Raw genomic sequence first — 72,089 nt, forward strand, 5'->3', positions numbered from 1 at the left:
CATTTCTCTTATCAGTGCAAACAGCTGCAAATGTAATTTCGGGCAATATTTATATACCTTTTAGCTCACTCCAATGTTCCCTGGTGAACATTTTGCTCTTGCTTTTCTTATGAACTCATCCATTTCCTTCCGTTTGATGTCATTCAAATCAAATGGTACTCTTGGTTCAGGTGGTTTCTTCAGTCCGTGCATTTCTGGGAGTACTTTATTTCTGTCAGAGTCACTGTATGTCTCTTTCAGATGTTGTTCAAGCTCTTCTTTCATGCAATCTAATTTTCCACTTTTACTTTCAGTAAATAGATGTTTCGCATATTGATAGGGATTGTTCACAAAGCTACGATAGTTCTTTTCTCTCTCCTTTCTTCTGCTCTTCCTTCTTTGTTTTCTTAGCAGATCTCGATGCCTCTTTTTTATCTCTTCATATAGCTGCTTTAGCCCTTCTCTTTCCTCCTCCTTTGCATCCCTTCATCTGGTTCTGAGTTTTTTCTTCTCTTCTCGAATCTTTGCAATCTGTCTTCCTCTCCTCGATGGTCTGCTCTTTGCCATTGATTCTACCTTCCTTGTTGTTTCCAGTCCAAATCTTTTCTCTCTTTCCTGGTAGATTGTATTAGCCAGGTTTTCGAGTTTTTGTTCGTCGTCGCCTTTGAATTTGGTGGTCATTCTTGCTACAACGTTGTCAATTTTTTTATAACTCGCTGCATCATTTGCTTTCAGCCACTTAGTCCTCTTCACGCCTATCAGTCTTTTTAATTGTTCCAATTCAACTGTGGAATGAACCTCACTATGGTTATTTTCCGGGGGCTTCTGGCCACACGTCTTGTGGTTTATCAACCCACGTTGTTGAATTACTTTCTTCTGACACACCTTCCCTTGGTGGATTCTCAGCCCGATGTAACTAGCAAACACCTTTCCGCAGCAACTGAACTCCTCATCTACCATTCCTATACCGTTTCCTTTCTCATTGTCCATTTCAGGTTCAAGTCCATTTCGTTTTTTTCCGTCCCTATTTGATCTTTTATTCTAGCCCCATGGTCTGGGATCATGGGGGCATGATTTCCCATGTTTATTCGTTGCAATTTTACCCCGGATCAGGCTGCAAGCCCATTTGATCCTTCGTTACGCTGTCGTACTGTCAAGCGTCTCTCCGCTTTGTCATCCCTCTTTCTGGATTGTCAGCAAGTCTTTCCCTGCAGTCTTTTACTTCCAGTACTCTTGCTCTTTATTTCTTATTTTTTATTTTTTTATTTTTTAAACTTTTAACTTTTATCCTTTTCTCTCTATTTTTTCTTTTTTTTTTCTTTCTATCTTATTTTCCTTCCTATCTTATATAAGAGAATTGAATATAAACCCATTCCAATCTATTTAACATTCACTCTATGTTGACTGGTGATACAGTATGGGCAGATTTTCGAAATCCAATAAATCTTTATACATTTATACAGTTAGGAAATTTTACAAATACACTTTTTCAAGGAGATATGATAAACCTATTTTAATGGGTAATACTGGGTACTTTTCATATTTTTTATATTATGATGTAATTCTTTGGACTAACAATGTTTGCGGCTGAAGAGAGCTTTAAACCATCTTTTATATCAATAATACACTGATGTAATAACAGATTGTTTATAAAGCTTGAAACATGTGTACCGTGATATCCTTTTTGTTCTGTTTTTAATTTTATTTGATATATTCTCTCTCACCTCTGCCACTATCTGGCATATATAAGTGCTTCACCCTAATATAAGTATTCACCCTAAATTTACAGTACCTACTTGATACACACACACACACACACACATATATATATGTGTATGTGTGTATATATATATATATATATATATATATATATATATATATATATATATATATATATATATATATATATAATATATATATATATATATATAATTGTAATTCGAATTTAGTTATAGCCATGAAATGTACATAGTTTTTTTTACTTATATACTGTTTATTCATTTTTGTACTTTTTGTGATCTAGTTATATGTTTTAAATAATATATTTTATTTTTTATGATTTGGTTTATGTCTATCATTGTTTGAATTGCATAATAGTGGTTTTTCTCTAATTTATATATATATATATATATATATACAGTGGCGGCCAAAATGTTCAGAATGGCATTGTTTTCGTCAGAAAAGTAGATATAATTTTTTATCAAAGTTGTTTTATATTCTATAATTTTCACAGACAATAAATACGATATTATTTGTTATTGCCTGAGATTTTTGTGTAATTTGAGAGGATAATACAAAAGTTATGGATGATTTAGTGATTTACTGCAAAACCCATGGCGGCCAAAATGATCAGAGCGGTTGCTTTTACTCCGTGTTTTAGTATATTTAACCGGCGAACTCTTATGTTTTGAATTTGTTTACATGACGGTTCGTTTACTAAACATTAGTAAGAATATTTGCAGTGTACTTTGTTAATATAATGCCACTTACACCGTTACCAATTCATCAGCAGATTATTAAGCTTCGAAGGAAGGATAATTTAAGTATTGGATCTATTGCAAAGATTGTTAACAAGTCAAAAAGTGTTGTACACGGTATTCTTAAGGTCTACGATGATTCTGGTTCGTGTGGAGCAAGAGAGTTTACAGGTAGGCCAAGAAAAACGACCAAGAGAGAAGATCGTGCTATGGTAAAGTTGGTTAAAAAGAACAGATTTAAAACTGCTGCTGCTGTTTCTCGGAAAATGAGTATTGTATTGAAGAAAACTTTATCTCAAAAAACTGTGTCTCATCGTTTAGTTGAAGATGACCTACAAGCAAGAGCACCTGCAGTGAAGCCACTGATCATCTCCAAGAATAAAAAGTGTCATCTTCCCTTTGCAACCGAACATGTGTTGTGGTCTCAAGAAAAATGGCAAACGGTGCATTTCAGTGATGAATCTAAGTTTATGTTATTTGGCTCAGATGGGAAAAGGTACGTTCATAGAAAAGTAAGTGAAAAATTGTCGCCTAAATGCCTTAAGACTAGTGTTAAATTCGGTGGAGGAAGTGTCATGGTTTGGGGTGTTGATATCTGGAGATGGTGTGGGCCCTTTGGTGCGATTACATGGAAAGGTAAATGCAGGAGTTTATAAAAAACTTGTAAAAGATCATGTCTTGCCTGTGCCGAGAAATTCAACAAAGCGACCACCCATATTCATGCAGGACAATGCCCCATGTCACAAGGCTAAGGCGGTCATGAACTTCCTCAAGGCTGAAAAGGTTATTGTTATGGATTGGCCTGCTCAAAGCCCAGATCTCAATCCTATTGAAAATGTATGGAATATTCTAGGAGAACGTTCGAAAGCCAGAAATCGTAAAACAACTGAGCAATTATGGAATGCCCTTCAGGAAGAATAGAATAAGATCACCCAGCAAGAAATTGAAAATTTAATTTCCTCATGCAGTCGAAGATGTCAAAGTGTCATTGAAGCTAAAGGGCTTCACACTAGATATTAAATAATTCCAGTATTCTCTGTAATTTTTTATTATCTTGTTATTTTTTCAACCGTTCTGATCATTTTGGCCGCCATGGGTTTTGCAGTAAATCACTAAATCATCCATAACTTTTGTATTATCCTCTCAAATTACACCAAAATCTCAGACAATAACAATTAATATTGTATTTATTGTCTGTGAAAATTATAGAATATAAAACTACTTTGATAAAACTTATACTTACTTTTCTGACGAAAACAATGCCGTTCTGAACATTTTGGCCGCAACTGTATATGTATGGTAAGAAGCTTGCTTCCCAGCCACATGGTTCCGGGTTCAGTCCCACTGCATGGCATCTTGGGCAAGTGTCTTCCACTATAATCTCAGGTCGACCAATGCCTTATGAGTGAATTTGGTAGACAGAAACTGAAAGAAACCCGTCATATATATATTTTAGTGTGTGTGTGTATTTGTGTTTGTGTGTGTGTGTGTGTGCGTGTGTGTGTGTGTGTGTCTATCCTCTCATATGTGGAGGCAAACAGGAGTTTATAGGGAAGCATAAGTTGGGGGGGGGTCAACTTCTGGTCTGGTCTGCATAAGCAGTGGTCTGCACAGGCATCAATGGTTAGGAAATTCCTACCTATCTTAGCAGTAGATGGGATAACACTAATGCCCCTGCAATTAGCAACATTAACACTAGTAACAGTGGCAATGAGAATACTACACAACCTTCTTTTAATTTTCATACAGCTAGAGAGGATTTAAACTCACACTTGAATTAGACTCATCAACCTACCTATACATTATCTAGTAAAAAATCTAAGGTTGTGAATTCTAATACAAATCTTTGAAGTACTGTTTTCCCAAGTCTTGGTCCTGGAATAAATACTACCCAAGACAACCATTATCAATTAGGTCCACTTAGTCACTATAATCATAAGTCTGGTTTATCTCTCTGATAATATCTCTGATAAGCCTGGCTTATCCCCCTTTCCATCTCCATAGTAGAGTCACTAACACCCTGTTCCTACTTTGAGGATAAATGATCGCATCGAACAACATAGAATACTAATGGAGCATGAACCCACTGGTTGTTGGAGAAATTGTAAATGTTGGGTCTCCCAACTCTGTTAAATGGGTTTTGCTTGTGCTATAATATGGTATATAAATGTTAGGTCACAACACCATCTTCCCACCAGGCGAGTGTATACATAAGGGGATACGTTTGACTTTAAGTGACACTAACTTGTTCACCTAAGCTCCTTCCCAAGTTTAGAGCCTCTAAACTAGCTATATCCCTAACCACTTCCAAACACTGGCTCAAGTCCCAGGGTATACCTTATACCTTATCCTGGTCCATAGTTTGCAGTGGAACCCCATAGAATGCTAACATTTGCATTTGTAAATTATGTTGCTGGGAATCACTCACAATATTATGCCAAAATTCTCTCATTTAATTTTCTCTTGCAGACAATAATTCTATAGTACTGTTGCTCATTATGTAAGTTCAGTAAAATTTCTCCTCATTTTAGTTAAAACCATTTTCTCATAGACTTTCAAATATACATATATATATATATATATATATATATATATATATATATATATATATATATATATATATATATATATATATATATATATATATATCGTTCCTAATCTCTCAATGAGAGATATTCAGTAGCAGTAATTTAAAGTAAAGGTTACTTGCCAGACTAATGTAGCAGTCCCGGTTGGGATGAATGCTACTGTTGTTTAGCCCCAGGAGACAAATTAGAGATAAAACCACTATTATGCAACTCAAACAGTGATAAATATAAACCAAAACATAAATAACAGATAAAATATATTTTTATAAAACATATAACTACATCTCAAAAAGTATAAAAATGAATAATCAATAACGGTGGTGCCCCAGCATGGCCGCGGCCTTCGGGCTAAAACATTTTTAAGGAGTTTAAGGATTTATATAATAAGTAAAAACACTACGTACGTTTCATGGCTACAATTAAATTCGAATTACAATTAAATTTAAATTTAATTGAAATGAATACAATTTAAAATTATAGTCAATCTTCAGGTTAACAATAATAGTTAAATAAATAAGCAAATAAAGTTAAACAATATTTATTTAAAAAATAAATAAAATAATAATTGTTCTTATAGAAGAAACTCCATTAATTAAATTTCAAACTTAAAATATTAGGATTAGTTTCCTACAACACATTTATTATAAATCCTTAAAATCCTTTAAAATGTTTTAGCCCGAAGGCCAATATTTAAGGTAAAAAAAGGTAGAGTAAATAGATAGAAATATGTATTAATATGTGAAGATATAATTTAGCTTAAAAAAAACATTAATAAATTATAGAATATCTTTAACCCAGTTATACTCCAATATTTAATTAGCAAATTATTTAACAAAATAATCACTATTAATATTTTTAGATTTTTGTTCGCATATAATAATTATAAAATAATAAATACATAAAAATAAGTATCTAAATTATAATCAACAAATATAGTAATTAAAAATCTAAATTTTTTCTATCAATAAACGTATAAACATATAACCAAAAATAAATTAGTCCATTATTACTTACATAAATATTATAGATATCTATAGAAAATATTTATGAAATACAATTTAAAAATTGAAAAATTCAAATTAAAAATTTATAACCTACGTTTATAAAATACTTATTATTACTATTATCAAAAACATTTTTACGATCTATATTGCAATGTGACTAACTAACATCTTAGAATTTACGTTCAGATATAATAATTATAAACTAATAATAATTAAATAAATGTACATATCTAAATTATCATTAACAAATAAAAAAAATTATAAATTCAAATTTAACAATCAATAGTTATATAGAATACAATGATATTTCTTAAATAAAAACGTTTACTTATCTCTCAAAAATCGTGTCATTAACTAACATTTCAAAACGGAAAACGTCTTATTAAGTGTTTATAAAAACTCGTGGAATTACGTTATTAAAAGAAATAGAACAAACAGATGGAAATATACATTTTATCAATGAAAACTACAAATATATTTTAGCTTTAATAGGTAAAGAGAATAAAATCTCTAAGAGAGAATAAAATCACTATACACTATATCTTTCACTATAAAACTAAAATTTTAAATTAAGTACGATAAATTATACTCAAAACTCTATAAATTAAAATAATTTATATAACTACTATTTATTGTATATTCTCTAATAATCTTATACAAATTAATTTATTTCATATATATAAATATGGTTATGTTAGAGCCAAATCTTATATTAAACAAAACAACTTTTAGACACATTCTATATTAACTCACTAATTCAATCAGTATCTATACTATAACTACTAATTAATAAATTTAAGTTGATTCAAAAACTATAATGTAATTAATATTCATTAATAAATAATATTAATTAATTAAATAAACACCTAAATAAATCTAATTCGAAATATATAATATAAATACATTTTGATTAATATATAAAAAAAATTTATTACAATCTATAAGCTTAACTGTCAATTACAACAAATATATATTATATATTATAATAATATTCAAAACAAATGCTAAAATAATAAATTAAACTTATTATATAAGTAAAGTAATTTATATTTAGATCAAATACTTTGCTCATTAATTAAATAAATAAAGTACATATTATCATTATAAATAAATAGTACATAAAGAAAAAAATATTTTACTACATATTCAAAATTATTTATTTAATGTTACTAAAACTATTACCAAGAATATATATATATACTTAATACTATTAATTTTAGTAGACATATAATAAGCATAATAATAATAATATCAACCACAACAATAACAAAAAAAATTAATGAAATAACTATCTTTTAAACTATGTTCATTAAATAAATTATATATTTAGTAATTAAATAAACATCTAAATATAATCTAACTCTAAGTATTTAAAAAACCTTTACTAACTTGTATTGACTTATATTCAAACCACCTACAGAAGTGCAATCACAACACTACTATATTAATTAATTAATAGTTTATTAATTTAGACTTATTAAATTATGTAATATACAATATATAATCACATGCTAAATTATAGAATTAATAATAGTACAAAATATAACTACAAATTAGAGACAAAAATAGGGTTTAAATATAGTTGCTATTTATCTAAAAATTTATTATATAAGTAAATTCATTTGTGTCTACATTTAATTTTACACTCGTCCAATGAATTAACTAATTTATTATGATTATTAAATATTTCTTTAAATTCACTAGAACATAAGAAAACAAGAATTACTACCTATACTATATGATTTCGCCTTGCAAAATTATACTTAATTCGTTGGGATTTAAGTTCCCATATGCATTTGCTAAGCCCAGTAGAGTTCATAAGATTTCTATTCTTAAAGGAATGCATATGCTGAGCTACTCTTAATTTAATTTTAGAGGAAGTAGACCCTATATAGATAGCATTTAAGTTATTATTATTCTTATTATTCTCATTAATTAAAGTAATGATACATTTATTATTAAATTTACAATTACTTTTATCTCTACATGTTCAATCTAAGAGTATGTTATCTTTATAATTATTGGTATTATTATAAAATTTCGTTTTATAAAAATTATTCAACTTTTTTATTCCTATTATTTATATTATTAATATTATTATTATTATTATTATTATTATTATTAACAATATTAGTATTAATATTATCATCATCATCATCATCATCATCATCATCATTATTATTATTTTTTTTTGTTTTTAATATTATTAAAATTATTATTATCATTTATTGAATTAAAATTAAAATTAAAATTAGTCTTATTTCTGTTTTTATTTTTATTTTTATTTTTATTTTTATTTATATTGTTGTTGTTGTTGTTGTTATTATTATTATTATTGTTGTTGTTATTACCACACCCTCTGCAAACACACACATTGTCAAAAACTTTTCCAAACTGCCCACTTTGTGCCATAAAAAGGAACAAAGATCCTCCTTCCGAAGCTGAAAGCACGTGCACCGTTCGAAAGGAGAAAGAAAACCAGGACGTCACTTTCGACGTCATTAAAGATTTCCCTCCTCTGCCCTCCACCAATGCTATGGTACCGGAGAGAGAGGAAGGGAAAGCTATGACTAACATAGACACGAGCACGAAAAAAAAGTGAAGAAAATTCCAACGATTTTGCTTCTGCTGCGAAGCAGGTTTCGGATGAAATAAAAGTCACGATACAGGACATTAAAAAAGCAAAGGAGTTATTGAGGAAAGAAGGCAATAGCATTTTCCTCAATACTCCACAAGAAGTGATTGATGAAACAAATAAAAAAACAATCACCTACAAAATTTTCGACAAAAAATGTAAAAAACTAACAAACGCCACACCCCAACAATTGAAAATAGCTCTGAAGCCCATTTGGGACAAAAAGAGCTACGTAACCAAGGGGAAGCGTTTTGGAACCGTAGAGGTTCGTTTCCAAATGTAGGAGGAAGCAAGGGCGCATGCCATTTCGCCCTTGCAAACCAAAAATTTGTTACTCGTCCCAAACCACCTTGGGCGGAGAGTAACGAAAATAAAAATCAACCTCATCCCCCCCGAACCATATATCATGGCTGGTGGCAGCTGTCCTCTATGACATAGAGGACACTGCCACTATTCGAGATGTACGGAGAGTGAAGGAAAAGAACTGGTTAGGAATGGGAGTGCTGCTCCTGGTGCAGATTCAACAGGAAAATATTCATACCATCCCAGATTCCGTTAACTTGCCGGACGGCACCAGGCTACACGTTGCTGTGGAGAGGCGAAAGCCAAAATGTTACCTCTGCAGCAGCGAAAGCCACCTAAAAAGGGACTGCCCCATTTACAAGAAAAGAATGGAGGCAAACGGTAAGAGGCAGCAGCAGCAGCAACAACAACAACAACAACAACAGAAACAACAACAGCAAGATACACCAAAGACTGCCACACCACCAACACCATCACCACCACCACGACGAACGACACCACCTCCAACAACAACCACCAAACCAACACCAACTTCTGCACCAAGAAAAACAACAACAAAAAACAAGGAGAAACACCAACAGCGTCATCATCACCAATAGACACAGCAACACCACCGCTACTAGCAGAACCAACAAAAATCTTTTGCCCTGCTGATGAAGCGGACCCGACAGCCATCCCCCTTCCAGATCAGGACAGCTTGGATTGTGCGAGCACTGATGCCGAGAAAGAGGAATGGCACACAGTGCCTCCAAAAAAGAAAAGGAGGAAAAAACAAAAGGACACACAGGGGAAGCACGAACAAATAGTGCTTCCCAACATCAACAACAACAACAACAACACACACTCACAACAACAAACAACAACAATACTTTCGACACCACTACTACCACTGCCACACACACCAACACCAACAGACACGATTACTGCAATAAACACAAAAAATGAAAAACTAGTTACATATCTAAAAGCCAAACAAGTACACAAATTGAAGATTTCATTATACCAACACACAACACACCACCAGCACACACTCTCACAATAAAAATCAATCAAAAAACATATAGTGATATAAAACAAATATTCCCTAACGATGTCGGATCGCTAGGGAAAAGTTTCTCAAAGAAACTATATAAAAATATAATTGAAGCACCCGTGAAAAAGCACAAAGGAGCCACCCCCACCACCAACAACAGTAAGTAGAGCCTTTTTCTCCTTTTATATTTTTTCCCCACCTTTGAAACATGGCAAAACTTAGAATCGGTTGCTTGAATGTGAGAGGCCTCGGGTCACCTTGGAAACAGGGTCACCAGTTAAACAACCTGAGGTTTCATGATATGGATGTAGCAGCCATCACTGAAACCAGGCTCTCCGACCCACAGGAACTCGCAGCCCTTTTCGGCGGATACAAGATATTTCTATCTCCGTGTCGGCCGGGAGCGGGGGTGGTGGTACTGCGGTGTTGTTTCGGAAGGGCCTGGACTTGAAAATAAGGACAGTCTTCCTGGATCCGGGAGGTAAGTTGGTGGTCCTCGACGTAGACGGTAGTGACGGCGGTGCTTTCAGACTGCTGGCTGCCTACGCTCCGACAGGAGCAGGGCAGTCAGATTATTTCAAACGTCTGGAAGTTTTCCTGGGAACGTCATGCACTCTAGTGCTAGTTGGGAATTGGAACGCTGTCTTAGACGAACATTTCGATCGAGTGGGCAGGGGAGCGTCTGATAGAAGAGAAGGGTGCAAGAGCCTCGCCAACCTATTCGGACGCTTTCAGCTGTCCGACAGGTTTCGACTAGACAACCTGAATGTGCCAATGTGGACTTGGACCAATCGCATTGGGTCGTCTAGATCGTACTTAGAGGCCAGTGGATAAGGACAGCATAGGGTGTCCACAATTCCACATAGTCGACTAGACGGACCACAAATTCGTGATCTGTACGGTCGACTTAGATAGGCTACATAGACAGGGACCCGGATACTAGAAGCTGAACGCGTCGTTAACGGCGTGCAAAGCTTACAGAGACTGGATTAGTTTACTAGTTAAGCAGGCGCTCACGGGGGCAATCATCAACAACAACTGGTGGTTTACCCTCAAGAAAGCAATTAGAGTAGAGTCGATTAGGTTTAGTAAGACTCTAGCTATTGAACGTAGGAAGAGAGAGCGGGATTTAGTTAAGAAACTAGACGAGGCTCTTGAGACTGGCATCGCGACCAACGTGTTGGCGGCAAGGTTGGCTCTCGACCAACACTTTGACGCCAAATACGAAGGCTGCGTTGTCAGAGCTAAGGCACGTTTGCTAAACGGGGAGGGGACTAGAGCCGCTCGATGGGCCCGCGTGGCGGAGGCGAAGCGAGGCAACAAAGCAACCATTCGGTCTTTGGTGGACCAGAACAGGCGCGAGGTTACCGAACCGAAGCAGATGTGTACGGTGTTTCAGCAGCACTTTGCTCAACTGTTTGGGACGTGCAGTGGAACGCACACTGGTGCAGACTTCGGTGTGTACCTGGACGGCCTACCGCAACACTCGGACAGCACCGTGCCAACCAGGTCGATACACGACAACCTCCATCTCATGCGCTACATCATAGAGAGGGTGGGTAACGACGCTGGCACGGGTGGGGCTTTGATCAACTTAGATCAGAGTAAAGCCTTCTATAGGGTCGACCATCGGTACCTGGCAGCTGTTCTCAAGGCAGCCGGCTTCGGTCCAGTTTTCCGTGGGTGGATCGCTGCTTTATACAGCAACATCTGCTTGGTGATATGGGTGAACGGTCACCTTTCGGAACCGTTTGACATCTCGCGTTCGGTCCGCCAAGGATGCCCTCCCTCTTGTACATATTGACTCTCGAGCCATTACTGCGCAAGTTGGAGGCTTTGAGGGGTATCGTGCGCGATCTAGGAGGCGGGAACAGCGTTTCTGCCTATGCCGACGACGTCACCGTGATGGCACATTAGCCTGATTGGTGAGACACTAAACGAGTACGAAGTGGTGACAGGAGCAAAGATTAATGCGGAAAAGCCTGTGGGCTTGCAACTGGGCACCTGGAGAGGCAAGCCCATGCCGTCCAACAGCGTCGTAGGGCGCTGGACAGACGGACCCGTTAAACTGCTCGGCATCTGGTTCGGTCCGGACCTCCAGGTGAATAAAAACTGGGAAGAAGTGACGAGCAGGGTGGCACGTCTCACCCAGAAATGAGCCGAGAGGAAGCTGTCTCTGAAAGGTCGAGCGGAGGTGGCGAATGCATACATCGCATCCGTCATCTATTACCGCTTGACCATCGTCCCTTGTCCCAACCGCTGGTTGGCCAAGCTGGTACGCCTGCTCTTCGACTTTTTGTGGAAGGGTCAGGTGCCACTGGTCAGGCGATCCATCTGCTGTCAACGACCGCTGAACGGAGGCCTTGGCATGCCGTGGTTACTGATGCACAGACATGCGCTCAGGCTGCGACATCTCAAGCGTTTCCTAGATGGTGATCAGGTGTGGTCGTCTTTTGTCAGACGCGACTTTCCGCAGCTCGTCTCTTTGACAGAGCTGCAGACCTGGATCAAACGTAGACCGAGAAAGGGCGCTTGGCACCTCGAGTGCCGTCAAGCTCTCTCCGCCCTCCGCCAGGCGGGCAATGCGATCGGTTTTAGTTCCACTCTAGCGTTCTATAGAGGGTTAGTGGAGGAAAAATGCGACGACGTTCTCGGGAAAACTCTAGGCGTTGATGATAACGAACTGAGCGGTCTGTTCGGAAGGACTTTCGGGCTGGAGCCAATGGATAATTTCCAGAGGTCGCTCGCCTGGCAGTGCTACTGAGGGGCTCTGCCTGTTCGGGATAAACTCTACTGGCACGGAAGTGCCGTCAGCCGGGCATGACCGAGGTGTTGCCAGGACGACGAAACCGTTCTGCACGCACTTGTCCAATGCCCGAGTATTGCTGAACTATGGGTTTATGTCGAACAGCTACTGTCGCGTATAGGACGGATCCGGCTATCAGCCAAATCCATAGTGAAGATTGCCCCGCCGACCTCCTTTAACAAGGAGGGCGAGGCCGTTTTCCTGTGCCTAGTGGCTGTGGCGAAAGAGATTGTATGGTGGACCCGTTTCAAAGGGCTAAAGTCAGACACTTTCCTCTTTGGTCAAGGCCTCATCAACTTTTTCAAGTTTCACTTGAAAAGGAAGATGAGGTTAGAGAGGAGAGTGCTGTCCGATAGCAAGTTTTCTGAAAGGTGGGTGAATTGTGCGAGAATGGCCAGTATAAATGGACCAATTCTCAGGTTTTGCCTGTAATTGAAAAAGGTTTTATAAAAGGAGAAAGGGGCTCTCTACTCTCGTTTTGACCAGGCTCCCGTTGGCTTTTATGGGGTTTTTTCCACCAGGAACCTTTCGAAGCGCCTCCCCCTATTGGGAGTTTTTCATTGTTACAATCTTTCATTGTTAAACAGTTTTTACTCGAATTTTTTCAAAAACGGACAAAACCCTTTGTAACCTTTCGTCTTGTTTTGTCCCTTTATGTTTACTAATCATGTGTGTCAGCCCTTGTGGCCAATAAAAAGAATTAATTATTATTATTATCAATACTATTATTATTATTATTATTATTATTATTATTATTATTATTACTACTACTACTACTACTACTACTATTATTACTATTTTGATTATTATAATTATTATTAATATTGTTATTAAAGAATTTAATATTATTATTATATCCTGCCTCTCGGCGGGCTTCACTATAACAAGGTGCATGTTTATTGAAAATCTCTAAATCATAATAAAGTAATGATATTCGTTTACTAATATTATTTATCAACGATTTAGTAATTGATGGTGGGTGATTACTATTAGCATTTATATATCTAAGGTTTTCATTAAATTTATGATATGGTTGGGTTTTACCCGTTATTAAATTAAAATTAACATCTAAATAATTTACATTATAATTCTCCTTATAATTTAGTAATACTTAAACCATATCTTTTAAAGAAACTATATAGTTTCTTCTTATATAATTCTAGTTTTCTATTAGTGCAATTCTTAGTAATTAGTAAAAGGTCATCCCTATATAAACCACCCTCTAATTTTAGATTTTCTAATTGAATTTCAGATAATAAATAAATACCTACTAAATCCTTAGCTTGTGCAGAATTGGGTGCCCCCATAGGTTTATCAAAATAGTCCCTAGTATCCTTCCTAGTCCATAATTTATTATTATATCTAATAAACGATTTCCTAGCCATTTTAATTACACTAACTTCATCAAAAGTCATTCCTACCTTATTCATTGCATATATTAGGGCCTTATTAAACACAATTTCATTAATAGAAGAGTGTATGTGCATGTATGTATATGTGTATACATATAAATTTGACATGGGCGATTCTTTCTTGTCTTGGGATTCTTGGTCAAATGACTGGGTGGAATTGCGTGAAAAATTACACAGATGTGGAGAATGAGCCGATGGTGTTGTTGGGCTTTGTATTTTTTCATAGCTCCCATGGTTACTGAGATAATCTACTATAATAATACTCTTGTGTTTATGAATGAAAAAGGAAGAGGTGATAGATGAATAAGGAAGGAAGGGGTGATGTCATACTTGATATGCTGAAAAAATAAATTAAACAGCGTTTCAACTCTGTGTGAATATGTGTGTGTGTATGTAAAAGGGGGGAACGTGAATGTGTGTGTGTGTGTATGTGCATGTTTGTGTGTATGTGTGCGTGTGCATGAAATGGAAGTGGGGGGATTCATCTTTGTTTGCTTAGTACTTGGTTTTATTTTTTGATTTAGTTGAATCTTGGTTGTTTTTTTGTCGGTCAGTTATTTTTAGCATTCTGACAGAAAAAAGTCATTCTTAAATTTTTTTAACGTAAGAGTGCCCAAACAAGTCAAATGCTTACACAGAGCAGGTTTTACAGCCACATCATCCAAAACGACTGGGTGAAACCAAACTTACGTGCTTGTATACATAAAAAGTAATGGTTATTTGCCAACCTAATGTGGCAGTCCCGGTTGAGACAAATGCTACTGTTGTTTAGCCCCAGGAGACATCATCTCTGGCTGGCTATACAACACAATCTGTGTCCTTATATTTTTGAACAGCAGTATTGTGCTGGGTGGGGATGCTAAACTCCCCTGCTTGAAAATATAAGGACACAGATTGTGAGTCATATAGCCAGCTGGAGACGATGTCTCCTGGGGCTAAACAATATATATATATATATATATATAGGTTACGGAGAGGGTCATTGCCCAACTAATTAGAGAGAGAGTTAGTTTAGATGAGATGCAGTTTGGGTTCGTGCCAAGGAAAAGTACCACTGATGCTATATTCCTGGTAAGGCAGCTGCAGGAGAAATACCTAGCCAAAGATAAGCCCCTGGACCTGGCTTTTGTTGACATGGCGAAAGCTTTTGATAGGGTCCCTCGATCCCTTATCTGGTGGTCAATGAGGAAACTAGGGATAGATGAATGGCTGGTGAGGGCTGTGCAAGCCATGTACAGAGATACCGTAAGGTTAGGGTTGGCAACATGTACACAGAAGAATTCAAAGTAGAGGTTTTAGGTCCACCAGGGTTCAGTACTCAGCCCCCTCCTATTTATCATAGTCCTCCAGGCAATTACGGAGGAATTCAAGACAGGTTGCCCCTGGGAGCTCCTCTACGCTGACGACCTTGCTCTAATTGCTGAGTCACTATCAGAACTGGAGGAGAAGTTCCAGGTGTGGAAGGAGGGTTTAGAATCGAGGGGCCTTAGAGTCAACCAAAGTACTAATAAGTAGGAAGGTAGACAATCCACAAATATCTTCAGGGAGATGGCCCTGCTCGATCTGTAGAAAAGGTGTAGGTAGAAACTCTATAAGATGTACCCAGTGTAAGCTATGGACACATAAGAGGTGCAGCAATGTCAAAGGTAGGCTAACTGGGAAGATAGTTTTTGTATGTGGCAGATGCTCGGGAGCATTAACCTCCGAAAATCTGCAGAAAACAACTTCCGTCACTTTCCAGGGGGAAAAACTAGAAGTAGTTGATAGCTTCCGTTATCTAGGTGACCAAGTCAGTAGTGGGGGTGGGTGTGCTGAAAGTGTAACTGCTAGAATAAGAATAGCCTGGGCAAAGTTTAGGGAGCTCTTACCTCTGCTGGTGACTAAAGGCCTCTCGCTCAGAGTAAAAGGCAGACTGTATGATGCATGTGTACGAACAGCCATGCTACATGGCAGTGAAACATGGGCTGTGACTGCTGAGGATATGCATAAGCTCGTGAGGAATGAAGCCAGTATGCTCCGATGGATGTGTAATGTCAGTGTACATACTCGACAGAGCGTTAGTACCTTGAGAGAAATGTTGTACCTAAGAAGCATCAGTTGTGGTGTGCAAGAGAGACGATTGCGCTGGTATGGTCATGTGGCGAGAATGGTTGAAGATAGGTGTGTGAGAAAGTGCCAATCCCTAGCAGTTGAGGGAACCCGTGGAAGAGGTAGACCCAGGAAAACCTGGGACGAGGTGGTGAAGCACGACCTTCAAACTTTAGGCCTCACTGAGGAAATGACCAGCGACCGAGACCTTTGGAAATATGCTGTACATGAGAAGACCAGGCAGGACAAGTGAGCCCAGCCCACTTATGTGTGCCTTTCCTCCCTTGGACACAAAGACATGTTGAGGCAAGCGAAGTCGATATAGAACCTCATCCGACGACAGGCACCCATGCCAACCCCCTTTGCTTGCGAAGACATGTTGGGGCAAGCGAAAGCGAAATCGAAATCGAATTGAACCAGCCAGGATCCCTGGTATGGTGGTACGTAAAAAGCACTATCCAACTCGTGGCCGATGCCAGCACCGCCTCGACTGGCTTCCGTGCCGGTGGCACATAAAATACACCAATCCGACTCGTGGCCGTTGCCAGCCTCACCTGGCACCTGTGCAGGTGGCACGTAAAAAGCACCCACTACACTCACAGAGTGGTTGGTGTTAGGAAGGGCATCCAGCTGTAGAAACATTGCCAGATAAGACTGGAGCCTGGTGCAGCCTTCTGGCTTCCCAGATCCCCGGTCGAACTGTCCAACCCATGCTAGCATGGAGAACGGACGTTAAACAATGATGATGATATATATACACACATACATATATATTTTAAAATTTAAATTTAAATTTAATTTTAAAATTTAAACTTTGTATGTTGGGTATGTCCCTCGTAGAATGCCAACAAAGTATGTTCGCTGCCTATGGCTACCTGGCATCATCCACAGTAACTGAACAATCATTACTGGATCTATGTCAGGAATTCTTCAGTGCACATTGAGTATAGTAGAAACAATGGATACAGAAAATAGAGTATACTGGAAACTTTATTTATCACAATGCTCATTTCAACACATCCTGCATCACTCCCTCATGGGTGAGAAACTATAAAATGAATTATGATGCCTCCTATGGTGCAGAAGCATCTCATCAGGTGATGTAAATTATTTTCTCATCATGTAAGTAATGTTTCACTCTTAATCTTAACTAGAGCATGTTGATAATAGTCATATCTAAAATACATTGAGAAGGAATGGCAAAGAATAGATTAAGTTCCTCAGCTATGAGTACAAACAGGAAGTAATTAAAAAAGAATACAATACAAAGAATAAGGGAAAAGAAAGCATGCAATTAATTAAAGTTTAACACACTATAAAGTGTGTCAGTGTCTGTCCAGTGCATCTGTAGACTAGCTACTGGTAATAAATCCTTTGATAGTTAGCCATCCTTGTCAAGCATGATGCTGTGGGCTAGACATATTTCTGGATGGTGGTAAGGTCATAACACTTAGTTGCTACTGGGCACACATCTAGATCCCAACATATGCCTATATACACATATATGTACACACACAAACCCATTTATACATGCATGTGTGCCATTTCACATACATACATAGATATATACATCAACAGGTGCATAGCTGCAAACACATCCACATGTACATAGATACATTTATATACATGCACACACACACACACACACACATACAGACACACATACATATATGTGCACATGTGAGGTCACATATGCACATATGCTTGATCATGCATTAATCATTATGTGAGTACACACTAGTACTACAACAAACAATTATGTACATGTTTGTACATACACATTATCATCATCATCATCATATAACGTCCATTTTCCATGCTGGTATGGGTTGGACGGTTTGACTGCGGTCTGGAGAGTCAGAAGCTGGATGCCCTTCCTAACGCCAACCACTCCGAGAGTGTAGTGGGTGCTTTTTACGTGCCACCGGCACAGGAGCCAGTCATGGGGTACTGGCATTGGCCATGTTCGGATGGTGCTTTTTATGTGCCACTGGTATGGGAGCCAGTCAGGGTGTACTGGCATCAGCCAAGTACGGATGCTACTGTTTACATATCACTGGCATGGGGTCAGTCAGGCAGTTCTTGTATTGATCACATTCAGATTGTGCTTTTTATGTGCCACTGGCATGGGAGCCGGACAGTAGGTACTGACATCGGCTATGTTTGGATGGTACTTTTTATGTGCCACTGGCATAGGAGCTAGTTGGGGGTACTGGCATCGACCATGTTCGGATGATGCATTTCATGTGCCACTGACATGGAAGCCAGTCAGGGGGCACTGGCTACAGCTACGATTTTGGTTTTACTTGACTCAACACGTCTTCTCAAGCATATCATATCGCTCGACACATCAAGGGTACTCTTAAATGGGCCAGACATGCAACACTGGCATTGGCCATGGTTGTAATCTCACTTTAGCTGCCAGGTCTTCTCAATCAAAGCATATCTCCAAAGGTCTCAGTCTCCTGTCATTGCCTCTGGGAAGCCCAATGTTCAAAGGTCATGTTTCATCACCTCATCCCATGTTTTCCTGGGTCTACCTCTTCTACAGGTTCCTTCCACAGTTAGGGAGTGGCACTTCCTCACACAGCTGTCCCCATCCATACATAATACATGAACATACCAGCGTGGTCATCTCTCTTGCACACCACATCTGATGCTTCTCATGTCCAACTTTTCTCTTAGGGTGCTTACACTTTGTTGTGTATGCGCACTGGCATTACACATCCAGCTGATCATACTAGCATCGTTTCTTTCAAGCCTACACATGTCCTCAGCAGTCATGGCCCATGTTTCACTGCCCTGTAGCATGGCTGTTTGCACACATGCATCATACAATCTACCTTCCATCCTGAGTGAGAGGCCCTTAGTTGCCAGCAGAGCAATCACCTCCACTACAGACTTGGTTGCTTAGGTACTGAAAGCTATTAACTACTTCTAGTTTTTCCCCCTGGCATGTGATGGAATCTGTTTTCTGTACATCTTCAGTGTTTTTGCTTCTGTACATCCCATTCATTCTCCACATTCAGCAGTCTTTCATAATAGCATCTCCAATCCTCTTTCTTTGCGGAATCATTAAACACGAGGGCACCATCATCCATGCGGACACATTTCTCTCCTATGACATCATGGTTTTCTCTCATACACTGTCTTGCAATCCGAAATACTTCAGTTCTTTGGTCATCACATTGCTGAACATTGGCAAACTTCTTTTCTGTTACTTCCTTGGCTATATAATCCTGTCTCCTAGCTTCCCTTTTTGCTATCTGATACATTCTCTTGCTACCTCCACACATACATGCATAGTCATCTGCTCCACTGAATGTGGCTATGTATACTTTTGACCTCACGTATATATGTATATGTACATGTGTTTTTATAGAGAGACACACATCATATACATGTCCATATATATATATAGAGAGAGAAAAACACACACATACTTTTAGATACAAACATATGCATGTGCACACACATTTAGACTCATGCAGACACGCATATACATACACCTTTACATTCATTTAAACACACACATACATGTACATATACACATATTCATTCATCTACGCACATATACGTCAGCACTTTCAGATTAGGTTACATTCCACGGTGTGTCCAGTGAAACACCACAGTTGGGTGAAACAATGAAACAGTAAGGCAATTGTTGCAGCATGAGTCATGACACTCCCTGCGAGAAGAGACTTGATCAAACGACTATAAATAGTAGTGGTCTGAGTGAGAGACAGAGTGGGCATTAATTGCAGGAAGTCGTAAGGTGTTGTTTTGATAGTTTGTCAGAATATCATTTGCTAGTTTGTGGAGAGTTCGTGGAGAGTTTGTTGGATTGTTACATTGTTGTTACTCTATTTCGTTATATGTTTTGTTATAGTGCAAAAAAGTATCGTCGTAAATATTGGTAATACAACAATATTGGTGACAAGGATTCGAAGCTCAGACAGGTCAGTTAACAAATTTTTGTGATACAAAGTTGTTAATGATGGAAGACTTATTAGCTTCCATAATATAGTTGCAAAAACAGCAACAGGAGTTGCAGAAACAACTACTTCAGCAACAAGAGAAACAACAACAGTTAATACAGCTATGTCTGAAGAAGTCCAGAAATACTATAAGTTTGTTTTTCCCCAGATGGCATATTGAACTCTATATCAGAATACAGTTATGACCCAGTGGAGGGTATAACGTCTGCAGTATACTTTAGAAGATACAAAATCTTCAGGGAAGATTGCAAGTTGTGGACAGACAATGAAAAAGTAAGACTATTATTACATAAATTAGTGCTGGCTGAACATGAAAAATATTATAATTTCATACAACCCCAAAAATCTAGAGAAATTTGTTTCCAGGAAACAGTCGAACTACTATCAAAGATAGTAGTTTGACTATTTAACACTTGATGGGAGTGTTGGAATCTAGTTAAAAAAGAGGATGAAGACTTTGTCATGTATGCTAGGACTGTAAACCAAATGTGCGAAAGGTTTAAATTGTTAGAACTCCTGATATGTTTAAGTGCCTCATTTTTGTGCAAGGGCTTACAGCAAACAAAGATGCAGAGATATGTGCAAGAATTTTCACAAAACTTGAACAAGCAGACCAAAGTTTAACTCTGCAGACAGTTGTGGAGGAGTGTCAAAGAATAGTAAACTTACATCAGGATGTAAAGAAAATTGAAGAGAGGAATTCTCACAAGTACAAGCATGTTGACTGGGAAGGTATAAACAAAAAAAAAATGTCAAGACCAAACCAATGCTATGGCTGTGGAGCCCTACATTTCAGCAGGATGTAAAGAAAATTGAAGAGAAGGAATTCTCACAAGTACAAGCATGTCGACTGGGAAGGTATAAACAAAAAAAATGTCAAGACCAAACCAATGCTATGGCTGTGGAGCCCTACATTTCAGGAAGGATTGTCCTTTCAAAACATAAAAATGTTACAGTTGCCAAAAAGTAGGACATAAGAACTCACATTGCAGAGCAAAGTTAGGAAAGTCAAACATAATAATTCTAAAGTTTTCTCAATGGAAGGTAGAAGCGATACCAAAAAGAAATGCTCTAAGCTTCTAACAGGGAATCTGCACAGAGGACTATATAAATAAAATAGATTGCCATTTGGTCTGAAGGTCACACCTGCAATATTTCAGCAGGTTATGGATGTGATGTTGGTGAACTGTCAATTTGCAATTTCATATCTCAGTGATGTATTAATCAAAAGTGAATCTCGTGATCAGCATATTGAACATGTGAAGTATATTTTTCAAAAAATAAGAGATTACCGTTTGACACTCAATGAGGAAAAATGTGAATTCTTTTTTAAATATCTAAGACAAACGAAAGATAAAAATGGAAGATGACCTGATGCAAGTAAAAATAAGCCTCCCCCAACTAACATAGTGACAATACAAGCTTTTCTTGGCCTAGCAAACTATTATCAAAATTACATACCAAACATGTATGAATTGAGAGCTCCACTTAATAATTTGTTGAAGAAAGACGCCAAATGGAATTGGTCAAATAATTGTTAAAAGGTATTTCAGGATATTAAAAAAAATATTAATTTTGGATTTGTTGCTGGTTCATTTTGATCCTGCAGCAGAGATTGTAGTAGCTTCTAATGCTTCTGAATATGGTGTAGGAGTAGTTCTGCTACACAAATATAGACAGTAACATGAAGGTGGTGGTTCATGCCCCATGTGCTCTGATTGCAGCAGAAAAAAAAAACAGTCCGATAGAGAAAGAAACTCTAGCGATTATTTTTGTCATAACGTACATGCAGTCTTTGGTTATATTCTCTTCTATTGGTGGTTTTACTCGAAGGAGATATTTGCAAAGTGTTGTATTACTTTTGAATACTGTCTTGATGTCATATGGGCCGCATATCTTTTGTATCTTTTTGGAGAGGCCTTTCACATAGGGTAGACAGACTGTAGACAGTTTATTGGTTTCCTCGTCTCTTTTCTTCATAATTGGAGTAGATTGGAGTAGATAGTATGTTTTTGGGGTAGTTGTTGCTTAATTGATTGTTACTGTGCTTGATCATTTCTTCATGATGGGTATCATGATTGCTACTTATATTTTTTGCTCGATATCTTAGGCACTGAGCAATTCCTCTCTTTACACTGTATGGATGGTGGGAATTGAAGTTACGGTATCGTCCAGTGAAGGTCATCTTGTGGTATACGGATGTCCTGAATCCATACTTGGTGCGTGTTATTAATATGTCCAGGAATGCTAGCTGATTGTCTTTTTACTTTTCCATTGTGAACAGTATTCATGGCTTTATTGAGTTCACATGATGTAACAGCACTTGGACATCTGTGTCATCAACATAGCGCAGCCATAGGGTTGGTTCTAGCAATGTTGATCCCAAAGCCAAATTCTCAAAGTATTCCATGTATATATTGGCTATTACCGGTGATAATGGCGAACCCATAGCTAAACCCTCCTCTTGTCGATATATATCAGTGTCCATACTGAAATAGGTAATTTCTACACAGAAGGTCGACATTTCCATCAAGTTTCTTATTGGTATACTAGTGCATTCTTTTAGATAGGTGTCTGTCACTAGTTTTTCTTGAATCACCAATGGTGCTTCACCAGTTGGGACTTTGGTGAACAGGATTATCACATCTAGACACACCATCTGGTTGGATTCAATGGGCATATCCTTGATCAATTCTGTGAAGTGGGTGGAATTCTTCACGTACGATGTTGACTTTCTTGCTAATGGACTGACTATATCCACAAGGAAGCGGCTCAGTGGATGACATGCTGAATCTCTACAGCTCACTATAGGTCTCAATGGAATACCATCCTTGTGAGTCTTAGGAAGACCGTACATGTGTGGTAGTTTACTGTGGTGTTGAGTCAGTTGTCTGTACTTCATCATCATCATCATCATCATCTTGTTATTGATCAAGATCTGTGAACTTCCTCTCTGTTTTCAAAGTAGGGTCTTTCTTTACTTTGCTGTAGCTACCATCACTTATAAGACTTGCCAATTTTTCTGAGCAGTCAGACTTGTTCATCACCACTGTAAGTATTATGATGGAATTGTCACTCTGATAGTGAACTTTTCTTCCTTAGTGATGTTTGATTTGGCAAGTTTCACTTTTTCCAGTACCTGTCTCACTTGACACCTAAGTTGGTATCTTTACGGTTATCTCTTCAATCGGGGCTATTATGTCCAAGTATGGAATTCACTTGATGGTTGTCGCAAAGTTGAGACCTTTGTTCAGTACTGCTTCTTCAGAGCTTTCTAGGTGTCGGCTACTAACATTAATTACTGCTTTCACATGTGGGTGATGGATTTCAGTCTTCATTCTCTGACCTTTGAGTTTCATAAACTTCTTAATCTGGTGTGTCTTCATCATTTCAGATTCTTTCATGTACGACTTTACCAGATCTTGTTGGATTCTCTTTCTATCATCATCTCTGGTTATTTTCCTACGTAAGGAAGATAAACTCTCTTTGATTTTGTTATTTAGTTGATGTCTTTTCCAACGGTTGTAATGGATCCTCTCACGGATGAGGGCATGTCCTGCCCTTTCTGCTACTCTTCTAGCTTTATATGAATCCACTGGTGTCATTATATTCAAGCCAGGTGATATTAGCTTTGAGTCTCTACATCTACACAAGAAAGTTAGATGGTTTGAAAGACGAGCTAGTTTTTGATGAAGTTTGTCTATATGTCTCCATTGAAGTCTAATGTTGACTCCATACTGATTAGATGATACAGTTCTATATTTAAGAGATGAGAAATTATGTACATTATTTACATTTGATTGATATTTGTCCTCATCTTGTTTGTTGTTAACACAACGTTTTGGCTGATATACCTACCAGCCTTCATCAGGTGTCTTGGGGAAATTCGATGTTGTTATTATTATTATTATTATTGAGAGAGCATTGCATGCCTTGAAAGTGACACTGGGGTAAAATATACGGAGCCCAGTATACCCATCATGACTACCCGTCTGATAAGGGTACACCAGGCACATGCATCACAACCATATGTGCACGACATGGTGATCTCATATCACGATAAACAGCGCATGACCTTGCAGGTGGGGCCCAGTTAGAACTTTTTTCAAGTTGAGTAGCCCATCCCGCTCAAAAGGTCCCTGAATAAGGATTGTATAAAGATGTTGAACGAACCACCCATGTTTCCAAAGGTGAATTATCCAAACCTCTAAGAATTCCTTTCAACACACACGGCTATGATGCTCCCCCCACTACTTCTGCTCGTGATCAGAGATGCATATATCGTCAGCCACTAAGGGATATGGTCAACTGGTTAAGGTCAAACAACTGACAAGCAAATCTGTGGTATTGAGCAGAATATTTGCTGTTAGCCCATCTTTTATACCAAGACAAAACAATGTACATGATAACACTTCCAATCAGTTAATATCAGAAGCCATGAGCGCCACTGTCTGGTACTGCATCAGGGCATTTATTATTATTATTCGGTAGTTTTATTTTTATAGCGTGCTTTCACTTCACTACTGAGCGCAGCTCTGTGTGCCTTGGGTATGTGCTGTTTATTATTATTATTATTATTATTATTATTATTATTCACTCCATAATTGCCTACAGACATATGGTGTAGTGATTAAGAGCACAGGTTATTAACCCCAAGATTCTGAGTTCGATTCCAGGCAGTGACCTGAAAAACGTGTTAACAACAAACAAGATGAGGACAAATATCCATCTAATGTAAATAATGTACATAATTCTTCATCTCTTAAATATAGAACTGAATCAAGCACATGTTTAATCTTTTAGTGAGCTTAAAGGCCACTAATTTAATAAAATATCCGGTAATCCTTTGATAGCAGTAAGAGTTAATCCAATGAAAAACAACAATTCATATGAGTTTTGAGGCCTTCGTGTACATGGTATGTTTATTCCAATCCGGGAGGAGAGTATTCATACGCAGCTTGAATATTTAACATCTTACAGAACAGAATGAAGTTAAACAAGAAAAGGTTTTCATCTTGCCGCCTTCCATGACTGGTATAGTGGATTCCACTCAATTCAAAGCGACGTGGGTAGTCTAGTAGCAGAGAGGGAAATGATGCAATTAGCAGCAAGCTGCTTGGTGAGAAAAGAGGCTGCTCTTGGCTCTGCCTGTCTTTTTATCCCTCTCTCACGAGCGCCACCTCGTTAACGATGTGACCAGGGGAGATAACTCCAGATGATCCACGGTCAGGCATGGATTCAACTACAGCTGCCTACCCTACCACCGAAAGTCAAATGGGCAAGCAGAATGATTCATAGATACTTTCAAGTGAGTGCTAAAAAAAACAGAAATGAGTTAAGAAATGACAAACCACTAACTAAATTCTTAAGGGTGTACAGAATAATGCCCAATCCAGATACAAGTTCAGGCAAGTCACCAGCAGAGCTAATGTTCACTCAAAGGATTAAATGTATTTTCGACTAATTGTTGCCAAAGGAAAAAACAGAGAAAATAAAAAATACTCTCATGAGGAATTACAGAGAGTGCTTCGTGAGACCACTGCCGAGACGCTTCTGGAAAAAAAACAGAAAAGCCATTGGCAAACCAATTATAGCAGCGACTCCATCAATTCCTAGGGATATCTGAAGAAGGAATTTTTGTTCTGAAATATCATATCAGACTATGGATGATTAAATTACAACAGTGATTATAGTCCATTGTTTGTATTATAAGTGTATTGTTGTGCCATTCAAAACATTTTATTCTTTAAAAAAAATTCAACTAAACATTTTGATGTTGGAGACAAAGTCCATTTCAAAGTATACAAGAATGGTAAAGAGGGTTGGTAGGATAGTGTAGTGACTAAAAGAATTGGAAACAAGATATATTTAATAAAAGGCCAACGATGGAAGCATAAATAACACCTAAATCAATTAAAAACCAGACATACAGAAGAAAGGAAGGAAGCTCCAATGGAAGTGTTTTATGACATGTGTGATGTGCCAGCACCGAAAGATTGAGCCTAGAAGGAGCAGTAACAGAAAACATAAACAGACTGAACTAATAATTCCTAAGCAGAAAAGGTAGTGAACTCCTTAGAGAAGCAAAATTTCAAAAAGGGAGAAGTGCTCGAAAGAAAGAGAAAAAATAATGATAAAATAAATTTCATTTCCTACAGAAGTTGGAATCTCAAAATGGAAGATGTTGTGGCGAAAGTCATGACACCTCCGCAAGAATAAACTTTACCGAACGACTATAAATAGTAGCGGTCTGAGTGAGAGACAGAGTAAACATTAATCGCAGGAAGTTGTAATGTGGCATTTTGGTAGTTTATCGGAATATCGTTTGTTGGTTTGTGTATAGTTAGTGGAAAGTGTGTGTTAAGTGTAACCAATCTCCCAAAAGCATTCCAAAACCCTTTCACAACAAGAATTCCCTGTGGTGTCTATGGTAGTACTCCTTTGGAATCATTCACAAGGAAATCATCATTCAAGATGGTCAACAAAGTTTCTGTTATTAGTGGGATAAAAACAATATAAGATGTGAATGGCCCATTCCTAACAGAAATAGAAAAAAGCAGCACTGCATTAACAGTAACATTTAACTGGCTCAACTCAACCACTTAGAAACTGCTGTCAAAGCCAAACATTCTCACAAAAAGAATCACATTATATTTCCCCTTGACAACGTGAGACCATATGTTGAACGATGGTTAATGCAAACAATCAAAGACAAAAGATGGGAGCTACTTGATACCCCACCATATTCTACAGACTATCATGGCAATCATTCACTAATGGGTAGGCAGGTAAAGTCTGCAATGATTTGGATGATCTTGTCACTGACATCAATGAATGGACTGCGTCCAAAGATTGTCATTTTCTTTTTAATTTTATGGAATTGACCATTTGCTAATCAAATGGGAAGAAGTTATTGAAGTAGATGGCAGCTACACTCCAGAATAATCATTTAAACACATTTTAACTGTACTTTGGTGTTTTATTTTCAAACAAATTTAGAATAAACCAATGGTCATTAATTATGCACCAACCTCATATATATATATAATATATATATATAAGTGTGTGTGTGTGTGTGTGTGTATATACGAGGGGGTACTGTAAAGTTCCAGGCTTTAAGGGTAGCTTGAAAGGCCTGGTTGGAGGCCCAACCTTCTGAGTGCTTTTACAGGGATTAGAAAAACTGAAACCACTGCAGTAAGTGTGTGAATCTGAGAAAGGAATATGTTGAATAAAATCATAATTAACTGATCCTCCTGTATTTTCTTTCATCCAAAGCCAGGAACTTTTCAGCAACCTCATATGTGTGTATGTGTGTGCATATATATATATATATATATATATATATATATATATATATATATATATATATATATATATGTTGGCAAGAATTATATAATTTAGTAAAACTGATGAAAAGTGTACCGTGAACTTGCTGGAGGGACTGGAAAATCTGTTTCAAATATAGTCCTTCTTCAGGGAAAAGTTGACAAGAGAGAAATTAATGAAAAACAACAAAGTTTTACACCTTCTAAGGTGTATCAGTCTGCAACTGATAAATAACACAGAACCACAAAAGCTTTACGTGTGAACAAGAAGTGGTTGGAAAAACAGGGTTAGAGAATTAGAAGGAAAGCGGAATGGAATGAAGAGAAGAGAGTGAAGTTAAGAGTGAGGTGAATGGAAAAGATGAGGTGCAAATAGGATAAGAAATGGTTTAATGAACTACAAGGAGGTGTAGGAATAGAATGAAAATCATACATTTAAATCTGTTGGTGACATAGTACCAAGTCCAAATATGAAATGCCGTTCTCTCTGTTTCCTTCAAAATGTGGATTTATGGTGTGTGCAGATACCTCACACTAAATAATGGAGTGGCCTGTAGTGTTGAAGCAGAGTTATCAATATAGTGACCATACAGCTTTGGGATAGATCTGGTGAACTGGGCAATTATTTGCTCTTCAATGTGGCCTATAAAAAAGTTGGTATAATTGTGGCCTAACCTAGTTTCCTTAGCGACTCTGTTGATATGTTTGTAAAATATGCCAGAGGGAAAAAACACAATTAAGGGTTAGTATAAACTTGGCTGGGCAGAAGAGTGTAGTGGTGCTAAGTACAGGTTGGAGGCAATGGTCTAGTAAGTATTTAAGAGCTGATAGGCTATCGTTGTTGAGGATGATAGTATAATGTTGATTGTGAAAAGGCGTAAAACTCTACTGTCTCTCATTAATTTCTCTTGTGTCACTTTTATCTGAAAAACTCTGCTCAAAATGTTTGTGTGTGTGCGTGTGTGATTTAGTTATAAGGATTCATTAGAATCAAGGTGCATCAACACCAGAAATGGCTAACTACAATAACATAGAGCTCACAGTGAAGTAAACAAGATTGACTATATTGAATGTTAGTGGGATACTGTAGATATGCAAGTACAAAATTCAGTTTAAACCACCCATTCAACTCTGGGGTTGGTCCTTGGTATGACGCAGGTATAAAAAAATGAACACAAACAGCATTTAAAATTTATGACAATAGGTTCAATTAACTGAACATGAATTATATGCTTAACATATAGCTATAGATCTAAGGAAATTTCATTTCCTCAAAATACTAGGTATAGAACCAGTGTTTCTTTGAATGTAGCCATCCCTTTGTGAGGTTTAATATATCCTCTTGTCAGGTCAGGTCTGTTGTATGCAGCATCGGATCCTACTACTGGTAAACTGTAAACCAGTACAACCTGTGTCAGTGGGGTAGAAAGGGCTCCTTAGCCGTAGTGAAGGCAACCTATCTAGGGAGATAACCTTACAATAAATCACTCAGCCCGTAGCTTAGAAGTACTGGGTTGACGTCCAGCGGGAACAGCTTTGTTTCATGGAGGAGGAAAGATCTTCTTTAGTACTTGGTTGTACAATGCTTTCCAATGTGTGTAGTAGTGGTGCGCGCACACATTATTAGCCATTTGAAAAGACTATGGAATTTACAATTAACTGCACCAGGGTTCCTCTTCCCCAGGGAACCAGACCTAATGGTATACCTGCGGATGTAGGTCCAGCCCCTGCTTTGCCGGGTCCTGTCTCTGATCATGTTGCACCTCCAAGGGCATCCATTGACGGTGATGCCCTCAATCTTAACAGACGGGTATCACCTGATGGAGAAGAGTCAGCCCCCAACCAAACAACACCAAACAAACACCTCATCAGCTGTAAAAATCATACGATACTCAGCACCCTCAATGCCCGCACCCTCGCCTCTCTTCGCCGTCTAGAAGAACTTGGTGCAAATGCAGAATCACATGGCATTGATATAATAGCTGTCCAAGAACACCGATTTTACCACCCTGACAACATCCTCAAATACCATCAAGTCGGTTCTTATCAACTTGTAACCTCCTCAGCATCAAAGAATACTGTTAATTCAACAGTTGGAGGTATCGGATTTCTACTTTCATCAAAGGCTAGTGATACTCTCTTGAGTATAGAGTCAATCTCACCTAGAATTATGGTGCTTGAGATAGATGGAAACCCAAAAACAACATTGGTATGTGTGTATAGCCCACATAATTCGTCTGTGGCAGACGAAATTGAAAATTTCTATACAACCCTTCGTTCAACCATTGAGCAAGTACCTCTCCATAATTTTCTGGTTATAGCTGGTGATCTGAATGCTAGACTAGGACCCGATGAGACCAAGTTTACTTTCAACTCTAAAACCAATCGGAACGGAGAAATGCTCAAAGACTTCTTGGAGGAATTTAATCTCTACACCTCCAACAATTCTTTTATGAAACCAAAAGGTCAACTTTGGACATTTGAGTCCCCACTTGGTGATAGGGCACAAATTGACTACCTCATCTTTCGAAAGAAATGGCGCAATAGTGTTAAGGACTCGAGATCCTACTCATCCTTTAGTTCTGTCGGCTCTGACCACAGAATTGTATCAGCTACCGTTAAGCTTAGTCTTCGCTCATCCAAAAAAACTAAGCCTCACCCGATCAAAATGATCGACTGGGAGGAAGTCTTATCTAACCCCGATATGTCCAAACAATTTACTATTGAGGTCTATAACAAATTTCAATCTCTGTCTACTTCTGAAATAGATGCTGAGAACATTGAGGAAGTATACAGCAGCCTCATCAAATCAACAGAGGAAGTTGCACTGGCTGCTCTTCCCAAAAGGAAGAGTAGGGGCCAGAGCAAACCTTCTAATTCCCCAAATGTCATCGAAGCCAGAAACCATCTAAAGTCTATATCACTAGCTTACCACCGTTCTCCATCCCAGTCACTGAAGATCCAACTCATAGCTGCCAGGAAGAATCTTGATGAGGCTTACTTGAACGCCGAGGTCGAATTTATCAATGGCAAAATTAGTAAACTATCGAAAGAGCACATTAGTAAAAAACACCATCTCGCCTGGAAATCCATCAAAGACCTATCAGGCAAAAATTCTGGGTCATCAATTAGAATTAAAGGGGGATCAGCTAAGAAGTGTTTAGAAAATTGGTCAACCCATTTTAAAAACCTCCTTGGGAAGAATGCCAAAATCCCTGATAACCCCACTCTCCCAAGTGTGCCTATATCAGACACGCTGGACATCAACACCTCCCCTTTTACCATATTTGAACTAACAGCAGCCACCAAGCAACTAAAAGCCTCGAAAGCATTTGGTCCCGACAACATTCCGGCTGTGATTTGGAAGGATGATAGATTTCACACACTTTTGCTTAACCTCTGCAACCACACACTTTCCACCTTTGTCGCTCCAAAGATTTGGCACCAGTCTCAAATCATTCCAATACCCAAAAAAGGCGATTTGTCCCTCGTCACCAACTACAGGGGCATATCTCTAATGTCAATTGCTGCAAAACTGTACAACAAACTGATCCTAAATCGTCTTGTCCTTTTTGTTGAACCTTTGCTCCGAAAGAACCAAAATGGATTCAGACATGGGCGCTCAACGCTGAGCCAGATACTATGCCTGCGCAGACTTATTGAAGAATCAAAAGCATTTAATCGCGATCTTGCAATGGTATTTGTAGACTTTTCTAAAGCGTTCGATTCTGTAGATAGGTGCAAGATGTTTGAAATCCTTAAGCTCTATGGGATACCAGACAAAATTATTTCTGCCATCAAGGTCCTCTACACAGATACGTCTTCAACCATCTTAACCCCTGATGGAGAAACATCATCTTTCTCGATCGAGGCCGGAATACTGCAGGGAGACACACTCGCCCCATTTCTTTTCATCATTGTTGTTGATTATGTGCTACGTATGTCAGTTGATACCATCTCTGGCAAGGGCTTTGAAATAAAACCAAGAAGAAGTTCCAGACACCCAGCTGAGTACTTGACAGACACTGACTTTGCTGACGACATCGCTCTTATCAGTGATTCTCTCTCCAATGCCCAGTCTCTTTTACAATCTCTTGAACAAGCCTCAAATTGTGTAGGTCTTTACCTTAATGAGACCAAAACTGAATACATAAACAAGTGCCTGTCCAACAGTGATTGTATCATCCACACTCTCAACAGTGCACCTTTAAATATGGTTTCTGATTATAAATATCTTGGGTCATACATATCATCATCTGGAAAAGACTTTCTAACTAGAAAGGGTATGGCCTGGTCAGCCTGTAATGACATGCATAAGATCTGGTCATCAAATCTAAGTAGAGACTTCAAACTTGAAATATTCAAAGCCACAGTCGAACCAATCCTACTATATGGCTCAGAAACCTGGACGTTATCAAAGAAGCTTGAGAGGCGGTTGGATGGAACCTACACTCGCCTCCTTATGAGAGCTCAAAATCTCTCGTGGAGGCGCCATCCAACTAAAATGCAAATATATGGGAAATTACCACCTGTGTCATCTCTTGTGAAGGGTAGGAGAGTCCAGTTTGCTGGACATTGTTGTAGAGCTGAAAAAGAAGTAATTTCTACTCTTCTCCTCTGGAAGCCATCTACTCGCAACACCAGAGGGCGCACACTCTCCTACCCTGATGTAATCTCCAGGGATACAGGCATCCAGCAACAGGACCTCCGTAATGCTATGATGGACCGTGAAGTCTGGCGCAACATGGTAAATTCCATTGTCTCGACCACGGTCGAACAATGATGAATGATGATAATATCCTCTAAGTCATTGCTACTCAAAGTGGTGGTCCGTGGACTGGTGCCAGTCCACGAGCCATCAGCTGCTGGTACGCGGAGAGTGTCTACGAAAGAAACATTATAAAATACTTTTGTAATATTGTATTATTTGTTTACAATATAAATAAAATTTTAAAAATTGTCAAGTTTCCTTATATTCATTATATATAGTGTTTCCAGTATAAATTAATATTACTATGAAATATTACTGGTCCCTGGCACATTGAAAAATATGCTGCCAGTACGTCACATCAAATAGTTTGATAAGCACTGCTCTAAGCAACTATCAGTCTGTCTGTCTATCTATCTATTTATCCCTCTCTCTATATATATATATATTTACTCTTTTATTTGTTTCAGTCATTTGACTGTGGCCATGCTGGAGCACCGCCTTTAGTCGAGCAAATCGATCCCAGGACTTATTCTTTGTAAGCCTAGTACTTATTCTATCGGTCTCTTTTGCTGAACTGCTAAGTTACGGGGATGTTAACACACCAGCATCGGTTGTCAAGCGATGTTGGGGGGACAAACACAGACACACAAACATATACACACACATACATACACATATACGACGGGCTTCTTTCAGTTTCCATCTACCAAATCCACTTACAAGGCTTTGGTCGGCCCGAGGCTATAGTAGAAGACACTTGCCCAAGGTGCCACGCAGTGGGACTGAACCCGGAACCATGTGGTTCGTAAACAAGCTACTTACCACACAGCCACTCCTACGCCTATATATATACATATATTACAGAGATTTACTTGCAGAGCAAGTGACCTGATCTGAGATCGTGTGCTGGAATGAAAACAATTGTAGCATGGAAGGTGTTTATAAGCCATTAAAGAAACACACAAAAACCATTAGATTCACTTCAACATTTAAATTTAATTTGCCAAAATATTTTCATCGCTTTCAGACCGCAACCTGTTCACTGACAAAATTCCATGCTGCATCTGAGAAAGTAACAGTTAGTTCATGATATATATGCATGTATGTTTTTATGTATGTATGTGTGTACATGTATGTGCATATGCATATGTGTACATGCGTATGCATTAGTGCATGCCTATACGCATGTATGTATGTACGTTTGTAATTATGTATGTACGTGAGTATTTAGGTGTGTAGACGTGTCTGTGTGTGTGTACATGTGAATGTATGTTTATGTATTGATATGTGTCTGTTCAAGTTGTATACATGACTGTTACTTTGTTGAAGGTTGTATACATACATATACATACATATGCATATACATATAGACACACACATATGTGTGTGTATGTGCATTTGTCCTTCTCACCACCGTCTACACTACAAACTAACAAAATGCTGAGTAATTAATAGCGACAGTGTCCCTCTGTTTACCATTTTACAGCCACTTTATATGGGATTAGGGTCAATGGGGATTATGCATCTTTGCCAGATCATCACAAGATAAAAGCAGTTAAGGTGGAATCTATTTACCCAGACACCTCTATTTCACTACTCATTGATTGTTGTTCTCCTTGAAGGCACACACCTTGTTAACATCCCAATGCACTCTTTTACCTACACAGACATGCCTGGGCTTAGATTCTTTTTGTGAAACCTACTGCACATACTCAAGACATGATTGAGACTTTACATCTCCTTTCCTGCAGAGTCTACACACTCTGTTTGACTGAGTTTTATTGATCTTTACTTGTGCCACATTCATCCTAATGGTTTGTTCCTGAGCAACTATAATTTTCCCTTTGGTCCCCTGTTTCAGGTTCCTCACTATCAACCAAAGCCACTGTACTTTACTTCCAAAACCCTTAGTTTGTTGCATGAATTGGCCATGTAATTTCATTTCTTTCCATTTGCTTGTCATGTCAGTTATGTGAGTTCAAATTTTGTTGGGGTTGACCTTGTCTTTCATACTTATGGGGGTGATGAAATAAGTACCAGTCAAGCACTGGAGGTCAATGCCATTGACTTGCTCCTTCCTTCAAAACTGCTGGCATAGTGCCAAAATTTGAAGTTCTTCTTCTTCTTATTATTATTATTTTATCATGAATGATATAGTGTAAAATATTACTAGCAGTATTAGCAATCATATTTACCCATAGACTTTTGTATGTATTCTTCTATAAATATTTGTCATTGACAGAAGTTTTATGTTGTTATCATTTGTTCAGAACAGTTAGCCAAGTGAATGAACATTTAAGAGAACCTAGATTTGATTAGCTTTGCTTTTTTTTTTTTTTTTTTTGTTGACAACATAGTTTACCATGTAAAACAATGGGTGAAAATGTGTGGTAAAGTGTAAATAGTGAACACTTGTATCCATGTGGCAGTTTCGTCTGTTAATTAAAATTTAATGTTCTGGCAGTGGCTGTAGTTGAGTGGGAGAAAGAGTGAACTAGTCAATGGGATGAAGCTCTGATTCAGCATGATTCACTAAGTGTGGATCAGGTGGTTAGGATGTTACTTTTTTGTCTTACATTCTTGTTCTGGTTGTTGAAGAGGGAGACCCAGGAAGACATGGAACAAAGTTTTGATGGCTAATCTCAAAACGCTGAATCTTATGAAGTAATGGTACCACATAAAAAGCACTAGTAATGGTGCCACATAAAAAGTATGCAGTATACTGTAGAGTGGTTGGTGTTAGGAAGGACATCCAGTCACAGAAACCAAGCCAAAACAGACTGTGGGACCTGGTGCAGCCCCTGGCCATGTCAATTTCTGTCAAGCCATCCAATCCATGCCAGCATGGAAAATGGATGTTAAATGATGATGATTTGAGTAGGATTTGATTTGAGGAAAATAACACTAGCTATAATGAGAATTTTTAAAGGTTTTATTTTTGAAGGAACATGCACAGTCTCTGTGTATGCTGTTAACTAAACAAACTGAATTAGATACAATGACGAAACTAATGATGTGGCACAATGTGAGCTTGTAGCCTTTAAAACTATGGCCTAAGTTCTTGGATTGGATATGTAATGTATTGAAGTGCATACCACCTTCATCCAAATGCACACAGAACTTCATTCTTCTTCTAGTACTTCATTGACTGCCTTACTTACACTTACCCTGTACCATCCACTTAACTCATTTTTGCAAAATCAACATTTCCTTGAAACACTTTTTCAGCTGGAAGCCTTAAGTATTATTACCCTTTGTCCAGTTATCCCTGAATTCCAGTGTCAAAGAAGGTTAACAACCTAAAGGAAATTGTTTTCTCTTATATTGGGTTGAGAAATAATTCTCAAGCGTTTTTTCAAATCTATTTTTAAAAAAAAGACTACAACAAATTAATCAATAATGTACAGTCTGTTGTTGTTTATGATTTCCTCCCATTGTCCAACAAGTCTTTTGATGCCTCAGCAATAGAAATCTCCCGCTCTTGACTTCAAAGAATTTGTCCAACCAAGTTTTCAATTCCACGTTATTATTGAACAATACACCACACAAAGTGTTTGAAAGCAGTTGAAAGAGATGAAAATCTGATGGCGCCAAGTCTAAAGGAGTATGGTGGATGAGACAGCACATCCCATTGTGGCTTTGGGCATATTGGTAATGTGAGAAAATCGCAGCTTATTTCATATTGGTGGTGTGAGGATGGGCATTGTCATGTTGCAGAAGAATGCCATTTCACTTAGCTGGTCTTTTTTGCTGAATTGCTTCATTGAGTTGGTGCAGTTGTTGAATGTAGAGCTCTGCAATGAGTGCTTGGTTGCACTCAAGCAGTTTGTAATGAATTGTGCCTTCCCAGTCTGACCATACACACAACATGGTCTTTTGAGGATGAAGGTCTTGTTTTGCTCACGGAGTAGCTTGTTTGTCAAGGCTGAGCCATTCTTTTCGCTGCTTCATATTGACGCAAAGGCACCAGTTTTCATTGCTAGTGACAATGTGGTAAAGAAAACACTGAGCAATGTCAATCAAGCAAACTGCCGGCGATTGTGGAGTGTTGGTTTTAGTTGTTTTCATCTAAAGTGTGTGGCACCCAAGTGCCATGTTTCTGAACCTTGCCCATTGAGTGAAGGTGATTCACCAAAGGTTTTCGATCACAATTCACCTGCTCTACCAATTCTCTGGTCGTTTGACATGGATTTTCATGAAGAAGTTGATTCAATCATTCTTCATTGAACCCAATTGGTTGACTAGTGTGTGATCCATTCTTGAGGTCAAAATTCCCAATTTTGAAGCACGGAAACCAATGGTGGCTGGTACTTTGAGGCATTGCTCCTTTTCCATACACAGCACAAATCTCACGAGCAGCTTCAGTGGCCTTAACACTTAGATTAAATGCAAAAAGCAAATGGTGTTGAAAATACTCAGTTTTGTCCACTTGACATTCCATTTTATTGATCTGGAAATACACAAAAATCAAAACACTTTCTTGTAGAGCAAAAAATTCCCTTTTAAATAACATGAAACATTTTGCCAATGAGTTTTATTTCTGTGTGCCCTTTTAAATTTGAAAAAAAAATGCTCTTGAATTATTCCTCAATCCAGTAATTCCATTCACATCTAAGGCATTTCACAAGAATATTAAATTGACTCCACTATATGACAGGTAGTTTATTTAATTTATCTCAGAAGGCTGCTGAAAAGAAAAGTTGACTTCAGGAGAATTTGAACTCAGAAATAAGGGAGTGTAATTAAATGACATGGACACTGACCTGTGATTCATTGCTTTTGAAAATCAACGTCATAGATGTGTGTGTGTGTGCGCGCACACACACACACACACATATATATTTACATACACAAATATACCTTATTTACACATACACATTGTATAAATTATTATTCTATGTAACTCTTACTAAGTATGTTGAGTGCCTTTTTCTTTCATTTGTCCACTCACTGAACTCATAAGACTTATTTTATAGTTATACATATAAAAACCAGCTTTTAGTCAAGAAGGAAAATGTGCAACATGGTATCATGAACGGTTTACCAACATATCATAAATCAAATATTTCATTGTTAATGACATTAATAACTACCTTATTCTCTAAATTAATCTATATAGGATTATATATATATATATATATATATATATATATATATATATATATATATATAAACATTACTTTATATAATTAGAATTATATAAAGTAATGTTTTAAATATACCGTAAATGGTCTTTTTACATACTGAACACTGCTTGGTAAAATTATTAATTACTAATTAATTAATTTTACCCTTATTATTATTGACTATATATATATATATATATATATATATATATATATATATATATATATATATATATATATATATATATATATATATATATATATATATATATGTATATATATATATATATATATATATATATATATATATATATATATATATATATATATATATATATATATATATATATGCATATATATATAATGTACGCATATATAATGCAGTACGTTCTCAAGGTTATCGTCCCAATCACAGATATAGTGGACGAATCCGAAGACGTATACATATATTAACTTGCTTAGCAAACTTCATTTATCAATAAAAATAAATATATGTTCCTATACTACAGTTTTTCTAAAGCTCCGAGTATCAATCAATTAATCAATTCATCATAATTCAAATATCAATACATTACATAAGCAATCAGAAACATTATGTAAATAGGGTGATCCATCGCTTGCCTGGTTGAAAGCTAAGTTTTCAGTCGAAATGAACTGGAATTTCTTCCGTCCAACAGCCGTTAATCTAAATTTATTCCAGCTGTTCAGATTCTAGTTACAATGCTGTCATTTCTCTTTGATTTTGACATCAACACACACCAGATGGTCTAATTAACAGACGTTTATCTAGTAATCCTAGTGCGGTCTTTGTAGATATAGCGGTACTGATGTGTAGCAGGAACTATCGTCAATGATGAAGATAGTGTCAGAATTGCTACCACGACGCAGAGCTTTGCTGCTTTCCATATATTTAAAATGAAAATCACTAAACCAAAATCACAACAAACAAAAAAAATCCCCCCCCATCTTCTGAAAATATCGATTTGACGAAACGAAACAGATAATTAAAACAATCGATTTATCCGCATATGTGGAATGAATGCATTATTTGCTTTAGCAACATAGTAATTGAAAGATTGCAGAGTAAATGAATGGAACGAGTCAGGTGTTGTGGGACGTAATCAAAGGGGAGACAATCATTTTGCTTCCGAGAATGTCACTAGGGGTGCTCAAAGATCGCTGCTTTAGCATTAACACCGCCATGATTGCTGTGCTTGCAGTGGGTGTGTAAAGATTGCCGTTCATTGGAGACGTTCGAAATTAATCATGGGGCTGCGACCGCTGGAATTCGCGGAATGTTTAACAGATAGTCCGTATTTTCGAGAGAATTTACACGAGCATGAAAAAGAATTGGAAAGAACAAGCAAATCTATCAAAAGCTTGATAGCTTGCGGAAAGGAACTCATTAACGCTGCGAGAAATCTGTCGAAAGCCCAGAAAGCTTTTTCACAAAATCTGCAGGAATTTCGATTTGAAACAATAGGAAATCAACAAACTGATGATGAAGTAGTAATTGCAGCTTCTCTCAAGGAGTTTGGAGATTGTTTCTTAGCAATTGAGGAAGTATTTGAAAGAATGCTAGATAAAGCAAAAGATATGTTTTTGGCCCCTTTGGAAAGGTTCCGTAAAGAAAACATTGGAAAAGCTAAAGAAGAAAAGAAACAGTTTGAAAAACAAACATCTAAATTTTGTGCTTCACAAGAGCGCTATCTCAACTTGAAACCTAAAACTAACGACACTACATTCCAAGAGGCTGATGCAGCTCTTGTTTTGGAAGGTAAGCATTTTTACCAAGCATCCATGAAATATGTTCTTTTATTACAAGAAGTGCAAGAGAAAAAAAAATTTGATTTTGTCGAAATTATTCTTACATTTATATCTAATTGGTTAACTGTTTACCATCAGGGCCATGAAGTGGCTAGAGAATTTAAAACTAACATGAGTGACCTGCAGCTACGATTGCAGAACACGCGAGAGAACTTTAATAGTACTAGGGATGAAGCGGAACTTTTGATGAATAAAATGTTAGAGACCAGAGGTTCTCGTGGTGAGTTTACTCTGGCCCCTAAGGATTGTAGTCGACAGGGTTATCTCTTTCTCATGGAGAAAAAAGCTCTCGGTACTAACTGGACGAAATGCTACTGTCGCTATTTCAAGGAACACAAAACTTTCTCTATGATTCCCTATAATCAAATGGTTGGCAAACTCAGTCAACCAGAAACAGGAACTCTTATGTCTTGTATAAGGAGAGCATCTGATTCCATTGATAAACGATTTTGTTTTGATATAACTATTTCTGACAAGCCAACTGTAATCTTTACATTCCAAGCATTGTCCGAAGATGATCGACACCTATGGCTCGATGCTATGGATGGAAAAGAACCTACCTATCAAACTCCCAACAAAACGTCTGAAGAGACCTATATTTTGGATAACATTGGGTTTCAGTTTATCAATAAATGTATCGGTTCTATAGAGAGAAAAGGCCTGACGGACCAGGGTCTCTATAGATTGGTTGGTGTCAACTCGAAAGTAAACCGACTTGTTAACATGGGACTTGATCGTCGAAAAGTTGATAAGCTTTGCTTAGATGACGCTGGAACCTGGGAAGTGAAAACAATCACCAGCTCCATTAAACATTATCTTAGATCTTTACCGGAACCTTTGATGACCTTCCGTTTGCACGAGAATTTTATCACTGCTGCCAAACGTGAGTCTAAACTTTTGCGATTTCATGATATACATAGTCTTGTACATAAGCTGCCTCAAAAGAACTTCAAAATGTTAGATTTGCTATGTAGTCACCTAAAAAGAGTTTCTGATAAGAGTGATATCAACCTTATGACTGTTGCCAACCTCGGCGTGTGTTTCGGGCCAACTCTAATGCGGCCCGAAGAAGAGACTGTGGCCGCTATAATGGATATTAAATTTTGCAATATCGTCATTGAAATTTTAATAGGAAACTATGAAGAGATTTTCAAACAGACACCTGTAGATATTGGACTTTTAGATGATCTGGAAGATTGTAAACTGTCACCTGCTGAGAGTACAACTACCACAAAGAAAAGCTTGGAAAATCAAGCTTTGCCTTCAGGTGCCTCTAGTCATGGAATACCTCCATCTCCTGTTCCTGCGACACACTATAGCAATGTATCATCAACTGTTAATTCAAGTCCTGGTTTGCCTAAAAGTGGACCCTTTTCTGAACATGGCTCTCCAAAATATGCAGCTCCTGTTGTGATGCGATCGCATAATTTACCAAAAACTAGACAACAGGGTATTGGACACGGTCATCTGAGTCAAGTTGGTGCTGCTATTGGTGGAGTTCATATGACGGGTCACGATCCCAGTCGTGGTAGCAGTACCAGCGGGAGTTCAGAATCCTTGAATTCTTACAAATCCCCTTCGACAAACCCTTCGCCTCAATTGGATTCTAATCGCAGAGGCCCTATTATGCCTGCAATGTTTACAAGTGCCCCAGCATCTGCTTTCTCTGGATCCAAGATTCAAACTCTTGGCGATATTGGGACGTTTGGCAGTATTAAAAGGCGTAACGCCACTGAGTCGTATGCTGGTGGTGGAGGAGGAGGCAGCGGCGGCTTGAGTGTTGGGGGAGGTGCTTTACGTTCGTCGATGCACAGTGGCACGACTAGCAGCAACGTTGGGCTCCTTCCAGATTCATCTTCTGCCATGTCTAAGTCTATGACTGAACAGCGTTTACGTACTGTTCGAACTCTTTACAACTGCCAGGCAGAAAATGATTCTGAGTTGTCTTTTCATGCCAACCAATTCATCTATCAGGTGAAACCATCGCAGGAAGCTTGTTGGTTAGAAGGTACATTGGATGGTGTGACAGGGCTTATACCTGAGAATTATGTAGAGTATGTTGATTAGTTCTGTTTGGCTTATCGTTGACAGGCTGACTGGCATTCTCTCTCATTTTTTAAAATCTTGTTCATATAAAATGTTCTCAGTTTCAGATTTTTATGAAAGGTAGAAGGAATGTTAACACCATTCACTTTTTTTTTTATCTATTATCGTCAGCAATGTTTTAAAAATAGCCTTGAAACAAAATTCAGACAATCTTACTGCAAAGTGATATTTTGCTTAGTATGCATGTGTTTATATATATATATATATATATATATATATATATATATTATATAAAACATATATATGTGGGTGGGTATGCTTTTAAATCACGAATTGCATTCATAAATTAACGGGGTGTATTACTCTGTAAATGGTGATATAGAAGAAATATCGAGGGATGAAAAAAACTGAAAAGCTTTGCCGTTATTATAGTTAAATTATTTTTCTTCCTTCTACTGCCTTGTTTTCTACAAGTGGTGGAATGTAGTTAAAATGCCATGTCACCCTCCCCTGTGTAGTAGCCAAGGGCAGATAATTTCCCGCACTTTCAATATATTTCCTTACTTCCGGTTAAAAATGTTTTTTCTTTCCCCACCCACATTTAGCAAGAAAAGTAACTTTTTAGCAATTTTTTAAAGTAATTCAGTCAGTTATGTCAACTTTTATTGAGAATTTTAGATTCTTGAAATATTGCTTATAGGGAACAGCAACATATTTCAGCAAATAAATTATACTACAAAGTCTATGAATGCAAACCTATTCGAATGCAACAAAAAAAAACTTCTATGTCCGTATTTAAAGATTAGCAACAAACTTTTTATTTTTATTTATTACTTTCATATGTTCTCAATATTTTCTGCATTTATGCATGCATAAATTATGACTTAGAGGGAGGTCATGAAATATATCTCTTGTGTACGCCTGAATATGTCGAAGTCCAACTCATTATAATTTAATCTATAAATATACCTCTCAAGTAATTAATATTAAAAATGGAGAGTTACCTGGAATACATTAATTTTTTTTTTTTTTTTTGCTGTTTTCGAACAATTATTTTCGTTCATTGACTCCATATAATTATAACTGCTGTTTATGGAAAACAAATGGCGGAGGTAAAGAATACACACACCACTCGTTTTCGGCGGTTAGGGTTACGCCGAAAATGGGTGGTGTGCGTATTCTTTACCATCACCAAACAAATTAACAACAATACCAATGAAATAATGGTATTCCAATACCCACCTATTATAATGATGCAAACTCTCTATGTTTAGTTTGCTCATTTCCAGTGTTATATACCTCCTATCTTCATTTATCTTTTATTCTTACATCTTCTATAAATATAATCGCATTCAACATTTAAATCTTTCTCCATTGGTAAACTAAAAGCTTGCTGACTTTTCCTTCTATTTTCAAAAGAAAAAAAAATGGAAAAGATAAACTAAATAGCGATGACTTCGAGTCTATACATTTCACGATAATTTTTGTCCTTGATTAAATTTTGTAGGCCCAGTAATGTTTGGGGACCGTTAGTTCTTTTGAGCCACCGACAGTGTACAAAATTTGAATGAACTTTTTAAATTAAATTATTCGTCTTCTAAGAATATATAAACCTTGATTTAAAACTCACATTCAAATCAGTGATTTTTTTCTTTTCTTCAGTGAAGTAATTTTATATCTGGTGGAAGTTAGAGTTTTCTTAAGTTTTATGGCACCAGACGCATGACCTTTGTACATACTAAGATTTTGACTTCCATATGTAGAATACAAATTTGTAAAAGTTTTCAGAAATTTTCAAAAAATAAAAAGAATTATAAGGGGTTATATGGGGTGCTTTAACTAGAATTCCGTCTATTTCGTAATTAACAACAGAACAAAGATTTTTTTTCACTTCAAAATAACTGGTTTCGTATTCCATAGCTCTCTCCCAGTCGTTCTTTCTTCATCCCAAACTGCCGAGAAGCCCCCTCATGGTCGTTGCTAGTTCAGTTTCATAAAAAGTTGTTTAAAATTTTCCCAAAAGTAGTAGATTGTTAGAAAATAAATCAAAATGACCATTTTACTAGTAAATTCATGTGTTTGTAACAAAGGGGCGGAGGTAAAGGACATGGGACCCATCTTCTCGACTGCGGAGATTCCGAAACTGCAAAAAAAAAAAAATCTGCATTTCAAAATTTTAATCCCACCCCTTAATTTTTCACTTGGATCTTTTCGGTTTGAACGGCAGTTTTTTTTATAATTTCCACGTAAGTAAACACTTTTAAACTTCGTATACTGGTAGAATGTGTTTATAAAACATTTTTTTCCTCTTGGCTTTATTGAGAAAATTCTATAGTTTGTAAGATATTTGTTGGTTTTTTTTCTTCAATATCTGCAATTTCAACCAATCAATGACGTCTATTGAAGTGAAAACATTCTGTGCCGTATGAATATGTCCCTCGTTTAAGAAACAGATTGGGTTTATTTACATTTCTGAAGAAAAAAATATACCCTTCCCCCACCCCTAGCCCTAACTAACCCTAACCCTAAAACAGATTGAAATGCAATAGATCGATACTAGGGTCATAATTATGGGTGACAATTTCATATGACACCGCTAGAAAAAACTGCCGTTCAAACCGAAAAGTTCCTTTCACTTTTTTTTTGAAATTTTTTGGGTCGAAATACGTAGAAAAATACAGAGATGATTCTGACAAAAAAAATTTGTAAAATTTCAATTTTTCAAATAAATAAATATCCCCTCCTCCTAAAATAGCAGACATAAAAAGTAAACAGAAAACTCGACATACTAGAAACAGCAGCTAAACGACGAATCACGTTTTCAAGATTTTAATTTGCCCCCACTCTTTTATTTTTTGCCAGATGGGTGTAGAGGAGGAAAATTAAAATTTTGAAAACGTGTTTTGGGGTTTTCAAAATCTTCAATTTTTAAGTACGCTCCAACTAGAAAGTCCAACAAGCTAGAAACAACAGCCAAACCGAAGATCCACTTTCTAAATACGAATTAACAAAAAAAGAAAAAAATTTTAAATGTCTTTTTGTTGTGTGTGTGCAAAAAGAACTAATTTTTACATACTTCTCTTAATTCCAAATTAAAATTTTGAAATGCTGATTTTTTTTTGCAGATTCAGGATCTCTGCAGTCAAAAAGATGGGTTTCTGTAGGGAAAAAAAACAAAAAACTAAAAGGGGGTGTGGTCCATGTCCTTTACCTCTGCCTAATAATGGATTACCTGTCGGTTGGTTCTCATTGAATGATATTCAATAAAATTCTAAGCTTTAAGAAATTAAAATTTTAAAGTAGTATGTAGCCCAAATTAAAACATGCAGTCCTCAAAAATAGGGTAACCCTCGTTGAGACCTAATTTCACAGTGGCCTAAATACATATGGATATGACTATTTATTCATAATCCACACTGTAATCTGGTAAATAACTCTTCCTATACTTGTGAATTGAAGAAGAAAAAAACAAACTATTTTTTAAAAAAAACATTAATTCGCTGTTGATTTCATACACAAAAATGTAATTCATATATTTAAATATGGATATATCCTTAACTCTTCACAGGACTTTGTCTCCTAGTTTTCATGAAATTCCTTCACAATTTTGGAATCTAGTTATACTTGTTTGAAAGTGAAAGAATTAATCAGTTCTATTTCGATCATTGGAGGGGTGACAACTTACGATAGTTGCACACAATGTCTGTGGGTGTCAGGTGCTTGTATTGAGATTGTAGTGATTATCCAAGGTGATAATTTACATCTTTTACACCTGATGCTCTCTTTTCAACAAACCATGTGTTCAGCTGACTTATTCTAATTATTGATAGATCTATTTAAGAAGAAATTAGTTAAAATAAGCTGTGGTTCTTTTTAATTTAATTACATTAAAACTATATTATTTATTAATGTTTAAAGGATCCAGTTTCATGCTAGCTAGCAGTGACAATCCTGTAAACATTTCCTTGTTAGCCCCAGAGTCAGTGGTGAGCAAGCTTACTCCCTCCCTTTTTCTGTGTGACTAATTAAAAGCAATCTAGTCCTTATTTTAATTCAGTGTGCAATTTTCAAATTCTAAAGAAGAAATATTGTTTTCTTTTCGAGTGTGGGGCACCAATGAAAAGAAAGTGAAAATGTTTTGCTTAATAACTAAACTTTCATAAATTTTGATAAAAAAAATAAAGCACAATGTCTATCATAACCCCTCTATATCTTTCCTTCAGCTTTTCTCAAGGCTGTCATAAATTGAACAATCAAAAGTGTGCAATAAGTCAGGATAGAGCTTTAAAGTGTACTTATGAAGATCAAAGTTCTCCATAACCTAGAAAGAGTTTCTGACAGTCATATTGATGTGGCCTTTTTCAAATTTTAAATTTCCCTTTCATTTATTATCTTTAGAAATTTGTTATTGTTGTTTGGTGTCTTCAGTTTTTTTCATCTCCTGTGTATGATCTATTTGACATTTTCAGAATTGCCCCTCCCCTCAAAACAAATGCAATCTAAATAGCAATATTGGTATCAAAACTTTTGCAACACATCAATATTCCACAGATTGAGGAAAAAACAAACAAAAAACTGATGCCTATATAATCATTTTGATATCCCTATTAATGTTTTTTTTTTTAAATGTACAATTACTGGAAACTTGTTTTAATGGCTGCTATATACACATAACCATGTTGTCTTGGATGCAAATCTTGTCGGATAACATTAAAGGAGTGTAAAAATATTTTGAGATTGCGTGAAATGTTTCAAGTGGTTTTTGCAACCATTCTAATATGGGTTACTGCTGACTGCTCTGGTCTTGAAAGGGTTGAAATGATATAAACAAAAAATAATATATCTTTTAGATTCTGAAAGCTTTCTTTCTCAAGGTGATTGATGCTAATATTTACATCCAAATATTCAGTTCAGTAATTAGGCATATAACTAATGTTTGTCTGTCTGTTTGTCAAAAATATATTTGAAATGAAAATATTATATGGTTCATTTGTTTGTAGCTAAAGTACTAACAATCTGGCTATAGGGCTGTATTGAAAAGAAAGGTATATTGCATTTGTGCAGTGTGTGGATTTTTTTTTTTTTTTTTCTCTCTCTTTAAAATTTATCAAATTGTATGAAAATAACATGTTTTTTATTGGTAAACTTTGGTTCAGAAATACTTGGTTTCTTTTCATATCAGCATGTCATGCATAACCATCTGTCTTTTAAACACATTGACAGTTGATTTCCTATGCTTACTTCTTATAGAGAGGCAATGACTTCCCAATTCAATACTATTTTATTCTATCTTAAAATTTTCTTAAAGGTCCTATAAAAAAAGTCCTTAAATTCTAATATTTTTACTAATGAATTCTTCAATTAATAGTCAACAAGATACCAGAACCATACTCCTCACTAAAGTATCCTGTTGCTGATATAACAATGTGTATCTCTTAACATTATAATGATGTGTACATACTGTTAATTTAAAGAAGTTTCTGGTGATCCAGTTCTTGTAGAGTGTGCATGGAGTGGTTGTCTCCTATATTTTCCATTTGGGGATAAATGTTCCCAGAAAATCTGGTACATATTTTTGTTAACTGGTTGAAATAAGACATGTATAATTAAAATAATCTGCAGACTCACTACAAAATTCCTGCATTGGATTTGAACTTCTGATTCTTTAGCTGTTTGTCTGGTTAATCCAGTTCCAATTCTTAGTTTTTTTAGGTTGCAGAATTACTCTTAACCTCTCATCTTATCCTATATATCTTGAGGTGTATGTAGGAGGCCATTATTTTGTTGCTATATTAACTTCAACTGCTTACTTTGTTCATTTAGATGAAGCGTTATATTTTCTTTTAAGTTGTTTATAAAGTTTTATATCTATATTAGCCTTAATGAAAAATTATCATACAAAGATATATTTGCTATCCTATAAAGATTATTCTAAAGTCTGGTATTACATGTGAAAAGTCTGATAAGATTGAAACATATTCAGAATTGTCACTAACTATCAAAAATCAAAATCCCCAACTTAATTATATTGGTTAAAAGCTTCAATTTTTAACTAGTTTAAATTTCAGAGTTTTGCCCCTTACCTTTTTTTTTTAAACAGAATTGTCATTCTTGCTTTGTTTTTTTTTATTATAAATTAATTTTTATTGATTAAAAGTTTTTTTTGACTGACAACATTATGTTAGCCTGCACTTAATATATGTTCTTCATACTGAAAGCACTTCTGGGAAATTTTCCAATGTCAAATTAATGCATCCCTCCCTCTTAAATTTCATAGCCTTGATTTCTTACAAAGGTACGAAGTATTAGTTGGTTAATAGGTGCAAGAAAATATGACCATATGGCATTGATGTCTCAAGAACATGAATGGTAAGTGGAGTGTTTATTATCAAGAAGTATAAGTAAATCTATCCCTACCTTCTGCCAAGGGTTAACTTTATTATACATGCCCAAAGCTTGAAAGTAGAAATATCTAGCCTTTTTTTCTATTTAATTTAATACACTATTTAATATTTTTGGAAATTCTGTATCTACTTTGGATAGACACATCTATATTTGTAATATTCCTTACCTATTCAATTTTTGGAATATTTGTGTAACTTGAATTTTTAAACTTGTGTTAGGCATAATTGCTATAATCATAGTTATTTTATTTTGGCAGTAATGTTGAAATATTTTTCATACTACATAATGAAGACATGTTCTGTCTCTTTGTCTATCTTAATCATCAAATCTATTTAGATGTGTGTATATCATGCGAGAGAGTTGATGGATGTGTTAAAACTACATTTTACTTATAAATCCTGAAAATCTTTTCCGTTACATTTCGAAGAGCAGAAAATCGTACAGATATGAAAAACTTAATCTTTACTTCAAGAATGTGCTATTTTAGTTTTTTAGCAGAGAAAATATGATTTGAGAATATCTTGAATTCCTGAATGATACAAAATGTTAAAATATGTTTGGTGTTTTAAATGAAAGAAGAGAAAAAAATTTGAAGTGTTTTTTCTGTTTTTTTACAAGGTTGAATCCATTCTATATTCTAGGATATAGGGCTCTCATCTATACTATAAATAAGCTGTGTTCCAGTAAATGTCAGCCTTAAATCACTAACCTAAAACCTGAGCGGTAGATTGATTCCTACGACTCAAAGGTGATGAGCTGCCTTTGTACTAAATTTTATTTGCGACATATTTCATTGCCTTCATTAAAGTTTTCTTAGACAAAGAAATATATATTGGTAGTTAATTGGCTTCAAACAGGAATTTTAGGTAAATGTTTGTGTTTTTTCTAATTGTTGTGCATCATTATTTCAATATCCCACTACACACACACATCCCCACTCCCTTATCTTTGCCATCATGAATGGTAACCATTTAACACTTATTTGTGAATAGGGTCTTAAATGTCAAGGTAAGAAATATTGTGAGATGATAATGGAAGTGTAATCAAAACCTATAATTGTTTTCTTATTGAATGTATGGTGGGTGGTAATTGAGAACTAAGATTGAGGTCATGGCAAGTTAGGATATAGTGCTTTAAATGTGAAGAAAGCTGTCTCACCAATAACTAAAGGGTCAGTCAAAGCAAGAGATGGAAATGCACTGGTGTGCCACCAACTGGTTAAAATGCACCAACTTAGGTGAGCATATGGTAGTGGTGACGAGGGTGATAAGACAATGTAGATGATAACAGATTAATGTTTTATAAGTCTAAACAGTTCAAGTTTTGTTGCATTTATTTTATAGTTTTGAATTTGAAAATTGATTTTATGTATTCGAAAGAAGTATTTATCAGATTATCCATGATATCCCACTCTCAGTCTCCTGAAAGCAACATTGAAAATGAGTCACATTCAGAATTATAATCAATAATAATAATAATAGTTTAACTAGTTGGCCCCTTGAAAAATTCACGGAAAACAAAAAAAATGTAGGCATCTATAAACAGTGTAATGTTTGTATATTATGACCGTTTCTTTTCATTCTGAGGTCAACTTTGCTTTTTGTCCTTTCAGGGTCGATAAATTAAATACCAGTTGTGTACTGGGGTTGATCTAATTTCAGGCCTAGAAAAGTATTTGTGACAGTTACAGAATATAGAAAGTAATAATGTAATACCAATGACTATATAATCCAACCAAAATATTTGCTACACAAATGTAAACGGAATTACTATTTAACCTTAAAATACATTGTACATATTCAAAGAACCTTCTTGGTTTAGTGGTACGGAAAGTTTTGCTGGTATTTTATTCTTTTACTTGTTGCAGTCATTTGACAGTGGCCATGCTGGAGCACTTCCCTTTAGTCGAAGAAATTGACCCCTGGACTTATTCCCTGTAAGCCTGATGCTTTTTCTATTAGTCTCTTCTGCTGAACAGTTAAATTACAGGAATGCAAATGCGCCAACATCGAGAACGAAATAATAAATGGATTTATGAATGAAAGTTTGGTAATTGCGTTTATTTCCACCACACGACACTTATTATTGCAAACATGTTTTAACTAACCTATACCACACACACACACACAAATACATTCATATATATATATGTCTTGAGTTGTAGTCATATTCTGTGTGAGGCTGAATCTCCCTGAGAACTATGTTATGCATGTCTGTGGAGTACTCAGCCATTTGTGAGTTAATTTTATCCTCATGTGGTAATGAAAAGTGAAATTGACATCCAATATTTGCTGTGTCTATGTATAAACTTTTCTTTGGATTTATGTATCTACTGTCTCTTTCACTTCCTTTTGTGTCCCTCTTCTCTCCTGCTTTTGATTTAACAATGTCTATATGTATCTACTTCTCTTGTGATGTGATAAACATTTAAAAACACAAAACGAATGCTGTCACCACTCGCTCTCTCTTTCAATCTCACTCACTCTCACTTTCTCTTTCTCTCTCACTTCCTCTCTATCCTCCTCTTGCTTTGCCACTTCTTTGAAGTAAGTGTGACACACATCAGGTACATACAAAAACAGCAAGTTAGCATACTAATATTGATTTTTTTTTTTATCCAAGGCCAGCAACTCTTAGGGTAGCAAGCAAGTTGATTACATTGTCCACAGTACTTGACTAGTACTTTATTTTATTGTCTCCAGAGTTGGAAGAAATGCCTCTAAACATTTTGTTTGATGAGCTAAAGATTTTGTCAGCTTGCCACATTAATGATGACGATATTTTTTTTAATTTTGGGGTAACATCTGGGGTCATTCATATTAGAAGCAGTAAAGTAGTGAAGTCAGCTTTTCTTGACTGTACCTATCCTCTTACGACTGTGTGACCATGTGTCAGTGTTACAATTTATTATTACCATCATCGTTTATGTTGTAACTTTATAATAGACTAATATTCTGAAGTTAATAAAAAGAAGCCCATTATACATATATATGTTTTTACAATGACTTTTATCTTGCACAGTGTCATCAGACTATCTGATGATCAAGCCAAAATTTCAGTCACTGTCAATCTTTTCTGTGTAAAAATTCATAAATCTATACTATAAAGTGTCGACTAATCCTTCAGTTTAATGTAAAATTGGTTTTTATATGTATCATTACATTAGAATAGACAATATATATGTAATTGTGTTTAAACTATGTTTACACAAAAAGAAAATAGTGTTGAGTGTACAAATGACTAAAAGTATCTCTAGATAGAATATTTCAGCTTATATTCTGGAGTTCCCTATACTTTCCAATTCACTGGTGGTGTTGCCACATTAGTCTGCCAAACTGATGGTTTGAAATAATTATGAAATAGCTTGAGGATCTCGTTTCACCTTGAATTTAGCTTCTTCAATGAATTTTAGCCCATTCCACTGCCATTATTACTATGCATACTGGGATTTCATATTTGCAGATGTGTTGAAATTGATTAATTTAGCCAGTTCTCCATTCCTTTCCAGTTTTCCCAGGAGTCATTGAGGAAGAAGCCAGATAGCTAGGAGATAGAACATCATCACAAGTAAAGTTCTGCCATCAGGGTGTTTTCAGTCAGTTATATGATGATGGGTTTATAGATGGGAAGTAAGCTGTAGTTAACAAACTGCTCAGTCCATGTACTCTATCTGAAATCAACTGACTATTTGATAATTATTGTGATGCAACTGGGAATAAACAAATGTAGAGAGAACATGTTCATGAGGGTGAGAGAAAACAGGGAGGGACTTAGAGGATTGCCTTGTTGAATTCACTGTTATGAAAATATACTTCGATCCCTTAGTAAGGAAAACTTTAGAAAGGCTTGCAAGATGACGAAAATTGAGTGGCAGTCTTTTGCTGCAGAAAAATTCTTGTGATTGTATTAAGGTTTCCCGAAATTTGTTTTAAAGATTGCACTTTCTCCCATTATGTTAGTGGTTTATATTTTCTACTCTAGGCACAAGGCCCAAAGGTTTTGGGGAGGGGGATGCAGTCAATTAGATCAACTTCAGTACGCAACTGGTACTTAATTTATCAACCCCCAAAAGGATGAAAAGCAAAGTTGACTTCAGCTGAATTTGAACTTGGAACGTAAAGACATGAAATACCACTAAGCTTTTTGCCCGGCGTGCTAATGTTTCTGCCAGCTCACCACCTTGTCAGTAGTTTATATTATCTTCTCAGGGCATGGAATGTCACTTCTATGTCTAAAACCATGCTGATTGCCATTTGATTAGGTTGAAATTGGGTTTGCTTAACTCTTGGCTATCTGGTCATACACAGTTTTCTAATCAAATGACATATAACTGAGGGTACCTTCCCCATCCTCATTTGATAATACCTGTCAAATTGCTTTAAAGAATGAGAAGCAGAGAATTCAGGAATATTTGTACTGGATCCTTGATAAACTTTGCTCCTTTACCAAGAGAATCTCCAGTGAAGTCTATCAAATTATGGCCAAGGCCTGTCTGTCCCACCAGTTACTCTCTTTAAAGATAAAATGATTTTCCCCTCTGATCTCCATTGAATGGAGGAAGTTGGCAGCCAGTACAACTAATATTTTGTGAAATTATTTTGATTGGAAGTGAGAAATATTTTTTGTGTTCAACATATTCTTTCATGGTCTTAGCTTTGATTGAGGAGAATGTCTCAGTTCTCTTGACAGCATATTAATCCAGTGAAACTAGTCTTGATTGTGGGTCATTGACTTATGTCATTAGAGTACTACCTGCCTACTTCATGTCTTACCAATGACTTTTAGAAAGTTTCATTCAGTGTGTATTTGGTGATATATATACAATAGTGATAGAATATTACATATATGTGCACACACACATACAAATAAAATTTTTGGAGTGGAAATGCTTTTGATGTGTATATTGTTTTTAGAATGCTAGCAATATGCCAGTTCTGTTTTATATAAATTATTCATTTGATAAAAAAATTTACTAGAACCAAATCTTCATATCACAACCCTAATTTTATAACAGGAAGAACTCAATGGAAAATATAGCCTTAAGTGGTCATGGCTGAAACATCTTTGAATATGGGTCTACTTAATTAATGGTGACCCTGGAGCGAAATTACAAATTGCTTTTTTCTATATTTACCTTAGCCACACAAACCAATAACAAAATAATGCATATAATAATGATGATTTTATTGTATACAGTGCTCATGTACACTACAGATAGTATGTGGTAATACTTGTAGGTTTAGATAGCTTCTCTCTCTCTCCTTTCAGAATACCTTCAATGGAAAATATTTCTCAGATCTTTTAATAAATTATATTTACCAATGGGTGTATGAGATTTTGCTGTATCTATAGATACACAAATACATACACAATAACCTAGTTATTTGCCTCTAGATCATTTTCTTTTACAGTTATTTACAGCCTTCTTGGAATATTGGAACAAAAGACTTTCAGTAATAAACTCATTGAAAAATTCATTTTTCTGTTCGCATGTAATAACTATATTTGTGTATTTCTCTGAGTATGTGTTCATATGTATGCATTATATATATATATATATATATGTACACACACACACACACATATATATATATATATATATATATATATATATGTATGTATATACACACAAATACGTGTATATATAAAACAAACTATGAATGAAACTCTTACGTGAAACACATTGGAAATATTGTATATCTCTTTTTAAAATGTTTTAGACCTTGTTCTAATTTTTTTTCAATTTATTTTACTTGTGATGTATATTTTCATTTCCTCATAAATAACATTTTAAATATGAAATGTTGACTTTTTTGTCTTTTAACGTTACACTTTTTATTATTACTGTTTGCATTTGTTAAAAAATGAAAACTTGCATACTGAAATAGTCTCCAACCCAAATATAAACTAGAAACTTAGCAATAGGTTAAAAAGACAACAGCATCATGCTGATTTTTCTGTTATTTGGAGCGGGTGGTTTCTACCAAGAACTATTTCTTTTCCGTGCAAACTAAGGTCTTGTTCAGTTTTATATTTCTTTATTCTTTTTTTTAGCACTTAGAGAGTTTGTAAGAGACCTCTCCTAGTCCATTGGAAGGTATGTCTATCAATATGTGTCATCACCCTAGCTAGACGACCTGAGCTGGTTGGCCATATGACAGAAAACATTAATAATATGTGTATACACTTTTCTTCCTGGAAGAACTGGTTTCTGTTTTAGCTCCTAATATATCTTACAATTTAAAATAAAATTAAAAGTCACGTTATCAGTTGAATGTGTCAAAAGCTGCTCACTTTTGAGTAACATATGTATAATATCCATATATATGCAGATGGTTTTTATTTTCTTTTGTTTCTTTAAATACAAGAGTTCATTATAAAATTGTAAATAATTATTTGCATCACATTTTTTTTATATAAAAAATGTAATAGTTTTTTCTTAAGTCATGTCAACTCACATGCTAACATCATCTGATGGCTCTTTCAATTAATCATCTCTGTAAGATGTTTATCAATTTATAATCATTGTGTGTGTGTGTCTCTCTCATATATATATATAATGAGAGAGTACCTTGGTAGATAAAGCAATTAAGACTATGAAGACAGGGAAAGCCCCTGGCCCATCAGGAATCACTGCAGAGATACTCAAAATAGGTGGTAGTGTCGGCTATAGTCTAGTCACCTGTATAGTTAACCAGGTGATACACAAAGAATCATACCCAATGACTTGTGTAGCAGCACCATAGTCAACTGCTACAAAGGTAAAGGTGACACTTTAGATACAAATAATTACAGAGGTATCAAGCTGTTGGATCAGGTAATGAAGGTCACGGAGAGGGTCATAGCCCAACTAATTAGGGAGAGAGTCAGTTTGGATTCGTGCCAGGGAAAAGCACCACTGATGCTATATTTCTGGTAAGACAGCTGCAGGAGAAATACTTAGCCAGAGATAAACCTCTGTGCCTGGCTTCTGTTGACATGGAGAAAGTTTTTGACAGGGTCCCCCGATCCCTTATCTGTTGGTCAATGCAGGTACTAGGGATAGATGAATGGTTAGTGAGAGCTGTATGAGCTATGTACAGGAACGCCATCAGTAAGGTGAGGGTTGGCAACAAGTACAGTAAAGAATTCCGGGTAGAGGTAGGGGTCCACCAAGGTTCAGTCCTCAGCCCCCTCCTATTTATCATAGTCTTCCAGGCAATAACAGGAATTCAAGACAGGATGCCCCTGGGAGCTCCCCTATACTGATGAGCTTGCCCTAATTGCTGAGTCATTATCAGAACTAGAGAAGTTTCAGGTGTGGAAGCAAGGATAAGAATCAAAGAGTCAACCTAGCTAAAACCAAAGCCCTAATAAGTAGGAAGGTAGACAAACCACAAACCATAGAAAAGGTGTAGGTAGAAACTCTATAAGATGTACCCAGTGTAAATTATGGACACATAAGAGGTGCAGCAATATCAAAGGAAGGCTAATTAGGTAGTTTTTGTATGTGGCAGATGCTCAGGAGCAATAAACACTAAAAATGTGCAGAGAACCACAACTACCACATTCCAGGGAGAAAAACTAGAAGTAGTTGATAGCTTAGGTGACCTAGTCAGTAGTTGGGGAGGGTGCGCTGAAAGTGTAGCTACTAGAATAAGAATATCTTGGGCAAAGTTCAGAGAGCTCTTATCTCTGCTGGTGACAAAGGGCCTCTCGCTCAGAGTAAAAGGCAGACTGTACGATGCATGTGTACAAACAGCCATGCTACATGGCAGTGGAACATGGGCCATGACTGCTGAGGACATGCGTAAGCTCGCAAGGGATGAAGCCAGTATGATCCGATGGATGTGTAATGTCAGTGTTGATACTCGACAGAGTGAAAGTACCTTGAGAGAAAAGTTGGACCTAAGAAGCATCAGATGTGGTGTGCAACAGAGACAACTGCACTGGTATGGTCATGTGGCAAGAATGGATTAGGATAGCTGTGTGAAAAAGTGTCACACACTAATGGTTGAGGGAACCTGTGGAAGGGGTAGACCCAGGAAGACCTGGGATGAGGTGGTGAAGCACCACCTTCGAATATTGGGCCTCACCAAGGCAATGACTAGTGACTGAGACCTTTGGAAATACGCTGTGCGTGAGAAGACCCGGCGAGCCAAGTGAGACCATAACCTATGGCCTTTACCAGGGGTGTAACCAGCCCACTTATGTGTACCTTTCCTTCTGTGGACACAAATCTCTGCTTGCGAAGACCTGTTGAGGCAAGTGAAACTGAAATCGAACCAAATTCCACTACTGGCACCCGTGCCAGTGGACGCTAACAGCTCTATCTGAGTGGGATCACTGAAGGAGCAGCTGACTGGCTTCTGTACCAGTGGCACGTAAAAAGCACCATCTGAGCTTGATTGTTACCAGCGTAACCTTCCTGGCATGTGAACAAAACATTCGAGCGAGGTCGTTGCCAGTGCCGCTGGACTAACTTCTGTACTGGTAGCACGTAAAAAACACCATTTGAGCGTGGCCATTACCAGTACTGCCAGACTGGCACATAAAATCACCCACTACACTCTCAGAGTGGTTGGCGTTAGGAAGGGCATCCTGCTGTAGAAACTCTGCCAGATCAAATTGGAGCCTGGTTCGCCAGTCCTCAGTGAAATCGTCCAACCCATGCTAGCATGGAAAGTGGACGTTAAATGATGATGATAGGAGAGATTGATAATATTGGTTTGTCTGGGACTTCAGATTTTTTTCCACTATTAACTAATTTCATTCTACTTAATATAAATCCCACTATCAACAAATATTTTTATTGTTTTTCAAAAAGTTGATTAACACTACCAGATAATATACAGAAACACATGTATTATATATATATAATAATGGGTTGTCTGGAAAGTTCGTGCTGATTTATAGTAGCTTACCTTTCAATTTATTTTAGTACATGGTTGAGTCCATAAAATAGGATTTGGCTACACCTCCATTTAAAGCACAGTTTAAGCTATCTTTTCGTGGAAGAAGGTTTATGTTCCTATAACCTGTGTTAATTCTGTAACCCTTTAAAATGGAAGATAAGAAAGTTCATTTTCAGTATCTGATGCTTTAGGAATGAGACAAAAATTACTGCAACTCAGCTGGGATGTATTACCCCACCCTCCATATTCATCAGATATTGCTCCTTCGGATTTCCACTTTCTCAGGTTTCTGCTGAATAGTCTTAATGGCAAAAATTTCAATTTCTTGGATGACGTGAAAATATACCTTGATGAATTCTTTGCCATGAAACCACCTCAACTCTAAAAAGAGGGTATTTTCAAGTTAAAGGAAAGATGGAGATGCATTGTGCAACAAAATGGTTCATATTTGGTTGATTAAAAATGTAATGGCAAGTATTTATTGACCTTTTTCTTTCCTTTAAAAATCGGCACGAACTTTCCGGGCAACCCAATATATATATATTTGCATACATTTGTTCTTTAGTTTGTTTCAATATCTTATCCAATATAATACTATATATTATTAATAGTGTGTGAGAAATATATTTGTGTGTGTGTATGAATGGATATTATATTTTATGATGTTTGTGTATTGTAGACAATGCACAATTACAGTCAGCTATTTCGTCCCCTTTTTGATAAATCATTGAAAATATTTTCAATTTAGCTACAATTAAAACAAGTTTATAAAAACTGATGCATGACAAACTCTCCAGAAACATGAAAGAAGAACTATTCAGAAATATTAAGTATAAAAGTAGATTATCTTAAAGCTTTTGGATCATGGTTATTAGTTTCTGTGAACTTAACTACAACCACCTCCACTGCTTCAGTAAATGTTTCTACAGCTGGATCTTCAACATCTGTTTTTGTTGGCAATCTGAAGCAAGGGAGATATGTGCCTTCCTGAAGGTTAACACAATAGCGACAGGAAAACTTACTATGTGGGCAGTAGTTCAGCATCTTGACCACACAGCTATATGTGTGTGCGTATATATATATATACATATGCGTATATATATATATATACATATGTGTATATATGAATATATAATTAAGCAAACTACAAGGAATCTTGTACAGGTCTGCATCAGCAAGACTTGAGAAAAATATAGAAAGAAGTGAAAGTGGTAGAGTGAACTTGCTGTGAGGAGTAGAATATCCAACGTTTCAGATGCAATCCTTTGTCAAGGGGTTGAGAACACTGTGGGATGACGTCAGCAGCTGGGGAGCTGACCGGAAGGAGCAGCCGGGACGCGCGCGCAGCGAGCGGGGATTTCTGCCTTTTCAACTCGGGTCGTTGCGGGGTTAAGACGGGTAATCACGTTGTTACGGTTGGGTGAAGCAGCTGCTATCTCTAGCGTTCGGGTCGGGCTGTGTCGAAGGACCCATTACCGCTGAAGGGTCTCCATCTGAGCGAAGAGAAGGTAGGTGCCTTTATTTCGAATCTCTCGCACACACCACAAGCTATTTCAGCACTCCATATAAGTCGTCGCCACGATGGCAGCGAAAATCAGGATCGCCTGCGACATCATCAGACCCTTTAATGGTGAAGGCGATGTAGTGGCCTGGATTCGTAAAATCAGGCTGGTGGCGAGACTGCAAGGTATAAGCGATGTGGCAAGTCTTATGGCGCTGTATTTAGAAGGAAGTGCATTAACGCTATACCTTGAGATAGAGGAGGAGGAATGCCTGAGCGAGGAAAAGATAGAGCAACGTTTGCAGGATGCCTACACAGAGTGTGAATACACAGCTTTCGCTAAGCTGGGTACGATCAGATGGACGGGAGGACAGGTGGACGAGTACGCAGCAGAAGTTAGAAGGTTAGCGACGCTGGCTGGGTTTACAGGAGAAGGGCTGGAGAGAGCAGCGTGACTGGAGTTTGTAAATGGGTTCCCCGACGATGTAGGGATTCACCTACAACGATTGCCAGGGATTAAAAAGATGACGCTGAGCGAACTTGTTGACGCAACACTGGGCGGAAGGCGATAGCGATGGAGGTGCGTAAAGACGGACGACGACCGGAGAAAGACGTACAGAAGCGGCCGTTCTCAGGTCAGTGTTTTAGATGTCAGGGGTCGCACATGGTGCGAACTGTACGCAACCGGGGCCCGTTTGCTATCGATGCAGGCAGACAGTGCACATCGCCCGTGATTGCGACCAGGGAATTGACCGCGGGGAAGTTGCTGCCTCTCGAACTTTCCCCGCAAACGAGTAGAGGCGCTATTGGAGACGCTACCATTAATTGACGTGGAGGCCGAGGGAAAGACGTTCAAGGCTCTCGTGGATACAGGCTGTATGACCACCCTTGTGACTTCAGGGGTGACGAAGAAATGGAACGGGGCAAGTAGCGTCCGGGCGGTTGACGGCCGCGAAATCCATTGCAGAGGCAGCAGCAAAGTAGAGATGGTGGTGCGCGGTGTGACGCTAAGGCTGCAAGTAATTGTGGTTGAACGCGTGATAGATGGGGTTGATGTGATGGGGATGGACGACATCAATTGCCTCGGTGGCGTCAGTGTTGTGGGAAATGAGGTCACGTTTGGAAGCGTGGGGGCGTTGTGCACTGTGAGTCAGGATCGCCAGAGAGAGCAGAGCTCCGTGAGGGACTGCACCGCTTACACCATCGAGGACAAAGACTTTCAGGCGGTGGACGATAGAGTGGCGATGGAAGGACGAGCCCCCGACGCTGGAAAACAGGGTTTGCTGTTACCAGCATACCCTGAAAGGCCACGCCAAGTTTGAGTTTGAAGACAAGGTGGAGAGGTGGATCAAGGAAGGGGTCCTTGTCCCTTAGAAGGAGGAGGTAGCGGGCGGAGTGCTACCCTTGATGGCGGTGGTGCAGCCTACGAAGGGAAAAGTCAGACCGGTGCTGGACTTCAAGGGAGCTAAACCAGCATATATTGTGTCACATGGGAGGTGAGGCGACAGACGTTACGTGCGTGGAGACAGTCGACCGAGGCAGCAACGATTGTCGACTTGAAATCGCATGCTTGCAGCTCCATGTGAGCGACAAACTGTGGCGATATCAGCTGGTGCGGTACAAAGGCCGGACGTACTGTTTAACCAGGCTGGGTTTCAGGCTGAATTCCGCTCCGAAGATCATGGCGGCAGTGCTTAAATCCGTCCTAGGGAAAGATGGCAAGATTAGAAAGGCCACCAGCTCCTACATTGACACATTTTAGTGGACGAAACTGTAGTGCCAGCCAACGAGGTAGTTAAACATCTGGAGAAGTTCGGACTGATTACGAAGCCACCGGAGTCAATGGAAGGGGGAGCTGCGCTGGGGCTGAAGCTGTGAAGAGATAGATCGGGTGAATTGGTGTTCCGGAGAGGGAATGAAATCCCAGAGCTGAGTTCCAGCGTCAGCAGGAGAGAGCTGTTCTCGGTGTGTGGGAAGTTGGTCGGTCACTACCCGATCGCTGGATGGCTGCGCACGGTGTGCAGTTACACCAAGAGACGAGTGGAGGGGGAGAGTTGGGGCAACAAGGTGGGAGAAGGGATGGTGGCGATGATGCAGAAAATCCTAGAGAGGACAAGAGCGGAAGACCCAGTCAGGGGGAACTGGTACGTGCCCAAGACAATGCGGGACCGTCTGGTGTGTTGCTAGCAGTATAGCGATAGGGGTTGTGTTGGCAATCGAAGGCGCTGTGGTGGAGGATGCAGCCTGGCTTCGGAAAGCAGATGACTTCAACCACATCAATGTCACCAAATTAGACGCGGTGCTGAAAGGGGTGAACTTGGCCCTGAAATGGGGGCTGCGCACAATTGAAATCCGGACGGATTCGGCCACTGTGCTTGGCTGAGTAGGATCGGTGATCACCGGTGAAAGGAGAGTGCGAACGAAAGGTGCTGCGGAGATGTTAGTGAAGCGCCGTCTAGGAGTTCTAGGTGAATTGATCGCCAAGTTCGGACTGAAGCTGAACGTGGTTTTCGTGCCTTCGGTGAAAAACAGGGCAGACGCACTGACCAGGGTGAAAAGAGCGTGATTGGAAGAACCGGAGGAGACCTGGAAAGGGATAGCTGCGGCATGTCCATTGGATGACTCTGAACTGAAGAGACTGCATGCTATGCATCACCTGGGTGTGGACAGGACCCTGTATCTGGCGAAGAAAACTGATGCTGACGTCACTTGGAGAAGCATCCGGAAAGTGGTCGGGAGCTGCGACAGGTGTCAGTCCATCGACCCTGCTCCATGTGGGCATGAACAGGGAAGCCTTTCGGTGGAGCGTAACTGGAAAAGGCTAGCTGTGGATGTGACGCACTACCGTCAGGGAATGTATCTCTCCATGGTCGACTGTGGGCCGGGCTTGCTGGCCATTTGGAGGGAGTTGAGAACGGGCACTGCTGACGAGATCGTGCAGATCTTGAACGGGATATTTTTAGAGAGAGGTCCTGTGGAAGAACTGCTGATGGACAATGGGGTGGCATTTCGTTCGGAAGCATTGAGGGTTATGCTTGTTCGGTGGAAGGTGCGTCGCTTGTTCAGAGCAGCGTATAGGCCGAGCGGTAACGGGATCGTAGAGAGGCACCATCGGACAGTCAAGGCCATAACAGAAAGAGGGCACATTTCGCCGCTTGAAGCAGTTTTTTGGTACAACTTGTCTCCCTGATCCAGACAAGCTGAGGAATCTGTGCCGCAGAGAGCTGTATTTAAATATGAATGGAGGCACCCGAGCAAAGCGCCAGAGGGCCACGAGGAAGAGAAGGGACCTGTTTGCGTGAAAATAGGGGAGGAAGTCTGGGTTAAGCCACCAAAGGCACGCTGTACGTCTCAATGGAGCAGAGGAACGGTGATGGCGGTCAATTCCAGAAACAACGTCTCCGTGGATGGAATGCCGCGACACATCTTGGACCTTCGCAGGATTGTCGCTTCAACGGACGATGATTGTGGAGAGGGGGAGAACGAGGTGCCCAGCTTGAGAAGATCTTGATGCGCAAGACGCCCTCCCGGTTGGATGGTGGACTACGACATGGAGTAGAGAGATTGTGATCTTTAAGATCAGGGTGGCGTGTGGGATGATGTCAGCAGCTGGGGAGCTGACCGGAAGGGGCAGCCAGGACGCGAGCGGGGATTTCTGTCTTTTCAACTCAGGTCGTCGCGGGGTTAAGATGGGTGACCATGTTGTCAAGGTTGGGTGAAGCAGCTGCTATCTCTAGCATTCGGGTCAGGCTGTGTTGGAGGATCCGTTACTGCTGAAGGGTCTCCATCAGAGCGAAGAGAAGGTAGGTGCCTTTGTTTCAAATCTCTCGCACACACCACAAACACATTAAATCTGCCATGCCTTTCTCTCAATTTCTTCATCTTCGACGACTTTGTAGCATCAATTCGGATTTCGAATCTCATTGCAGAACAATGTAACAGTTTTTTCTGAATTAAGGGTACCCTCCATCAGTTGCCCACCGAGCCCGAGCAATCAACTGCACCACAGCTTTCCTACTGTCTTCACACACTTCCACTGACCGGATTCTCTCTTTCTCACCTACCACCCATCCATCCTCCCTCTAAAATACAAACTCACCCACAACTTTCACATTCTCCGTTTTGACCCAACAACCACCCTTATCTTTCCCACACTGTCTCTTCTGTCTTTTAAAGATAACAGTCTTAGAAATCTTGTTAGAAGCTTCACAGCTCTCAGCTCCATACAACCAGGAACCTTTAAATATTCTCACTGATGATGTAACACATGCCCCTATATCAATATTACCACCATCACGGGGCTCAAGAAGCAATATCACATAACACACCACTTCTGTTGCACTTTGGCAAATCTCATATATTGCATCATATGCAAACTCTTGGAGAAACAGGGCAAACATATCAGAAGCATAATGCTACATACACTAAGCCAACCTGTCACCAAAACACATCACCACTGCAAATCATTATATTGCAGATTTATCAGTGTGTGGCATGGCATTGCACCAATGACTTTCCCTTCTCTAGGAAATGAAAGGAGCAACATCTCATATTTGACCCTAGTACTACGTCCCTGACTGGTGCGAATGAATGTTTTTCCTTTCATTGTTTCACCTCTTAATTATTTTTTACCATTTTTAATCCTCCTTCCACCCTCTCTCTGTAATACCCCCTATTTACTTATCTCTACTCTCTCTCCATCACTCTTTTCCTCCTCCTTTCTGCATGCCCTCTTCTGTTTCACGTTTGCAGCCTGTGTTCTTCTGTGTCCGTTGTCAGTTGCAGCAGGTTTTTCAAGCTGAGAGCATGTAAAACTGTTTTTCTTCACCTTTTCTTTTTCTCTACCCTATGATGAAGGATTGCATCTGAAATGTTGGATATTCTACTCCTCACTGCAAGTTCGCTGTACCCCTTTTTCTCTCTCTCTCTCTCTATATATATATATATCTGCTAATGGACAGAGATTTAGAGACATATTACTCAGAGCCTTTGACAAAGTAGAAGGGGATATAGCTTCACATGGTATAGAAGACAACTGGAGGTTCCTACGGGACAACCTGCTAAGGGCCACCGACCAGTTCTGTGGATGGTGCAAAGACCCCTCCGAACCCAAAATAATGTGGTGGTGGATCAATGTTGTTGACAAGGCTATTAGACAAAAGAAACAGGCTTGGAAGGACTGGAAGAACGGTGGTAGCAGGGAAGTGTATCAGACTGCTAAGAGGCAGGTTTATTTAGCCAGAGGGGAAGCAGATAAGAAAAAATTTGCCAATGTTCTGTGCCGTGAGCACCAAAGACTTGAGGTATTTCGTGTTGCAAGACAGTGTGTGAGAGAGAATCGTGATGTGGTAGGACAGAAATGTGTCCGCATGGATGATGGTTCTCTTGCGCTAAATGAGGATGCAAAGAGAGAGAGGTTTGGAGACGCCATTATGAAAGGTTGCTGAATAAAGAAAATGAATGGGATAAAGAGAGTCTGCCGAACGTCAACACAACAGAGGGACCAGCTGAGTTGACAGTTCCTTGGTAGTTAAGACAATTAGAAGCATGAAGACAGGGAAATCCCCAGGCCCATCAGGAATTACTATAGCCTAGTCACCCGTATAGTTAACCAGGTGATACACAAAGGAGTCATACCCAATGACTGGTGTAGCAGCATAATAGTCAACTGCTACAAAGGTAAAGGTGACGCTTTAGATACAAATAACTACAGAGGTATCAAGTTGTTGGATCAGGTAATGAAGGTCACAGAGAGAGTCATAGCCCAACTAATTAAGGAAGGAGTTGGTTTAGATGAGATGTAGTTTGAGTTTGTGTCAGGGAAAAGTATCACTGATGCTATATTCCTGGTGAGATAGCTACAGGAGAAATACCTAGCCAAAGATAAGCCCCTGTACCTGGCTTTCGTCGACATGGAGAAAGTTTTTGACAGGGTCCCCCGATCCCTTATCTGGTGGTCAATGAGGAAACTAGGGATAGATGAATGGTTAGTGAGAGCTGTGCAAGCCATGTACAGGGACGCTGTAAGGCAAGGGTTGGCAACCAGTACACTGAAGAATTCAAGGTAGAGGTAGGGGTCCACCAAGGTTCAGTCCTCAGCCCCATCCTATTTATCATAGTCCTCCAGGCCATAACGGAAGAATTCAAGACAGGATGCCCCTGGGAGCTCCTCAATGCTGACGACCTTGCTCTAATTGCTGAGTCACTATCAGAACTAGAGGAGAAGTTTCAAGTGTGGAAACAAGGATTAGAATTGAAGGGCCTTAAAATCAACCTAGCTAAAACCAAAGTCCTAATAAGTAGGAAGGCAGGCAAATCACAAATCCCTTCAGGTAGATGACCCTGCTCGATCTGTAGTAGAGGCATAGGTAGAATCTCTATAAGATGTACCCAATGTAAGCTATGGACACATAAGAGGTGCAGTAATATCAAAGGAAGGCTAATTAGGTAGTTTTTGTATGTGGCAGATGCTTGGGAGCGATAGACATTGAAAATGCGCAGAGACCAACTTCCGCCACATTCCAGGGAGAAAAACTAGAAGTAGTTGATAGCTTCCGTTATCTAGGTGACCAAGTCAGTAGCAAAGGAGGGTGCGCTGAAAGTGTAGCTGCTAGAATAAGAATAGCTTGGGCAAAGTTCAGAGAGCTCTTACCTCTGCTGGTGACAAAGGGCCTCTCGCTCAGAGTAAAAGGTAGACTGTATGATGCATGTGTACGAACAGCCATGCTACACAGGGCTGTGACTGCTGAGGACATGCGTAAGTTCGCAAGGAATGAAGCCAGTATGCTCCACTGGATGTGTAATGTCAGTGTGCATACTCGACAGAGTGAAAGTACCTTGAGATAAAAGTTGGACCTAAAAAGCATTAGATCTGGTGTGCAAGAGAGACGACTGCGCTGGTATGGTCATGTGGCAAGAATGGATGAGGATAGCTGCATGAAAAAGTGCCACACCCTAGCGGTTGAGGGAACCTGTGGAAGAGGTAGACCCAGGAAGACCTGGGATGAGGTGGTGAAACACGACCTTCGAAAATTAGGGCTCACCAAGTAAATGACTAGCGACTGAGACTTTTGGAAATATGCTGTGCTTGAGAAGACCCAGCAAGCCAAATAAGACCATAATGTGGCCTATGCCAGGAGCGTAACCAGCCCGCTTATGCAAACCTTTTCCTTCTTTGGTCACTAAACTCTGCTTGTGAAGACCTGTGGAGGCAAGTGAAATCAAAATCACTTCGATGACTGGCATTCGTGCTAGCCGTGTGCAAAGAGCACCATACTAGTGTGATCATTGACAGAGTGGCTATTTGAGTATGATCATTACCAATGTTGCCTTACTGGCACTTATGCCTGTGCTAGTAGGGTGCCAAGAGCACCACCCGATCGTGATCGTTGCCAGAGCAGCCAACTAGCTTCCGTACCCATACGAGTATGATCAATACCAACGTCGCTTCACTGGCACGTGTAAAAAGCTTCAAGCGAGGTCGTTGCCAGCGCCGCCTGACTGGCACCCGTGCCGGTGGCATGTAAAAAGCACCCACTACACTCTTGGAGTGGTTGGTGTTAGGAAGGGCATCCAGCTGTAGAAACTCCGCCAGATCAAGACTGGAGCCTGGTGCAGCCATCTAGTTTGCCAGCCCTCAGTCAAAATCGTCCAACCCATGCTAGCATGGAAAGCAGACGTTAAACGATGATGATGATAATGATATATATATGTATATGTATATATGTATATATATATATATATGTACGTTTATTGGCTAAACTTGCAAAATGACCATTCCGAAATATAACAATATATATATTATATGTATATATATATATGTGTGTATATATATATATATATATATGTGTGTATATGTGTATATATATATACATGCACACACACACACACACACACATATATATATATATATATATATATATTTATATATGTGAATATCTATATATACACATGCATATATATATATATGTATGTATATATATAAATTCATGTGTATATATAGATATGCATATATAAAGGGTGTGTAAGATATTTGAAGACAGATTTATGTTTATAAAAAAATATATATAATAACATAACTCAAAAAATGCTATGAGGATAAAAATAAATCTTCTTTTCTATAATGTTATTCAATAAAGCCACCTTCAGCCTCAACAATTGCTTCTATATGAGATCTAAATCATCTACATGCTCGAATGGTCCTGGTTCATTTTGGACATTACTCAGGCTCTGACAACTTTCAAAGAATCTTTGGTGTTATGGGCTCCAAATGTAAAAGTCCAGTGGATTGAGATCTGGGGAATTTGGAGGTCAAATAGGAGGGATTGTGTGATCAGGAAAATTTTCAGCTATACATTCCTGTGTAACTAGAGCCTTGTGTGATAGTGCAAAGTCTTACTAAAACATATAGCCTTCTATTGCATAAACTGTCTATCTAGAGCTTAACAAGTGTTTCCAGGACCTCAATGTAGGTGGTAGAGTTAACTTTTAGGCCTTGTGGAAAGAAGTAAGGAGGCATCACATGTCCTTCATTGCTGACAATCCCTAAAACCATGACAGTTGCAGGAAATTTTGCATGCATAGCACTTGGAATTTCAGAAGGGGTCCGCACATAACCATCTGTCATTTCTTATATTAACTTTCTGATCTTGGTCGAAGTTTTTCTCGTTTGAGAAAAACCAAATCAAATCTGCTGCTACTGGATTTTCCAGTTTGTTTAACAGCCATTTAAATCTAACGTAGTGATTTTCTTTTGCTTTTTCTGACAAACTGACCTTGCCTCATCATATACTTGATATCTTCATGGACAACATTTCCGACACATGGAAATCTATTGCAATTGACCTCGTGGGCATTTTGAGATTGTAATCAATGGTTTGTTGAACTTGCTGGATAAATTCAGATGTTCTGATGATTTCAGAGCGTTTAAAATGCTTTTTATGCCTTGATACTGGTGATACGTTTCCATCTTCAGTCTAGCTCCTTACAAACTTTACAGGCGAAAAATCTGGCAACTTTTAAAAATCGAGATACTTTTAAATACCTATGCTCAGCCTACATAACCACAATAACAGCATGCCTCTTCATTTCTTGAGTAAGCTGAGAGTCTGCCATTATTATTTTCTGAAACAAAGATTATACAGAGTTAGCAAAAAATGCCTCAAATACCTTACGCACCCTATATATACATGTGTTTGTGTGTAATTTTCTAGATGGTGTAATTTAATTGTTCATTTTGAATTGATAAAAGGTGTTTTTTTCTAATTTTTATATATATATTATATTTTGTGAAATTTGATTTAGTATTTCTAAATTGAATTTTTCCCTGTAAGTTAGGAATAATATTCCCTCAAATTATTATTATTATTATTATTATATATATATATAATATGGATATATATATATATATATATATGTGCATGTGTGTGTGTGTGTATGTGTGTGTATATATATATATATATATATATATATACACACACATACATATGCTTATCAGAAGCGATTTCAGGTCATCAGCATCACTCAAGCTCATCACAGATTTCACATGACATTTGAAGAATTTCATATTTTTCGGTAAATTTTCAGAGTAACACCCACACGATTTTCACTAAGGAAAAAAAAAAAACTCTGATTTTTTGCGTGGAATCAAGTACCTTGACCTTGTAATATGCTGCAAATCCCATATTTTGGTCCAGAATTGGTCTGGAAGGTGGTGGGAGAGCACCCACCCCAGAATTTTTGCCATGGAAAAAATTTTTTTTTAAATTCGGATTTTTTGCGTGGAATCAAGTATTCTGACCTCCTTACCTGCTACAAATCCCTTATTTTGGTTTGAAAAAGAGGGGGCGAGACGGGGAAACCCACCCCGTCTTGGAAAAATTGGAAATTTTTTTTTCCGCTGAATGAATTCTTGACACCCTAATATGTTACAAAACCCTTTTTGCGGTTCGAAAAACGGGGTGGGGTGAGATGGAAGCTTCGGAAATTGTACCCAATCTCAACATTTTACAGAAATAAAATTTCCAGTGCGTGAATTACATGGTTCGTTATCTTTATATATAAAAGTGAAGTTGTGTGTCTGTTTCCTACAATTTAGATTCCTAACTACTCCCACATTTTGCGGTGCAGTTTAACCAAAACCGGGTATCTTATAGTTGTGATTCATATCGAGCCCTTCTAGGTATTGGCGCGCGTCTACGATGAGTCTACGATTTAAAAAAAAATTTACCATAATTTTTTTTCCCATTTTTAATGCATTTTTTGCTATTATATAAGGAAGGTTACTCTCTAAAAATGCTTATATAGTTATTTCCCTTACAAACCCGAGGAACTGCTAGTTAAATATATATAATATTGTGTATATTTGGTGTGTAAATATATATACATATATATAATAGCGTGTGTGTAGACAGGTAAAATGTAGACATATACATACATACATACGTATATATATATATATATATCTAATGGCATGGGCAAGACTTCCTTTTGTACCCCCCCCCCAAACCCCCACCTTTATTTATTTCTTTTTTTCAACACAAACCCCTGTTTTCGGTTACGGAGAATACCAATCTGCTAGGGTTTGAGGTTTTAGGGATAGGGAAAATGTCAGAAATGAATGGTGGTCGTGGTGGAGGGTAAATTTCAAAATGCAAAAATAATGGGAGGAAGTCTTTCCAGTAGCGTGCATATGTAGTATGTATGTAGAGAGGTAAAAATTTACTTCCCTCTTCGCTGTAAAAAAAAACCGGATTAATTCTCAACAAAACATCATATCTATAAAAGGAAGGATGTGCGTGCGCGCGCCGTGTACGCGGTTGTAATTTATGCACATCCACAAATTAGCACGCATGTCACTCAAATTTTAGGAAGACATTTGTCAACACGTATCTGGGTTTTGTCAACTTTTTTTTTCCCCGAGGCACCCATGGATAGCGTAAATATCTATTTTCAGGCATAGCTTTTAGCCATAAAACTATCGGCCATTGCTTTTTGACCGCGTCTAACAAAAAAAAAATAAGATAAAGAAAAGTGGAAGGAGGCAGAGAGTTTCACGGGAAAGACAAAGTGAGAGAGGGAGAGAGAAAGAGAGCAAGTGATGACGTTCATAAAAAATAAAATGTAAAATGTTTTGTTTCTTGTTTTTGAAAGACACACTATATTTTATAATCATAGTATATATACTTTCTCACACAACAATTATAATATATTTATTTTAAATCGTTCATCTTTCTCCCCCCTCTCTCTCTCACACACATTACTTTGGGTGCGAAAGAGTTTTTTTTTTTACGCCGAGTAAAAAACTGTTTTGTTGACAATCCATTTATTTAACAACAAAAAAAACAAAGAGGTGAGTAAAAATTTGTCAGTGAATTACACAATATAAATGGGTACAATTTGCGAGTCTTCCACCACACCCCACCCCACTCCGTTTCACGGACTACAAAAAGGGTTTTGAGGCCACAGTAGTTGATTCCATGCAAAAAAAAAAAAAAACGAATATTTTTCTTAGTGAAAATTGTGCGAGTGTTAATCTACAAATTTAACAATATTTTTTCCATTCATTTCTGTTTATGAACATGTATGCGTGCACAAAGCATGCAATAGGTGTACGTACGTACATGTGTGTTCGTGTCTGTTGCCCATATATATTTATATTATATATAAATGATGTGAAAAGTGACACCGACATCAGTTTCGGATCACAACATAATAGAGCTGTCTATGTTTGGGCCGAAAGTAACCAGAGACATACAGCCTAAAGGATGCACCCGAAATCTCTCCAATCTGAACTTCCACAAAGCAGATTGGAAATCGATCCAAAAAGAGATCCTCAGAGAGGACTGGCCGGAATGTCTCTCCACACCAGACATTGACATGAAACTAGAATATTTCATTCTTCTGTGCAAGCCGTATGCCAGAAATATGTCCCAGAGCACAAGGCCAAAACAAATAGGAGCAAGATTCCAAGAGACAGGAAGATCCTCATGAGACGACGGACGAAGGTTGCAAATCGTCTCAACCAACATCCCAAAAGTAGCGAAACGTCCCGCCTAAAAACAACACTGATGGAGATCGAAAAAAGGCTGCAACAATCCTATGTGAAGGAGAAAGCAGACAAAGAAGCCTGGGTTATAAAAAACATTAAATCAAACCCAAAGGCCTTCTTTCATTACGCGAAAGAAACAGTCTCAGTGCACTACAAGATAGGACCCCTCCTCCAAAAGGATGGCTCCCTCACAGACAGTCCAACTATGATCAGTGAGATGCTGAATGACCAGTTCAAAAGTATCTTTACCACCCCGTTGGAACATAGACAAGTGAACGAACCAGTGGATTTCTTTGCCGCCTCACCTATAACCAGCGAGGCAGTTACAATAGAATGTATTAACATTAGCGAAAAAGATGTCCTACTAGCCATAGATGAAGTGGACACAAACTCAACTGCTGGTCCTGATGGTTTCTCAGCAATCCTCCTCAAAGCGTGTAAGCATGCCCTGGCAAAACCCCTCAAGATTCTCTTCCAGAGCTTTCTTGCGAATGGCAAACTGCCAAGCAAGCTGAAGGAGGGAATAATATGCCCAATACATAAAGGGGGAAGTAGAGCAGATGCCAAAAACTATAGGCCTATCTCTCTGACTTCACACATCAGCAAAGTCTTGGAACGGATAGTCAGAAAGAAACTAATCGCATTCCTTGAGGAAAATAACTTGCTGAGTAATACCCAGCATGGTTTTCGACCAGGTAGGAGCTGCCTGACCCAGCTCTTACAGCAATATGACTGGGTGTTGAGGCAGTTACTCAACAAATCAAATGTGGACGTAATCTACCTTGATTTTGCAAAAGCTTTTGACAAGGTGGATCATGGTATGATATGCCACAAACTACGTAACCTCGGCATAGCTGGAAAACATCACGCTTCAGGACCAGCTTCTGCAACAGCCTGGGTTTCAAGGGCCCACAGCTTTTTAATATTCTCCCAAAGAGTCTGAGGAACTTGCACAAAGTAGATGTAGCGGTTTTTAAATCAAAGCTGGACATCTTCCTGTCAAGAGTCCCAGATGAACCTACCTCACGGCAAGAGGTGCAAATGAGAGTAGCTGTATCAAACTCCATTCTTCACCAAGTGCCACATATTAGACGAGGTACATCGTAATAACAGTGTAGCACAAAACGGCGTTGCATCAGCATGGCTGCAGCTCTGAGCTGAAACTAGATAAAAAAGAGTTTTGAGGTGAGAGTAGATGATTCCAATTTTTTTTTGTGAAAATCGTGCGAGTGTTAATCTACAAATTTAACATTTTTTCCATTCATTTCTGTTTATGAACATGTATGCGTGCACAAAACATGCAATAGGTGTACGTACGTACATGTGTGTTCGTGTATGTTGCCCATATATATTTATATCATATTATATATATATAATATACTAGCAGTATCGCCCGGCGTTCCTCGGGTTTGTAAGGGAAATAACTATATAAGCATTTTTAGAGAGTTATAGTCAAAAAATAGAAAAAAATGATGGTAATTTTTTTTTTAAATCGTTCTCATCGTAGACATTTTTAGAGAGTTACTTCCCTTATATAATAGCGAAAAAATGCATTAAAATGGAAAAAAATTATGGTAATTTTTTTTTAAATCATAGACTCATCGTAGACGCGCGCTAATACCCAGAAGGGCCCGATATGAATTACGACTATAAGATACCCGGTTTTGGTTAAACTGCATCGCAAAATGTGGGAGTAGTTAGGAATCTAAATCGTAGGAGACAGACACACAACTTCACTTTTATATATAAAGATATAATATATATATAATACTACTAATTTCAATGGATTTCGCCCAAATTTGACATCTATATTACTTAGTTTGGTTTGAAATAAAGAACTTGATTAGCTTAATAATCGTAACTTAATCCCGGGCAAGGC

At 37.9% G+C, this 72,089-nt stretch overlaps 2 protein-coding genes across 2 annotated transcripts; both read left to right on the top strand.

The window, feature by feature from the left end:
- The first annotated feature begins 9,293 nt into the window (after nt 1-9,293).
- Nucleotides 9,294-34,273, top strand: LOC115214463 (craniofacial development protein 2-like). The gene is made up of 3 exons (XM_036504411.1): nt 9,294-9,367; nt 29,548-30,503; nt 34,224-34,273. The coding sequence occupies exons 1-3, from the start codon at nt 9,294-9,296 to the stop codon at nt 34,271-34,273; spliced, it is 1,080 nt and encodes a 359-aa protein (XP_036360304.1).
- Nucleotides 34,274-38,644: 4,371 nt separating this feature from the next.
- Nucleotides 38,645-42,990, top strand: LOC115214078 (rho GTPase-activating protein 26-like). Its single transcript, XM_029783123.2, has one exon. It carries the CDS (start codon nt 38,755-38,757, stop codon nt 41,380-41,382), a length of 2,628 nt encoding a protein of 875 aa, XP_029638983.1. The 5' UTR covers nt 38,645-38,754; the 3' UTR covers nt 41,383-42,990.
- The last annotated feature ends 29,099 nt before the right edge of the window (nt 42,991-72,089 follow it).

Source organism: Octopus sinensis, linkage group LG7 (assembly GCF_006345805.1).
Source record: "Octopus sinensis linkage group LG7, ASM634580v1, whole genome shotgun sequence".
NCBI classification, from domain to species: domain Eukaryota; kingdom Metazoa; phylum Mollusca; class Cephalopoda; order Octopoda; family Octopodidae; genus Octopus; species Octopus sinensis.

What these genes read in the sequence shown, in the direction of transcription:
- LOC115214078 (XM_029783123.2), top strand. Translation starts at nt 38,755, where the DNA reads ATGGGGCTGCGACCGCTGGAATTCGCGGAATGTTTAACAGATAGTCCG.
- LOC115214463 (XM_036504411.1), top strand. Translation starts at nt 9,294, where the DNA reads ATGTTACCTCTGCAGCAGCGAAAGCCACCTAAAAAGGGACTGCCCCAT. An exon ending in GAAAAGAATGGAGGCAAACG is followed by an intron (nt 9,368 to 29,547) that starts GTAAGAGGCAGC and finishes TACGATACTCAG; the next exon opens with CACCCTCAATGCCCGCACCC. An exon ending in TGCTCTTCCCAAAAGGAAGA is followed by an intron (nt 30,504 to 34,223) that starts GTAGGGGCCAGA and finishes CCCCTGTTTCAG; the next exon opens with GTTCCTCACTATCAACCAAA.